General features: G+C 38.0%; 3 protein-coding genes and 1 pseudogene across 3 annotated transcripts; all 4 read right to left on the bottom strand.

The window, feature by feature from the left end:
• Positions 1 to 7926: 7926 nt before the first annotated feature.
• On the bottom strand, positions 7927 to 8856 carry LOC138086461 (olfactory receptor 2T27-like). Its single transcript, XM_068981274.1, has one exon. The coding sequence runs from the start codon at positions 8854 to 8856 to the stop codon at positions 7927 to 7929; it is 930 nt and encodes a 309-aa protein (XP_068837375.1).
• Positions 8857 to 40571: 31715 nt separating this feature from the next.
• Positions 40572 to 41516, bottom strand: LOC138086269 (olfactory receptor 2T4-like; annotated as a pseudogene).
• A 6393-nt stretch (positions 41517 to 47909) lies between these two features.
• LOC138086268 (olfactory receptor 2T3-like) lies at positions 47910 to 48965 on the bottom strand. The gene has a single exon (XM_068981063.1). It carries the CDS (start codon positions 48963 to 48965, stop codon positions 47910 to 47912), a length of 1056 nt encoding a protein of 351 aa, XP_068837164.1.
• Positions 48966 to 71065: 22100 nt separating this feature from the next.
• LOC138085800 (olfactory receptor 2T29-like) lies at positions 71066 to 72028 on the bottom strand. Its single transcript, XM_068980346.1, has one exon. The coding sequence runs from the start codon at positions 72026 to 72028 to the stop codon at positions 71066 to 71068; it is 963 nt and encodes a 320-aa protein (XP_068836447.1).
• Between the last annotated feature and the right edge of the window lie 61 nt (positions 72029 to 72089).

Raw genomic sequence — 72089 nt, 5'->3', positions numbered from 1 at the left:
CTGTGTAAATTTTTTTATGATGGTGAATCTGACCAGTGTGAGTTGATATTTCATTGTAGTTTTAATTTGCATTTCTATAATAATTAGTGATGTTGAACATCATGCATGTGCCTTTTTGTCATCTATTTGTCTTCCTTGGAGAAACGTCATTTAGGTCTTCTGCACGTTTTGATTGGGTTGTTTGTTTTTTGATATTAAGCTGTATGAACTCTTTGTATGTTTTGGAAATTAATCCCTCGTCAATCACACCATTTGCAATTGTTTTCTCCAGTTCTATAGGCTGTGTTTTTGTTTTGTTTATGGTTTCCTTTGCTGTGCAAAAGCTTTAAGTTTAATTAGGCTCCATTTGTTTATTTTTGTTTTTATTTCCATTACTCTAGGAGATGAATCAAAAAGATATTGCTGAAACTTATGTCAAAGATTTGTTTTGCCTCTGTTTTCCTTGAAGAGTTTATAGTATCCAGTCTTACATTTAAGTCTTTAACTCATTTTATGTCTATTTTTATGTATGGTGTTAGAGTGGAGGAGGGAATGACAGTCCACATCAGTATTCTTGCCTGGAGAATTCCAAGGACAGAGGAGCCTGACAGGCTACAGTCCATGGGGTCGTAAAGTCAGACATGACTGAGCGACTAACACACACACACACACACACACACACACACACACACACACACGGTATTAGAGAATGCTCTAATGTCATTCTTTTACGTATAGCTGCCCAGTTTTCCCAGCACTAAGTTTCCCCAGTCTCTTATTGAAGAGACTGTCCTTTTTCCATTGTATATTCTTTTCTCCTTTGTCATAGATTAATTGAACATAGGAGAGTGAATTTATTTCTGGGCTTTCTATTCTGTTCCATTGATCTTGATTTCTGTTCTTTGCAGGGGAGTGGGAGTTACAGGGCAGTATCATACTATTTTGATAACTATAACTTTGTACTATTAGACTGAACTCTGAGATGCTGATTCCTCCAGCTCCATTTTTCTTTCCCAAGATTGTTTTGGCTGTTCAACTTTTGTGTTTCTATACAAATTTTAATATTTTTTATTCCAGCTTTGTGAAAAATGCCATTGGCACTTTGATAGGGACTGCATTGAATCTGTAGATTGCCTTTGGTAGTGTCATCATTTTAACAATATTGATTCTTCCAATGCAAGAGCAGCATATATCTTTTTATCTGTTTGTGTCATTTTTAAATTTATATTTTTTTAAACCAGAGGATAATTACTTTACAATGTTATGTTGATTTCTGCCATACAATGCAAGTCAGTAATAGCTATATGTGTATCCTCTCCCTCTTGAGCCTCCCTCCCATTTACCCACCCTCAACTTTTCATCCCTCTGGGTCATCACAGAGCACTGGGTTGAGCTTCTGTGTTATATATCAACTTCCCACTAGTTATCTATCTTACACATGGTAGTGTATATGCTACCATATGCTAGAGTCAGTGCTACTCTCTCAATTTGTTCCACCCTCTCCTTCCCCCACTATGTCCATGAGTCCATTCTCTAAGCCTATTTCTATATTATGGCCCTGCAAATAGGTTCATCAATACCATTTCCCCATATCTGTGCATTAATATATGATACTTCTTTTTCTCTTTCTGAATTACTTCACTCTATATAACGGGCTCTAAGTTCATCCACTTCAGTTCAACTGATTCACATTTGTTTCCTTTTATGGTTGAGTAATATTCCATCATATATATATATATATATATACCACAACTTCTTTATGCATCCATCTGTCAATGGACATCTAAGTTGCTTCCAAATCTTGGTTATTGTAAATAGTGTTGCAATGAACATAGCGGTACTTATGTCTCTTAAAATTATGGTTTTCATATGGTACCTGCCCAATAGTGGGATTGCTAGGTTATATGGTAGTTTTATTCCTAGTTTTTTAAGGAATTGCCATACTTTCTCCATAGTGGCTATATTAGTTTACATTCCCACCAAAAGTGCAAGAGGGTTCCCTTTCTCCACATCTTTTTCAGTATTTATTTTTTGTAGATTTTTATAATGCTGTCTTCAATTTTTTAAAATCACTGTTGCAATTTTAAAATATAGATCTTTTGCCTCTTTACCTAGGTTTATTCCTAGGTATTTTACTCTTTTTGTTGTGGTGGTAAATGGAATTGTTTCCTTAATTTCTCTTTCTGATCTTTTATTGTTAGTGTATAGTGCTATTGTTGTTGTTCTGTCACTCAGTTGTGTGTGACTTTTTGCAAACCCATGGACTGCAGCATCCCAGGCTTCCCTGTCCTTTCATCTCCCGGAGTTTGCTAAAACTCATGTCCATTGAGTCAGTGATGTGATCCAACCATCTTGTCCTCTGTCATCCCCTTCTCCTCTTGCCTTCAGTCTTTCCTAGCATCATGGTCTTTTCCAGTGATTTAGCTCTTTGCACCAGGTGGCCAAAGTATTGGAGTTTCAGCTTCAGCATCAGTCCTTCCAATGGATATTCAGGATTGATTTCCTTTAAGATGGACTGGTTTGATCTTGATGTCCAAGGGACTCTCAAGAGTCTTCTCCAATACCACCATTCAAAGGCATCAATTCTGGGGCACTCAGCCTTCTTTATGGTGTAACTCTCACATCCATACATGACTACTGGAAAAACCATACCTTTGACTTTGGAATATAGAAACTGCTGTATTAAAAAATCCTTCTAGGAATTTAATGTTATATCTTGCAAATCTTTTCTCTAGCTGAATTTCTATAAATCTTAAGGGTATTTTTTCCTATAGAAGCTTCACAGAAAACCCAGGTAAAACATTTATTCTAAGCGGATTTGTTATTGTGACCTTGAGATAATGAAGTAGATCCCAGTAATATTAGTGGAAAATTAACTAATATTTTAAGAGATTTGTTATAGTGAAAATGTTCCTTGATTTGGGCCAAAAAAGTAACAGTCATAGCACTAAATAAAAAGAGATCTTTTTGTGGGTGGCCTAGATGGTTGAGTAGGAAGACCCTAAACTCACCTCATTTATTGAGCACACCAAAATTACAACTATTTACAGATTGAATATTGATGAGAAAAACCAGAACACTGACATAAAAGATCTCATACAATGAAAGATATAAATAAGGAGCACAACAATATGTGTGGGAAGGATGGAGATACAGTACAGACATGATGCATACCCTCATATGGGTCACCCACAAATCAGAGAATAATTACAATTGCAGAGGTTCTCCCCAACAAGTTATGGGTCCAAAGCCCCATATTGAATTCCCCAGACCAGGCTGTGAGACCAGTAAGGCTTGATTTAGAAAAAGCCTGAGAACTGTGGAAAATAGATATGTCTGTCTTAAATAGCTGACACAGAATCTCACGTGCTCTGGAATACAGAGAAAAGAGAGTAATTTGAAAGAAGCATATGTCAGACCCAGCTGCTGATCTTGGAGAATCTCTCAGAAAGGCAGGAGGCAGCTGGAAGTCACCTTGGGGACATGAACACTGGTGGGAGTCTTTTTGGGGAGCATGTTCTATCATGTGGTTGCTGGTGCTGGCAAATGCCATTTTGTATTCCTCCCTCTAGTTTATGGCTCAAGACATGTCCCCACACACAAATGACCCAGAATTAGCTCTGAGCTACCCAGGGCTTTGTAGACAGAGAATCTGGGATTTGGCTTCACCTACCACTGGGCCAATGCTAGCCTTGGGAACAGCTTCATCCTACAGTGGGCAGGCATCAGTTCCAAGAGTAACTGGGCCCCACCCAGCAGTGGGTCAACATACCAACTCCAGGACTTCCAGAGCCTTGTAGCTAGCCAAAGACCTCAGGACTGGCTACACAGACTAGTGAACTGGCACTAGCCTTGGGATCACCCCACCCCACTGCAAGGCATAAGCCCTGCCACCAGCAGGCCAGCATCAGCTCTGGAACCCCCAAAGACCCAGTACTGCCCACCAAGAGACAGCACCAACTCTGAGACATGTTGGATCTCTCAGCCAGCTTCCCTGGGATTCAGTCCCACTCACCAGTGGCCCAACACCAACTTTGGGATTCCCTGAACCCTTCAATCAGCAATGTCAAGGACTTGCTTTGCCCACAAGTTGATACTAGATCTGGGAACCAAGATCAAACAACCACTCAGAACAAAACCTGACTCCATGCACAAGTGAGTCAGCATTGGTCCTGGGACTTTCTGGAGAACTAAAGCCATCTGCCTTGGCACCCAGCCTTACCTATCTGTCAGTAGACTCCATACAAGGCAGACTTTAGCAACTAACAGGACTAGGAGCCAGCCACACCTACAAGACCATCCATAATAGTACTAGTCAGAAGGACTCATACAATCCACATAGGGGGGTGCCCCTCTAGCAGTTAGCTCCTGTGACCAGAGAAGCACAGGATGTCTCCTACAAAGAGCCTCTTTGCGAAGATCAGGAAACATAGACCACCTACCAAATAAATAGAAATTAAAATATTGAATTAGGCAAAGTGAGGTGACAGATGAATATTTTTCAAACAAAGGAATAAGCTAAAACTGTAAGAAGAACCAAGTGAATTGAGATAAGCATCTACCTGATAAAGAGTTTAAGGTAATGATTGTAAAGATGCTCAGGGAACTCTGGAGAAGAATGATGAATGCAGTGAGAACTTTAACAAAGAGTCAGGAAATATTAAAAAGAAAAGCCAAACATAGCTGAATAATACAATAATTGAAATTAAAAATACACTAGAATGAGTCAATGGTAGACTATACAGAGGAATGGATCAGCAAGCTGGAAGACACAGTAGTGGAAATCATGAGAGCTGACAGGAAAAAAGAATAAACAGAAATGAAGACAATTTAAGAGATCTCAGAGACAACATCAAGCATACTAATATTCACATTATAGTGGTCTCAGAAAGAAAGAATAGGGCAGAGAAAATACTTGAGGTTATAATGCCTGAAAATTTCCCTAATCTGGGAAAGGAAACAGACATCCAGGTCCAGGAAGCACAGGCAATCTCAAATGAGACAAACCCAAAGAAGGTAACACAAAGACAAATTATAAGTAAAATGACAAAAATTAAAGAAGAAGAGAGAATATTAAAAGCAGCAAGGGAAAAGCAGAGTTACATACAAGGGGACTCCCATAAGGCTGTCAGATAACTTACAGCAGAAACTCTGCAAGCCAGAAAGAAGTGACTTGATATTTTTAAAGTATGAAAGAGAAAAACCTACAACCAAAAGTACTCTACCTAGAGGCTTTTATTCAGGTTTATAGGAAATATCAAAAACTTTAAGAAAAGATAAAGAGGTTTAGCATCACTAAAACTGATTTTAAAAGAAATATTAGAGGAATTTGTCTAAGTGAAAAAGAAAAGGATACAACCAGAAGTGTGAAAATTATGAAAGGAAAAATCTCATTGACAAAGGTCAATATATAATAAAGATAGCAAATCAACAGTATATAAAACTAATCAAAAGGCCAAAAGATGAAAATAGCAAAATCATCTATATCCACAATAAGTAGTTAATGGATACACAAAATAAAAAGATATAAAATATGGCATCAAAAATCAACATGGAGCGAGGGTAGTGAAACTGCAAAGTTGTTAAAAATGTACTTAAACTTAGATCAGCAACTTTAAACAATCATGTACTTATATAGATTGCTTTACACAAATCTCTAGGTAAAATAAATCAAAATTTATAATAGATACACACACACCCAGAAGATAAAAGAATCTGAATATAACCCTAAATAGAGTCAGCAAATCACAAGGAAAGAGAACAAAAGCAGAAGGGAACAAAAAAGTACTACAAAATAACCCACAAACAATTAACAACATGGCAATATGTACAAACCTATGAAGGATTACAAATGGAATAATTTCTCCAATCAAAAGACATAGAGTGGCTAAACAGATGCAAACACAAGATCCAATATATGTTGCCTTTAAGAGAGTCACTTCAGATCTAAAGATACACACAAACTGAAAGCATTCCTTGTAAATGGAAATGAAAAGAAAGCAGGGCTAGCAATACTTTTGTAAAATAAAATGGACTTTAGAACAAAGACTGTAACAAGAAGAACGTTATATAATGACCAAGAGATCAATTCAAGAAGACATAACAATTTTAAATATATATGCATGCCAAATAGGACTACCTAAGTATATAAAAAAAAATTGAAAGACATAAAGGTAGAAATGGACAGTAGCACAGGAACAGCAGTGGACTTAACAAGAAACCTACATTAGTGGAAAGAATGAATTTCTGAATTTCATCCAGAAAGAAAATAAGGAAGGAAACACTGGCTTTAATGGATGCATTAGACTAATTGGATACACACACACACACACACACACACACACACACATGTAACATTTTATACAAAATCAGCACAATAGACCTTCTTTTCAATTTCACATGAAACATTCTCTAAGATAGATCATGTGCTAGGGCACAAAACAAATCCCAGTAAATTTAAGAAAACTGAACTCATATTAATCATCTCTTTCCACTACAAGGCTACATGACAAGAGGAAAACTGCAAAGAACACAAACACACAGACGCTAAAAAATATGCTGCTAAACAAGTAACGAGTTATTGAAGATATCAAAGAAGAGATTTAAAAAATTGCTGGAGACAAATAAAGTGAAACACTCAGACACCCAATGGGCCAAAGGTCTACAGGACACAGCAGAACAGCTCTAAGTGGGAATTGGATATAAGTACAAACCTGCCTCAGGAGAAAAGAGAAATGTAAAATAAGCAACTCATCCTTACGTCTAGAGAAACTAAAAGAAGAAAAACAGACAGAGCACAGGCTATAGAAGAAAGCAAACCATAAGGATTAGAGTAGAAATAAATGCAATAGATAATAAAAATGGAAGAGATCAATATTGTAAAGTAATTAACCTCCAAATAAATAAATTTATATAAAAAATAAAATTGAGTTAGTTCTTTGAAAAAAGTAAAATTGATAGAACTTTATACAGATGCATCAATTTTATTAATTTAGAGAGGACTTAGGAAAATAAGAAATGAAAAGAAGTAACAACTTATACCACAGGAATGTAAAGGATCATAAGAGATTACTACAAACAATTATAACCATTAAAATGGACAACCTAGAACAAGAGGATATGATTTTGATGATGATATTGATGATGTCAATAATAATAAGAAAATTGAACAGTTAACTAGAACAATGAGTGATAATTTTACAAATTAAAATTTTTTTATCATTGCTCATTTTACTTGAAATAAAACCACATAATCATAAGTTTCAGTTAGTTGTAGTTATTTTTAACTATAATCTCAGTAGTCACACTGAATTGGATTATAAATTATGAAACTGAATTATTTCATTGGCTTGAAAAATAACAATTAATGCAGCATTGAAGAATGAAAAATGGTGAAAACTGAGAAGTATACATAATGCAACTACATAAATTATATGTAGAAAACATAAAAAATTATGTATGAGTACAAGTAGGAGATTAGAAAAAAGAAGAGTTATATAGAACTATTTCATGGAATAAGTGATCTTTGTTTTGATCTTTTGTACAGTGGTGCTTCAGTCAAGGCCATTAAGAATGAATTGATGAGTGAAAGAAAACACAGAAATAATGACTTTAAGAAAAGAAACATCAACCAAGTGGTTATAGGATGACAATCAGTTTTGGATTTAATGAAGCTCCTCCAGAGGATGGAGATTATCTGTCTAAACCCATGTAATTTCCCCAAAAGCTAAAGACAAGTAACACATTGTTTGTACTCAACTAGAGTCATCACTATAGAACTAAGAACAGCTCCATCTCAATAGACATATGTCAATAAGTATGCATCCTAATATCATCTTGCTCCTTTATGCTGTTATATTTCCCTTATGACAGTCCAGTGACCATGATTATTTTTAATATTGACAGTAGAGCATTTCTGACAGTGACATTGTAGAATATGATATTTCCTCAACTGTAACACTTTCCCATGCACTTCCTCAGAGCCCCCGCCACTTCTTTATTCCTCAGGCTGTAGATGAGTGGGTTGAGCATGGGGGTCACTATGGTGCCAAGAACAGTTCCAATCTGGTCTTGTTCAGGTGTATGGGCTAAGGTGGGTGTCATGTAGATGAAGATAGCTTGACCAAAGTAGAGACTCACCACTGTCATGTGGGAAGAGCAGGTAGCCAGGGCTTTGTTCTTGCCCTTGCGAGAGTTCATCCTGAGAACAGTGAGGAAGATGAGAGTGTAGGAAGTTAGAATGAGAATAAATGGGATCAGGAGAAAAACAATGGTTGACACAAATTTCACCATCTCATAGGCTGATATGTCCATACAAGACAATCTCAGGATGGCAGGCATCTCACAGAAGTAATGATTAATCTCTCTGGAACCACAGATGGGGAAGTTCATGGGATAGATGGTGTGTACAAGGGCTGCAAGAGCTCCGCCAATCCAGGCTGCAGCAACCATCTGTAGACAGATGTTGGGGTTCATGAGGACTGTGTACCGCAGGGGGTTACAGACAGCCACATAGCGGTCATAAGCCATGAGAGTCAGCAAGATGCATTCAGCAAGGCCAAGGGTGAGGAAAAAGAAGAGCTGAGTAGCACAGGAAAAATAGGAAATGTTCTTCTTTCCTGTGAAATAGTTGGTGACCATTTTGGGGACTGTGCAGGAAATGTAAGCCAGGTCAATGAGGGAGAGCTGACTGAGTAGGAAGTACATGGGAGTATGAAGATGGGAGTCCAGCCAGATAAGGAGGATTAGTATGGAGTTTCCAGTAAAGGCAGCAGTGTAGATAAGGATGATAATGAGGATGAGGAGGTTGGGATGTCTGAACCAGGGAAAGAGCCCCAGGAGGATGAAGTCAGTTGAGGTATCATTCTTCTGATTCATATTTTCATTCAAATGCCTTATTCAAACTGAAAACTTGCAGAAGCAAAATAATGTAGCAGAGGATGTGGTGCTCTGCTAAAATAATTTAATATGTTGGTCAGGACTTTCTTTGTACACTTATGGATCAGACTACAAAGCAGCACATTCTCATAAAAGAGAAAATGGGAAAAAACCCCACAAAACTTCTTCAAATTAAAACACCTCTACTTAGAAATTAGAAAGATCATACCCGAAAGTTGGTAAATGAATATTTATTCCATTTGATTTGTAATAATCACTTACTTAACCATTATTTCTCCCATGTTTGAATTTCTTAATGTACTGACATTCTTATTTCTTGCATATTGCTTTTCTAAGTGTTCTATTCTATCTACCTTCACCCTAGAAGAAAGATTTCTTACTTCCTTTGGAGTTCTCTCTCAGCTTTTATCATGAAATTTTAATTGTCCACTAATGAGAAAAGCTATTCACTTCATTTTATAAGCTAATCTCTGTAATTCTTATTTTATTCAGTTTTCTCTTTTGATTCGTAATTCTCATCTTAGTTTTCAACTGCATATTTACAGTTAAATAATTTCCTTATTCAGTTAACAACTTAAAGACAGCTGCCATATCCCTTCATTTGTTAAAAGTGAAATTGCTCAGTCGTGTCCAACTCTGTGACCCCATTAACTGTAGCCTGCCAGGCTCCTTTGTCCATGGGATTCTCCAGGCAGGAATACTGGAGTGGGCTGCAATTTTCTTCTCCAGGGGATCTTCCTGACCCAGGGATTGTACCCGGGTCTCCTGCACTGCAGGCAGACTCCTTACCATCTGAACCACCAGGGGCAACCAGTTAATCATACAGTTATTGTTCATTGATCATAGAATAAAAATCTCCTTCAAAATACTCTTAACAAATTGACTAAAATCCTACAAATGAATTTTAAGATCCTGTGTTTGTAGGAGTCGTATTTTTCAGCTGAAGACAAATGAATTCATATATCTTCATAAATATTCCCTATGCCTTCTTTTATTTGAAATAATGAAAGAGAAACATTGTATACTGTCTGACTGTCAATGGAAAGAGAGTAGAGTTCTGTCACACTTCCAAGGAAAAGTCACTATAAGCTGTGGCAGCACTTTAGCTCTGGGAAATTTTGTTTCTTTGCATTACCAGAGACCCTGGGCACCTCTGGGTCCCTGGATTGCTTTTCTGGAGTGCTTTCCTCCAAGATGTTTCTCTGTCATCCTACATTTTTTGACATAAATACTTTCCCTAACACATTCATTCTCTGTGGTGTGAAATGATGAGAGAATATCTTTGAAAATTATATTCTATGATCAAGTATCCCATGTAAAATATGACATTTTGCCTACATATTTAACACACAGGGATTATTATTACTATGAATTCTAGGCTAAGAATGGGAAATAGTCAAACACTGCCAAATTAATTTGCTCTATGCTTGCCTAGAGAATCCTGTGGTTGGAGGAGCCTGGTGGGCTGCTGTCCATAGGGTCGCACAGAGTCGGACATGACTGAAGCGACTTCACATGCATGCATTCATTGGAGAAGGAAATGGCGATCTACTCCAGTATTCTTGCCTGGAGAATCCCAGGGACAGGGGAGCCTGGTGGGCTGTTGTCTATGGGGTTGCACAGAGTTGGACACGACTGAAGCAACTTAGCAGCAGCCGCAGCAGAAGCAGAAGCAGCAGCAGCAGCAGCATGAGTGATAAAGGATTGAACACTGTACCTAGCATCTCACTGATGATCAGTTTTTGAAATCTCTGTACTTATAGACAAGTCATTTTCAAGTATGAATTAATCATTTCACAGATTAACAAATTAGACTTTTAAATGTGATATGTTGTGGTTTGAAAATATTATGTTTTATATCTATCATGCAATATTACATTTTCTTGAATTTAGGAATATAAAGTAAAAGTGATTCTTGAGATTTCTTTAATAAGATCTTGGTTCTATCAGTATCTTTGTAAGCCTGGAAGTCAATGAATAGCTCTAGGATTCAGTTGGTTCGTATGTAAGTGAGACTTTGATCTACATGATTTATAAGGGGTGTTCTTGCCTTCTTAAAAATTACATTAATCAGTAGGTATTGATAAAACCACTGGACACATACTTTATTACACTGAAATAATGATTCGACAACAAACTATGCATTAGCCAACTCTTTGTGACCTTATGGACTGTAGCTTGCCAGACTCCTCTGTCCATGGGATTCTCCAGGCAGGAATACTGCAGTGGGTTGCCATGCAATCCTCCAGGAGATCTTCCCAACCTGGGTTGAGAAGGTCTTCCATCTGGTCAAACAGAGTTGGATACGACTGAAGCTACTTAGCACACACACATAAGTCTGTATTTGGCTAATGCATAATTTGTTGTTGAATCATTATTTCAATATAATGAAGTATCTGTCCATACAAACTCAGTCTTGACTAAATAATGCACACTATGTTATAAAATTCTTGCAAAATATTTTTCTGCCAAAATATGTATATTTTTGCCTTCAAATGTTCAAATATGGATGAGCACAGTTTACTCAAGAAATATAAAAAAAGCAAGTTTAATTCTGTGGGATATTTTAGCTAAAAATAGTGCCAATTCTTTTAGTTTCTTCTTAGAAAATTCAAATTTCCTGGTAAATGCTCAAGGATCCTAATGTCTCCATTCCAAAAAGTCTGAAATTGAGTGATTAACAATCAAAGAAACACTCACTCTTAAAGCATTTTTGTGTAAATGGTGAAAGATAGAACCTATCAGAAAGGTTTGTACAGATTATTCCCATCCCTGATTCACCCTATTCTTTTGAATGCTCTTAAACTCTTCTGGAAAACAATGTCCAAAAAATGTCTTTGTCATGCAAGATCCAAGTTGTATTCCTCCTAAGCTCCAGGGCAGTAATTCCTAAAGAAATACTGTGAGAAGACATGAATGTCTCCTCCAATGACAGTATAGTGGAGGAACTGCTAATAATAGTGATTATAACAACAGTGAAGTGAAAGTGAAGTTGCTCAGTCCTGTCCGACTCTTTGCGACCCATGGACTGTAGCCCACCAAGCTCCTCTGTCCATGGGATTCTCCAGGCAAGAATACTGGAGTGGGTTGCCATTTCCTTCTCCAATAACAACAGTAGTTAATGCTTATAGTAAAAGTAAAGTAAAGTGAAAGTTGCTCAGTTGTGTCTGACTCTTTGCAATCCCGTGGACTATACGGTCCATGGAATTCTCCAGGCCAAGAGGACTTACTAAATGTCAGAGCCCTTTACATGCATTAACCTACTGACTGTTCATATGGAATGTATGTGCAGTCTTGAGGAACTGATGCAGAGAAGACATGTAGCAATGTGCTCTCAATACCCTGTCAGACAATGGCTGAAGAGCATGGGGACACAGGCACTTTCTTACAGAAACTCCCTCCATCAAGATGTTATTCAACCTGTCTAGTCATTTATGTATTTATGTAATTGTAAAAGAAATGTAAATTGTAAAAGAAATGCATTTCACATATCATGACTCACTGTGAGAGGCTTCCTTTCTATGTGGTCCAAACATATGTGCTCTTGTTTTTCAAAGCTTTCTGTCCTGAACCTTTGATGTGGAGACTAAATGAACAAACAGAGTTAGCTTCTTGCATGGAAGAATATAAATTATTATAAATTATTTATCCACTGTTAATAGGTAAACAACTTTTCTCTTCCATGGCTACTGCTGCTTGGTGAACTTCCAGTAGCTACTGCCATCCCCTTGTGCACTATGACTCTTGTGCAGTAAATTCTTGTCTTGAGAAACCTGATTTCTGACATTTCAGGGTACTTGAAAGTGAATTAATTACATTTCTATTCTACACCTGGCTTAGGTCTGAGAACAGAATGTGAGGATTCAGTATTGTAGTATGAAGTCCTTCCATAGCTTCTGTGTACCACAGAGTTGGAGAAACCTTAAGGATTTCTCATGGGAGTCTGTCCCCAAACTTCAACTAATTACAGATCTAGAGTAAATGTGGCTTCCCTGGTGGCTCATTGGTAAAGAATCCACCTTCAGTGCAGGAGAGGCAGGTTCAATCCCTGCACTGAAGCAGACCGGGAAGATCTCCTGAAGGAAATGGCAACCCACCTCATTATCTTTGCCTGGGAAATCCCATGGACAGAGAAGCCTGGTGAGCTACAGTCTGTGGGTTTGCAAAAGTTGGACATGACTTAGCGACTATACCATCACCACCACCAAATAAGTATAGGGCTCGTAGAAACCTCCTATAAAGTATACACACTGTCCAGTATTATGTACTTTTTGTTAATAGTAAAACCATGTAAAATAGCATGGTTGAACTTTAATTGTATCTATGAAAATGGAGACATGAAAGAAATTACATGCTGAAAATGTGATAGCAAAATATTTGGATGACTTTGAAAGAGTGGATAGCAAAAAACAAACAAACTTTTTTTTGAAAATTATACTTAAACATGAACTGTGAAGCAAAATTCTAGGTGAGAATGCCAGTGTCAAACGCCTTATGTTTTTACTGATTACAATTTTATTCCAAATTATCATGGGTCTGAGTATTAGTTTATCTTATTACAATCTATTTTTGCACTGGAAAATGGAGGAAAGGAAATTAATTGAGTAATATAAACTCTGACTGTGGTTTCAGCAAGAGAATAATAAGCAAACTCATTTAAAGGAAGAAAATTCAATGAGTCAAGTAATTTGTGGGTTCTAGAAACAATAGTTTGATTAATATTTTAATTGTGACTATTTGAGTTTCTGGATGGAAAAAGTTCCCTCCAAGAATCATTTTACTTGAAATAACTAGTTGCTCACCATCTAGGAATACTGTATGAGAGGCCTGAAGTAGCCCTGGGAGACCACATGACTTGGTTTCATATCACACATTTTTATGGTTATCCTGACTCTACAGTCACACTTGGTCAGGTGTGTAAGAATATCTACTTCAGTTGCTTTATGGGAGGTGACAATCCATACCTAAACATCAGTGGCTTTTGTGGAAGTCACCATATTTCTTTCATGAATGTCATAGATTTTTGCTTTATTCCCAGGCTCAACAGTAGGAATAAAAGGTGACTCAGAAATACTAATTAGGGCATCAGTGGCTCCAAGTACAAGTAGCTTGTTTTCCATAACAAGATACAAAATTGTCTAGTAACTTTCATATATTTGTTAAACTACTCAGAAAGGAAAACACATAGCTTGTGGCAAAAGGTTTTTGTACATGTCATATGTTTGAGACAGAGTTTCCTCTTTTCTATGTGCAGATGATGGTTCTCATTGTTTGTGATAGCTTTGCCCTTTTACTCTCTCCCCAAGATTTATTGAGTAATAGTTGAAAAGTAAAATTTATCTTTATAGTGTACAACATGATGATAATTTGATATGTTCCATACTTTGAGAAATGACTACCACAATTAACACATTCATTACCTCACATAGGAACTATAGGAACTTTTTTGGGGGAGGCGGTTGTAAAAGCTTGGGCTTCCCAGGTGGCTCAGTGGTAAAGAATCTGCCTGCCAGTTAAGGAGATACAAGAGACATGGGTTCAATCCCTGGGTCGAGAAGATCCTCTGGAGGACAAAATGGCAACTCACTCCAGTATTCTTGCTTATAAAATCCCATGGACAGAGGAGCCTGGTGGACTACAGTCCATGGGGTTGCAAACAGTTGAACATGACTGAGTGACTTAACACAATGTAAAAGCCCAAGATCTGCTCTCTCAACAAATTTCAACCGTACAATAAATGGTTATCTCTAATATTCCAATGACATATAACACCATGCTGTATGCTACATCCTCAGGACTTAACTCATCTTATAACTGTCAATTTGTATTCTTCGACTAAAATATTTCCATTATTCCTACCATCTAGCTCTTGATATATACTGCTTTACTGTGGTCCTATGAATTAAGAAATTTTAAAATAAATTCCATATATGTGAGATTGTACAGTACCTATCTTTCCAGTTTAGCTTATTTTATTTAACATAATTTCTTCTAGATTCATTCATGTTGCTGCGAATGGCAGATTTTTTTTTCTATTTGATGGATGAATAATATTCCATAACAAAGGGAATATAAATATATGCTATATATTTATATAACAATATTACACACACACACACACACACACACACATATATATAGCATTTTCTTTATCAGTTTCTCAATTATCTGTCACTGGAGTTATTTTAGTTTCTTCTCTATTGTGATAACGTTGTAACAAATATGAGAGAACAGATATTTCTTTGAGGTAATCTCATTGCTTCAGATTTATTACCCAGATTGGTTGAGCACATTCTACTTTTATTTTTTTAGAAACAGCCATACTGTTTTCCATAATGGCCATACCAAAATACATCCTCACCAGCAGTGTACAAGAGATCCTTTTCTCCACAACATTTACCTATTATCTTTTTAAAAATAGAAATCCTAACAAGTTTGTGGTAATATCTCACTGTGAATTTGATTTACATTTCCTGATAATTAGTGATATTGATTGAACATGTTTTCATGTATGTGTTGGCCATTTGTATGTGTTTGAAAAAATGTCTATTCAGGTCGTTTGCCCAATTTTACATTAGAGCACTTGTTCGTTTGCTGCTGAGTTGTATGACTTCCTTTTATATTTTGGATATTAAATCCTTGTCAAATAAATGATTTATAAACATTTTTTCCCATTTTATTGACTGTTTTTTCATTTTTGATGGTTTCCCTTGATGTGCTGAAGTTTTTTAGTGTGATGTAGTCTACTTTATACTTGCTTTTTTTGCCCTTTCTTTTGATGTCATATCAAAAAAATAATGGTCAAGACCAATGCAGGAGCTTTTGAGTATGTATTTTTTTGAGGCATTTTACAGTTTCATGACTTATATTTAAGTCTTTTATCTTTTATTATTGGATAAAAGACAAATTTTTGTGAGTGGAATAAGACAAGGATCCAACTTCATTCTTTTACACGTGGATATTCACTTTGACAGTGGTAAAAAATCCACCTGCAATGTAGGAGACGTGAGAAACTCAGGTTCGATTGCTGGCTTGAGAAGATCCCCTGGGGGAGGAAATGGCAACTCACTCCAATATTCTTGCCTGGAAAATTTTATGGACGGAAGATCTTGATAGGCTATAGTCCATGGGGTCTCAAAGAACTGGACATGACTGAGCACACATACATGTATCCAGTTTGCTGAATACCATTTATGAAGATATAATCTTTCCATGATGGGTGTTCTTGTTACTTTTGTTGAATATTCAGTGAGATATGAGTGGTTTTATCACTATGCTGTCTGTTCTGTTTCATTGGATGATACCAGTAATATACACGTTTGATCTAGTATATTATTTTAGTATATCTTTGTAATAATTTGATATTAGAAAGTGTAATGCCCCTGGTTTCATAATTCTTTTTCAAATTGCTGGGGCAGTGCCAAGATGGTGGAGGAATAGGAGGGGGAGACCACTTTCTCCCCAACAAATTCATCAAAAGATCATTTGAATGCTGAGCAACTTTTACAAAACAACTTCTGAATGCTGGCAGAGCAAACCAGGCGCCCAGAAAGGCAGCCCATTTTCTTTGAAAGGAGGAGGGACAAAATATACAAAACAAAAAGAGAGACAAAAGAGTTAGGAACAGAGACCTGTCCTGGGGAGGGAATCTTGAAGGAGGAGAAGTTTCCACACAGTAGGAAACCCTCTCACAGGTGGGTCTGCGGGGAGTTTTGGAATCTCAGAGGGCAAAATAACCGGGAGAAAAAAAAATCAAAACCCCATAGAATAGGTGCCTAACCGCAACTGCAAGCGGAGAAGTAGCCCAGACGCTTATGTCCACCATCAGTGAGGAGGGGCTGAAGATACCACCAGAAAATTACCAAAGCAAATCAATGAATAAAGTTGCAGCATATAAAATGAATACACAGATATTCCTTGCATTCCTATACACTAACAATGAGAAAACAGAAAGAGAAGTTAAGTAAACAATCCCATTCACCATGGTGATGAAAAGAATAAGACACTTAGAAATAAATTCACCTAAAGAAACAAAAGATCTATATATAGAAAATTATAAAACACTGATGAAAGAAATCAAAGATGACACAAATAGATGGAGAAATAGACCACATTCATGGATCAGAAGAGTCAACAGGTGAAAATTAGTGTATTACCCAAAGCAATCTACAGATTCAATGCAATCCCTCTCAAACTACCAACAGTAATTTTCACAGAACTAGAACAAATAATTTCATAATTTGTATGGAAACACAGAAAACCTCGAAGAGCCGAAGCAATCTTGAGAAAGAAGAATGAACTGGAGGAATCAACCTGCCTGACTTCAGACTATACTACAAAGCTACAGTCATCAAGACAGTATGGTATTGGCACAAAAAATGGATATATGGATCAATGGAACAAAATAGAAAGCCCAGAAATAAATCCATGCACCTGTGGACACCCTTCTTTGACCAAGGAGGCAAAATAAACAATGGATTAAAGACAATCTTTTCAAAAAGTGGTGCTGGGAAAACTGATCAACCACCTGTAAAAGAATGAAACTGGAACACTTTCTAACACCATACACAAAAATAAACTCAAAATGGATTAAAGATCTAAACATAAGACCAGAAACTATAAAACTCCTAGAGGAAAACATAGGCAGAACACTTGACATAAATCACAGCAAGATCCTCTATGACCCAACTCTGAGAGTGATGGAAATATAAGCAAAATGAGGGATGGTACGGGGAGGGAGGAGGGAGAGGGGTTCAGGATGGGGAACACATGTATACCTGTGGAGGATTCATGTTGATGTATGGCAAAATCAATACAATATTGTAAAGTAATTAACTTCCAATTAAAATAAATAAAATTTAAAAAAATAATAAAAAAAGAATGAACATGGAGGACAAGAACAACAACAAAAAAATAATAAATAAACAAATGGAACCTAATTAAACATAAAAGCTTTTGCACAACAAAGGAAACTACAAGTAAGGTGAAAAGACAGCCTTCAGAATGGGAGAAAATAATGGCAAGTGAAGCAACTGACAAAGAATTAATCTCAAAAATATGCAAGAAGTTCTTGTAGCTCAATACCAGAAAAATAAAAGACCTAATAAAAAAATAAGCCAAAGAACTAAACAGACATTTCTCCAAAGAAGACATACAGATGGTTAACAAAAACTTGAAAAGATGCTCAACATCACTCATTATCAGAGAAATGCAAATCAAAACCACAATGAAGTACCATCTCACACTGATCAGAATGACTGCCATCAAAAAGTCTACAAACAATAAATGTTAGAGAGGGTGTGGCAATAAGGGAACCCTCTTAATCTGTTGGTGGGAATGCAAACTAGTACAGCCACTATGGAGAACAGTGTGGAGATTGCTTAAAAAACTGGAAATAGAACTGCCATACGGCCCAGCAATCCCACTGCTGGGCATACACACCAAGGAAACCAGAATTGAAAGACACATGTACCCCAATGTTCATTGCAGCACTGTTTACAAATGCTAGGACACTGAAGCAACCTAGAGTGTCCATCAGCAGATGAATGGATAAGAAAGTAGTGGTACATATACACAGTGGAATATTAGTTATTAAATAGAACACATTTAAGTCAGTCCTAATGAGGTGGATGAAACTGGAACCTATTATACAGAGTGAAATAAGTCAGAAAGTAAAACACCAGTCTGGTATATTAATGCATATATATGGAATTTAGAAAGAATGGTAATGATGACCCTATATGTGAGACAGCAAAAGAGACAGATATGAAGAGCAAACTTTTGGACTCTGGGAGAAGCTGAGGGTTTGATGATTTGAGAGAATAACATTGAAACATGTATATTACCATATGTGAAATAGATGACCAGTTCAAGTTTGATGCATGAAACAGGGCACTCAGAGCTGGTGCACTGGGACAACCCAGAAGGATGGGATGGGGAGGGAAGTGGGAGGGTGGTTCAGGACAGAAGGACACATGTACACCCGTGGTTGATTCATGTCAATGTATGGCAGAAACCACTACAGTATTGTAAAGTAATTAGCCTCCACTTAAAATTAATAAATTAATTAAAAAATTGCCATGATTCGAGTTTTTTGTGGTGCCATATAATTTAAAGATTGCTTGTTCTATTTTTGTGGAAAATGTCATTGGCTTTTAATAGAGAAGAGTCGGACACGACTGAGCGACTGAACTGAACTGAACCCTGAATTTGTAGATTTTGGGGGGCAGTATGAGCATTTAAAAATATTAATTCTTTAAATCCAAAATGTGTCATAGTTTTCCATTTATTTGTGTATTCTTGCTGGTGGTTTATTCACTAAGTCGTGTCTGACTCTGTGATCCCATGGACTGTAGCCTGCCAATTTCCTCTGACTATTGGATTTCTCAGGTAAGAATACTGGAGTGGCTTGCCATTTCCTTCTCCAGGGCATCTTCCCCACCCCGGGACTGAACCTGAGGCTCCTGCATTGCAGGCAGATTCTTTACTGACTGAGCCAACAGGGAAGTCCCTGGTATAAACTTTCAGATTTCTTTAATTAATGCTTTACATTTTCAGTATATAAGCCTTTCACCTCCTTAATTTTTTACCCAAATATTATATTGTTTCTTACACTATTGTGAATTTTTAAAAATATTCTTCCCTATAATGTTCATTAGTAAATATTCTTCACTGTATTGTTCACTAGTTAGTGAATGTTAGTGTACAGATACAAATTATTTTTATATGTTGATTTTCTACTCTGAAACTTTGCTGCTTTTGTTTAGTTCTAAGAACTTGTTGGGGGAGCCTTAGGATTTCCTCTAAATAAGATTATGTCATCAGCAAACAGACATGCTTTTATTTTTTCTTATCTAATTGAAATTACTTTTATTTTTCTTGCAAAATTGCAATGATTAGGGACTCAACTACTACGTTGAATAGAAATGTTGAGTGTGGGCACACCTGTATTGTTCTAGATCTTGGAGGAAACTCTTTTATCTTTTCACCATTGAGGATATCACTAGCTATGGGCATGTCATATAAGGGCTTTATTATATTTATACATTCTTTCTGTACCTAACTTGTTGAGAGTTTTTATTATTAAAAATGTTAAATTTTGTCAAATACTTTGTTGCTTTTAGTGAGATGATTATATTTTTTTTATCCTTTTTCTGCTAATGTTATATATCACATTGATTCATCTGCATATTTTGAATAATCTTTGCATTTCAAGGATAAGTTACACTTCTCAATGAACTTTTTCATGTGCTGTTGAATTTGGTTTGCTAGTATTTTGCCAACGACTTTTGTATTTAGATTTATTAGATTTATTGATGTATAAATTATTTTCTCATACTGTCTTTTTCTGTCTTGTATCAGAGTTATGCTGCCTTGTAAAATGTTGGGAAATACACTATCCTCTTCAGTTTTTTGAAATAATTTGTGAGGGATTGGTATTGATTCTTCTTTTATTTTATTGAGATATAATTGACTTATAGCATTATATTAATTTAAAGTATAAATGATAATGATTTGATATTTGTATTTATTGAGAAATGATCACCAAATAAGCCTAGTTAATGTCTGTCAGTATACACACTTATTTTTTCTTATAATAAGAACATTTAATGTCTACTCTCAGCAATTTTCAAATATACAGTAAAATATAATTAACTAGTCCATATGTTATGTGACTTGCATATTTTATGTTTGTACATGTTGACCCCATTCACTCATTTTGCTCATCCCTTGGCAACACACAATCTGTGTTTTGTACATATAAACCTGCTTTTGTTTGTTTGTTTCAGATTTTATGTATAAGTAAAATCACAGGAAATTTGTCTTTTTCTATCAAACATTTTTACTTAGCTTGATACCCTCAAAGTCTATTCATGTTGTCAAAAATGGCAAGATTTTCATCTTTTTATGGCCAAAATATATTACAGTGTATATAAACATACTTTTTTATTTGTTCATCCTTCAATAGACGCTTAGGTTGTTTTCATATCTTGGCCAATGTAGATAAAGCTATAATAAACTTGGCAATGCATACATATTTTTTGTTAGTGTTTTTGTTTTCTTTAAATAAATACCAAGATATGAAATTGTTGGATGTTATGATAGCTCTACCTTTAATATTTTGGGGAATCTCCATACTGTTTTCCATAGTGGCTGTACAAATTTTCATTCCCACCAATAGTGTGCAAGGAAGGGTTCACTTTTCTCCAGATCCTTGCCAACACTTGTTTTTTTGTCTTTTCGATAATAACCATTTGAATGGGTGTGAGAGGATATCTCACTGTGGTCTTAAATGGCATTTCTCTGATGATTAATTATATTGAACACTTTTGTGTGCATGCATGTCTGGTTCTTTGTGATGCTATGGACTATTGCCCACCAGGCTCCTCTCTCCATGGGATTCTCCAGGCAAGAACACTGGAGTCGACTGCCATGCCCTCCTCCAGGAGATCTTCCTCACTCAGGGATTGAACCCACATCTCTTGGGGCTCCTACAGAGGAGGCAGAGTCTTTACCACTGAACCACCAGGAAAGTCCCATTGAACATTTTTACATACACCTATTGGTCATCTGTATGTCTTTATTGGAAAAATGTCTATTCAGATGTTCTGTCCATTTAAAATTTTTTATTGAGTTGTATGAGTTTTTATATAGTTTGTATAATAACTGCTTATCAAATAAATGTTTTCCAGTTTTTTCCCCATGAGGTAAGTTGCCTTTCAGTTTGTTTTTCTATTCCCTGGTTATGCAGAAGTATTCTAGCTTGATATAGTGCACTGGTTTACTTTTGTTTTGGTGACATTGCTTTTGGTATAATATCCTAAGATCATAGCTGATATTCATGTCAAGGCACTTAGCACCTACGTTTTGTTTTTGTTTTTAGGAGTTTTATGGTTTCTGATCTTACATTCAAGTCTCACCAAACCTGGATAAGTTTTTGTATAAGATAAAAATAGCAGCTCACCTTTATTCTTTTGTGTTTAACTGTCCAGATTTCCCAACACTATTTATTGAAGGTGCTGTCTTTTTCCCATTGTATATCCTTGTTTCACTGTTGCAAATTAATTGACCATGTATGTGTGCTGTTATAAGCCCCAACAGTTTTTTCTTTTCTTTTCTTTTTTTATAATGCAAGCGCTTGACTTAAGCTCTGATTGCTGAGGCATCCATTTTAAGGAAACATCTAATTCAAAGATGACTATCTCAAATAAACACGTTGAGCCACAAGACTAGATAAAGAGCCAGAACCAGGCCACACAGCATGCTTAATTCTGAGATTTTCTTGTTTTACATATATTGGTTGATTTCAATAACTCACCATTTGGGACACATTTTTTTCTCTTTCTGCACTTTAAATTTCTGGTCTATGTCTTCAGTTCACCAAAAGAGAATGTCTCTGTGAAACCCTAAGCTTCAACCTTCAACCTCAATAAAAGCAGAATCTCAGGTCAGTCCTCAGTTTCTCTCTCTCACTTTCTCTTCCCAAGCCTTGATGTTTGCTCAAATGTGCTGTGCTATTTATGGGTCTTATAAATAACAGACCTCTATTTTTTCAAAGTTTCCTGATGGCCTTTGCTAAAGAAAGCCTTGAAATCAAATTAAGAATTGCAAGGGCTGGTTCAGCCACAACGTTTGTTACAGGATAAGATGGGCACAATATAATTGGCATAGTTGGCAGGATCTCATAATTGTCCTTGCAATTAGCTTACAAATGAGATAAATGACCTGCAATTTGCTTACTAATCATCTAACTATGGTGGGTTATACCATTTTGGAAAGAATCTTTGCTTGCTCAGTGTTTGTTGCACTGCTATGTGTTTTCTTACAAAGGTTTTATATTTTATATTTGGTCTATAATACATTTTGAGTTTATTTTTGTATATGATGTAGGGAAATGTTTTAATCTCGTTCTTTTATATGCAACTGTCCAGTTTTCTCAGCATCACATCTTGAAGAGACTGTCTTTTATCCATTATATGTTACTGCTTCTTTTGTCATAGTTTAATTGACCATAGGTATGTGGCTTTGTTGGTCTCTGTGTTGTGTGCCATTGATTTATGTGTCTTTTTGTGTCAGTATCATGCTATTTTTATTACAGTAGCTTTCTAGTACAGTCTGAATACAAGGAACATGATATCACTAGCTTTATTCATTATTCTCAGGATTGCTTTGGTGATTTGGGGTATTTTATGGATTCATATGTATTTTAAAATGATTTCTTGTAGTTCTGTGAAAAATGTCATTGATATTTTGACAGATGGGTCTTCCCAGGTGGCACCAGTGGTACAGAAGCTGCCTGCTAATGCAGGGGATGTAAGATACAGGTTCGATCCCTGGGTTGAGAAATACCCTGGAGGAGGGCATGGCAACCCACTCCAGTACTCTTGCCTGGAGAATCCCATGGTGTTAGGGAAATTAAATAAAGAGTCTTGTTTAGGCTCAGAGAAAAAGCAGAGCAGGGCTCTGTTCTTGCTTCTTCTTCTTTTAAAATTTTTTATTATAAATTTATTTATTTTAATTGGTTTTGCCATACAATGACATGAATCCACCACTAGTATACATATGTTCCCCATCCTGAACCCCCTCCCACCTCCCTTCCCATCCCATGCCTCTGGATCATCCCAGTGCACCAGCCCCCAGCATCCTGTATCATACATCAAAGCTGTACTGGTGGTTCATTTCACATATGATAATATATATGTTTCAATGCCATTCTCCCAAATCCTCCCACCCTCTCCCTCTCCCACAGAGTCCAAAAGACAATTCTATACATCTGTGTCTCTTTTGAGTCTCGCATACAGGGTTATCATTACCATCTTTCTAAATTCCACATATATGTGTTAGCATACTGTATTGGTGTTTTTCTTTCTGGCTTACTTCACTCTGTATAATAGGCTCCAGTTTCATCCATCTGGTTTCCTTGGTGTGTATGCCCAGCAGTGGGATTGCTGGGTTGTATGGTAGTTCTATTTCCAGTTTTTTAAGGAATCTCCACACTGTTCTCCATAGTGATTTTTCTGAAATTGAGTTGCAGGAGTTGCTTGTATATTTTTAAGATTAATTCTTTATCAGTTGCTTCATTTGCTATTATTTTCTCCCATTCTGAAGGCTGTCTTTTCACCTTGCTTATAATTTCCTTTGTTGTGCAAAAGCTTTTAATTTTAATTAGATCCCATTTGTTTATTTTTGCTTTTGTTTCCAGTATTCTGGGAGGTGGCTCGTAGAGGATCCTGCTGTGATTTATGTCGGAGAGTGTTTTGCTTATGTTCTCTTCTAGGAGTTTTATAGTTTCTGGTCTTACATTTAGATCTTTAATCCATTTTGAGTTTACTTTTGTGTATGGTGTTAGAAAGTGATCTAGTTTCATTCTTTTACAAGTGTTTGACCAGTTTTCCCAGCACCACCTGTTGAAGAGATTGTCTTTTCTCTGTTGTATATTCAGCCTCCTTTGTCAAAGATAAGGTGTCCATAGGTGTGGATTTATCTCTGGGCTTTCCATTTTGTTCCATTGATCTATATTTCTGTTTTTGTGCCAGTACCATACTGTCTTGATGACTGTGGTTTTGTAGTAGAGCCTGAAGTCAGGCAGGTTGATTCCTCCAGTTCCATTCTTCTTTCTCAAGATTGCTTTGGCTATTTGAGTTTTTTTTTTGTATTTCCATACAAATTGTGAAATTATTTGTTCCAGCTCTGTGGAAAATACCATTGGTAGCTTGATAGGGATTGCATTGGCTCTATAGATTGCTTTGGGTAGTATACTCATTTTCACTATATTGATTCTTCCAATACATGAACATGGTATATTTCTCCATCTATTAGTGTCCTTTTTGATTTCTTTCACCAGTGTCTTATCGTTTTCTATATATAGGTATTTTGTTTCTTTAGGTAGATATATTTCTAAGTATATATCTACTTAGAGAAACAAAGGACTGGAAAAGGTCAGTTTTCATTCCAATCCCAAAGAAAGGCAATGCCAAAGAATGCTCACACTACTGCATAATTGCATTCATCTCACACGCTAGCAAAGTAATGCTCAAAATTATCCAAGCCAGGCTTCAGCAATATGTGAACCGTGAACTTCCAGATGTTCAAGATGGTTTTAGAAAAGGAGGGAACCTGAGATCAAATTGCCAACATCCACCGGATCATGAAAAAAGCAAGAGAGTTCCAGAAAAACATCTATTTCTGCTTTATTGACTATGCCAAAGCCTTTGACTGTGTGGATCACTATAAACTGTGGAAAATTCTGAAACATATGGGAATACCAGACCACCTGACCAGCCTCTTGAGAAACCAATATGCAGATCAGGAAGCAACAGTTAGAACTGGACATGGAACAACAGGCTGGTTCCAAATAGGAAAAGGAGTACGTCAAGGCTGTATATTGTCACCCTGCTTATTTAACTTCTATGCAGAGTACATCATGAGAAACGCTGGGCTGGAGGAAGCACAAGCTGGAATCAAGATTGCCGGGAGAAATATCAATAGCCTCAGATATGCAGATGACACCACCCTTATGGCAGAAAGTGAAGAGAAACTAAGAAGCCTCCTGATGAAAGTGAAAGAGGAGAGTGAAAAAGTTGGCTTAAAGCTCAACATTCAGAAAACGAAGATCATGGCATTTGGTCCCATCACTTCATGGGAAATATATGGGGAAACAGTGGAAACAGTGTCAGACTTTATTTTTTTGGGCTCCAAAATCACTGCAGATGGTGATTTCAGCCATGAAATTAAAGGACGCTTACTTCTTGGAAGGGAAGTTATGACCAACCTAGATTGCATATTGAAAAGCAGAGACATTACTTTACCAACAAAGGTCCATCTAGTCAAGGCTATGTTTTCCCCAGTGGTCATGTATGGATGTGAGAGTTGGACTGTGAAGAAGGCTGAGTGCCGAAGAATTGATGCTTTTGAACTGTGGTGTTGGAGAAGACTCTTGAGAGTCCCTTGGACTGCAAGGAGATCCAACCAGTCCATTCTAAAGGAGATCAGTCCTGGGTGTTGTTTGGAAGGAATGATGCTAAAGCTGAAACTCCAGTACTTTGGCCACCTCATGTGAAGAGTTGACTCATTGGAAAAGACTCTGATGCTGGGAGGGATTGGGCCAGCAGGAGAAGGGGACAACAGAGGATGAGATGTCTGGATGGCATCACTGACTCAATGGACGTGAGTTTTAGTGAACTTCGGGAGATGGTGATGTATAGGAGGCCTGGCGTGCTGCAATTCATGCGGTCGCAAAGAGTTGGACATGACTTTGTGACTGAAGTGAACTGATCTGAACTGATTCCTAAGTATTTTATTCTTTTTGTTGCAATGGTGAATGGAATTATTTCCTTAATTTCTCTTTCTATTTTCTCATTATTAGTGTATAGGAATGCAAGGGATTTCTGTGTGTTGATTTTATATCCTGCAACTTTACTATATTCATTGATTAGTGTAGTAATTTTTTGGTGGTGACTTTAGGGTTTTCCATGTACAGTATCATGTCGTCTGCAAACAGGGAGAGTTTTACTTCTTCTTTTCCAATTTGGATTCCTTTTATTTCTTTTTCTGCTCTGATTGCTGCGGCCAAAACTTCCAAAACTATGTTGAATAATAGTGTTGCAGGAAAGAGGACTCCTTCCAGGGCCCGAAACTAGGCTCTTGTCTAACACTTGGAAATGAATTGTCTGAGGAGACACATGTGCTGACAAAGCAAGAGTCTTTATTGGGAAACGGGACCCGGGTGGAGAGCAGTAGGGTAAGGGAACCCAGGAGAACTGCTCTTCCGTGTGGCTCGCAGTTTTGGGTTGTATGGTGATGGGATTAGTTTCCAGGTGGTCTTTGGCCAATCATTCTAATTCAGAGTCTTTCCTGGTGGTGCACGCATCACTCAGCTAAGATGGATGCTAGTGAGAGGGATTCCTGGAAGTGGACGGACACGCAGTGTCTCCTTTAGACCTTTCCTGAACTCTTCCTGTTGGCGGTGGCTTATTAGTTTCCTATTCCTTATCAGGATCTCCTGTCATAAAACAACTCATGCAAATGGTTATTATGGTGCCTGGCTAGGGTGGGCGGTTTCAATCAGTGTGCTTCCCCAGTAGTGGTGAGAGTGGGCACCCTTGTTTTGTTCCTGACTTTAGGGGAAATGCTTTCAATTTTTCACCATTGAGGATAATGTTTGTTGTGGGTTTGTCATCTATAGCTTTTATTATGTTGAGGTATATTCCTTCTATTCCTGCTTTCTGGAGGGTTGTTATCATAAATGGATATTGAATTTTGTTAAAGGCTTTCTCTGCATCTATTGAGATAATCATATGGTTTTTATTTTTCAGTTTGTTAATGTGGTGTATTACATTGATTGATTTGTGGATATTGAAGAATCCTTGCATCCCTGGGATAAAACCCACTTGGTCTCTGCCTGAACACTGCCCTGACTATGAATGACTGTGAATGTGACTGCAAGACTTGCAGCACCTTAGATGAGATGGGGGAGGAATCTTGAGATTGTTGAGCCCTGAAGGGGGCCTGGCCAACCAAGCCCCAGGCTTAGCAACATTCCAAGTTTTACAAGACAAAGCAAACAGCATTAACATGAAACCAGGCTTGCAATTTGTTCACAGATTGATGATGATATCGGTTTGCATCCTTTCTGGGATTATAAACAATAATCCCAAACTGGGATCTTTGAAGTCTCACCCAAGGACCCTTTCCCAACTGGGACTCCAAATGTGCTGTGACATGGACTTATAGGTGTTTAAGTCTGAAACCCAATTTGGCAATGTATTCTCTGCTCTTACTATTTCTCTTTTCTTTTAATGTTAGTATATTGAAAGTACGCTAGATAACTCTCTAGTAAATATTTGTATTATTTGTTTGTATATAACAAGTGGCTTATTTTGTCAACAAATCCTTTGAACCTGAGATGAGAGTGAAAACTTTTGGCAAAACACATAGACAGAGGAGCATGGTGGACTATGGTCCGTAGGGTCACTAAGAGTTGGATATGATTGAAATGACTTAGCACACATGCACATTTTGTCAGGTATTGCATTAAATCTGTACGTTTCTTGGGAAGTATGGTAATTTTAACTATATTAATTCTTCCAATCCAAGAGAAATAGATATCTTTTCATTTCTTTACATTTTATTGAATTTCTCTTATTGATGTTTAACAGTTTTCAGTGTATAGTTCTTTCACCTCCTTGGTTAAGTCCATTTATAGGTATTTTATTCTTTTGGATGCAATTTTAAATGAAACTATTTTTGCTTTCTCTTTTTGATATTTCACTATTAATGAATACTAAAGCAACAGATTTTATATGTTAATCATGTGTCCTTGGGTTTTACTGAATTCATGTTTTATTTCTAATAGCTTTCTGATGGAGAGTTTAGGGTTTTCTTTATATAGTAGCATGCCACTTACAAATAGTGACAATTTTAATTCTTCCTTTCCAAATTGGATGCATTTTATTCTTTTTCTTGTCTGATTGCTATAGCTAGGACTTCCAATACTATATTAAGTAGAAGTGATGTGAGTAGCCATTTAGGGTAAAAGCTTTCAACTTTTCAACATTGAATATGATGTTGTTCCTGTTGTTCAGTCACTAAGCTGCGTCAGACTCTTAGTGACCCCATGGATTGCAGCACACCAGGCTCCCCTGACCTTCACTGTCTCCTGGAGTTTGCTCAGATTCATGTCCACTGAGTTGGTGATACTATCTAAACTGTCTGATTCTCTGCCACCAGCTTCTCCTTTTACCTTCAAACTTTCCCAGCATCAGGGTCTTTTCTAATGAGTTGGCCCTTTGCAGCAGGTGGCCAAAATATTGGAGCTCCAGCTTCAACATCAGTCCTTCCAATGAATATTCAGGACTGATTTCCTTAAAATCAACTGGTTTGATCTCCGTGCTGTCCAAGGGACTCTCAAGAGTCTTCTCCAGCATCACAGTTTGAAAGCATCAATTCTTCAGTGCTCATGGTCCAACTCTCATATCCATACATGACTACTGGAAAAACCATAGCTTTCACTAGATGTACCTTTGTCAGTAAGGTGATGTCTCTGCCTTTTAATACACTGTCTAGGTTTGCCTAGTTTTCTTCCAGGGAACAGTGTGTTTTAATTTCATGTCTGCAGTCACCATCTACAGCAATTTTGGAGCCCAAGAAAAGAAAATATGCCACGGTTTCCACTCTTTCCCCATCCATTTGCTATCAAGTGATGGGACCGGATGCCATGATCTTCACTTTTTGAATGTTAAGTTTTAAGCCAGCTTTTTCACTCTCCTTTTTCACTCTCATGAAGAGGCTCTTTAGTTCTTCTCACATTCTGCCATTAGAAGGGTACAATCTGCATATCTGAGGTTATTGATATTTCTCTATCAAACTTGATGTCAGCTTGTGATTCATCTAGCCCAACATTTTGCATAATGTACTCTGAATCTAAGCTAAATAACCAGGTGACAATATATCGCTTTGATGTACTCCTTTCCCAATTTTGAACCAGTCCATTGTTCCATGTTCAGTTCTAACTGTTGCTTCCTGACCTGCATACAAGTTTCTCATGAGACAGGTAATGTGGTCTAGTATTTCCATCTCTTTAAGAATTTTCCACAGTTTATTGTGATCCTCACAGTCAAAGGCTTTAGCAGAGTCAATGAAGCAGAAGTAGATGTTTTTCTGGGATTCCCTTACTTTTTCTATGATCCAGTGACTGTTAGCAATTTGATCTCTGGGTCTTCTGCCTTTCCAAATCTAGTTTGTACATCAGAAAGTTATTGTACTGCTGAAGCCTATCTTGAAGGATTTGAGCATAACCTTTCTAGCATGTGAAATTAGCATAATTGTTTGGCAGTTTGAGCAATCTTTGGCAATGCTTTTCTTTGAGATCAGAATGAAAACTTAACTTTTCCAGTCCTGTGGCCACTGATGAATTTTCCAAATTTGCTGGCATATTGAGTGCAGCACTTTAACAGAATCATCTTTTATGATTTTCAGTAGCTCAGCTGGAATTCTATCACCTCTACTAGCTTTGCTGATGGTAATACTTACATACTCCAGGTTGTCTTGCTGAAGACAAGAAGAGTGACCACACCATCATGGTTATCCAGGTCATTAAGACCTTTTTGGATGGTTCTTCTGTGTATTCTTGCAATCTCTTCTTGATCTCTTGCACTTCTGTATGTCCTTACCATTTCTGTCTTGTATGTGTCCATTCTTTCATGAAATGTTTCCTTGATACATCCGATTTTCTTGAAGAGATCTGTAGTCATTCCCATTCTATAGTCTTCTTCTATTTCTTTGCACTATTCAATTAAGAAGACCTTTTTTTCTGTTATTCTCAGGACCTCTGCATTCAGTTGAGTATATCTTTCCCTTCCTCCCTTGCCGTTCACTTTTTTCCTTTCCTTCAGTTCAGTTCAGTTCAGTTCAGTCGCTCAGTCGTGTCTGACTCTTTGCGACCCCATGAATCGCAGCACACCAGGCCTCCCTGTCCATCACTAACTCCTGGAGTTCACTCAGACTCACGTCCATCGAGTCAGCGATGCCATCCAGCCATCTCATCCTCTGTTGTCCCCTTCTCCTCCTGCCTCCAATCCCTCCCAGCATCAGAGTCTTTTCCAATGAGTCAGCTCTTTGCATGAGGTGGCCAAAGTACTGGAGTTTCAGCTTTAGCATCATTCCTTCCAAAGAAATCCCAGGGCTGATCTCCTTTAGAATGGGCTGGTTGGATCTCCTTGCAGTCCAAGGGACTCTCAAGAGTCTTCTCCAACACCACAGTTCAAAAGCATCAATTCTTCTTTCCTTAGATATTTGTAAAACCTCTTCAGACAACCACTTTGCCTTTTTTTTCTTTGTGATAGTTTTGGTCACTGCCTCCAATACAATGTTACAAACCTCCATCCAGAGTTCTTCTGTCTAACAAATCTAATTCCTTGATTAAATACAGTGTAGTCATCACCTGCACTGTATAATCATAAGGGGTTTGATTTAGGTCATACCTGAATTGCCTCTTGAGTTTCCCTACTTTCTTCAAATTAAGCCTGAAGTTTGCAATAAGAAGCTTATGATCTGGGCCACAGTCAGCTCCAGGTCTTATTTTTATTGACTGTATTGAGCTTCTCCATCTTTGGCTGCAAAGAATATTATCAATGTGATTTCAGTATTGGCCATTTGGAGATATCCATGGGTAAAGTCATCTCTCATGTTGTTGGAAAATGGTGTTTGCGATGATCAGTGTGTCCTCTTGACAAAACTGTTAGTCTCTGCCCTGCTTCATTTTGTACTCCAAGGACAAACTTTCCTGTTACTCCAGGTATAACTTGACTTCCTACTTTTGCATTCCAATCCTGTGATAAAAAGGACATCTTTTTTTGGTGTTGCATAAGATTTTGTAGGTCTTCATAGATCTGTTCAACTTTAGCTTTTTCAACATTAGTGGTTGGGGCATAGACTTGAATTACTGTGATGCTGAGTGGCTTGTCTTAGAAAAGAAACAAGATCATTCTGTCATTGTTGAGACTGCACCCAGGTATCACATTTTGGAGGCTTCCCTGGTTGCTCAGATGATAAAGAATCTGCCTGCAATGTGGGAGACCTGGGTTCGATCCCTGGGTTGGTAAGATCCTCCAGAAGTAGGGCATAGCAACCCACTCCAGTATTCTTGTCTCGGGAATTCCCATGGACAGAGGCTCCTGGCATGCTACAATCCATGGGGTCACAAAGAGTTGGATACAACTGAGCAACTAAGCACAGCACGACATTGCATTTTGGACTTTTTTGTTGACTATGAGTGCTACTCCATTTGTTCTAAGGGAGTCTTTCCTGCAGTAGTAGATATAAAGGTCATCTGAGTTAAATTCACGTATTCCTGTCCATTTTGGTTCATTGATTCATACAATGTTGATGTTCATTCTTGCCATCTCCTGCTTGACCATGTCCAATTTACCTTGATTCATGACCTTAACATTTCAAGTTCCTATGCAATATTGTTCTTTACAGCATCAGAATTTACTTTCACCATCAGACACATCCACCACTGAGTGTTTTTTCCACTTTGGTCCAGCAACTTTATTCTTTCTGGAGCTTTTAGTAATTGTCCTCTGCTCTTCCCCCGTAGTCTATTGGATACCTTCAGACTTGGTGCTCACCTTTCAGTATCATATCTTTTTGCCTTTTCATGCTGTTCATGATGTTCTTGTGGCAAGAATACTGGCATGGTTTGCCATTTCTTCCTCCAGTGAACTATGTTTTGACAGAACTCTTCACTATGTCTTAGATGACCCTACTCACATCTTGGGTGACCCTGCTCAGCATGACTCATAGCTTCATTGGGTTACACAAACCCGTTCACGACAACAAGGCTGTGTAGGTCATAGATGATCTTAAAAATGTTAAAATATATTCCCTCCATGGAAAATTTGATGAGAATTTTTATTATGAATTTTCTGAAAATTCTTTTTGCAACTATTGAGATGATCATATCCTTTTGCTACTGTGCTATATCACATTGATTGATTTGCAAATAATGAACCATATCAATGACCCTGGAATAATCATATTTGATTGCAGCATGTGATACTTTTTATATGTATTCATCAAGAATATTGGCGTGTGTGTGTGTGTGTGTGTGTGTGTGTGTTTTCTTTTGGTACTTTGTCTGGTTTTGATATCAGTGTATTGATGGTTTCATAGAGTGAATTTGGGAGTGTTTCTTCCTCTTTAACTTTTTGGAATAGTTTGAGAAGAGCAGATACAGCTCTTCTTTATATGTTTGGTAAAATTCCCCAGTGAAATTGTCTAAGCCTGGTGTTTTGTTTGCTGGTAATTTCAAAAGTTACAATTCAGTCTCACTACTAGCAATCAGTTGGTTCAAATTTCTTTTTCTTTTTGATTCATTCTTGGCAGTTTGTTTGTTTCTAGAAATTTGTCTATTTCTTCAAGATTTTATAGTACTCTCATCAGTTTTTCTTGTTAGTATCAGTTGTTATTTCCCCTTTCATTTCTAATTTTATGTGTATCCTCTCTCTTTTCTTTGTTTTAAACCTGTTTCAAAGTCTATCAGTTCTATTTTTTTTTTCAAAAAAACCCTCTTGGTTTCATTTTATATCGTTTTTTAGAGGGAAGCTGTTTCATTTACTTCCTCTATAACCTTTGCTATTTTCTTTCTCTGGCTGACTTTGTGCTTTGTTTTCCTTTTTTCTAATGTTTTTAGGTGGTAGTATTGGTTGTTTGAGATTTTTCTTGTGTCTTGCCGAAGTCCTACAGAGTTATAAAATTTCCTCTTTGAACTGCTTTTGCTGCATCCCATAGGTTTTGGAAAGTTGTATTTCCATTTTCGTTTGCTTTGAGATATTTCCTGATTTCCCCTTTGATTTTTCCCTTAATCCATCCATTATTTAGTAGCATGTTGTTTAGTCTCCATGTGTTTCCTTCCTGCTCTTCTTTCTGTAGGTAATTTCTAGTTTTACACTGTTATGGTTGAAAACATGCTTAAAATAATTTTTATCCTCTTAAATTTGTTGAGGCTTGTTTAGTATCTTAGAATGTGATTTATCTTAGAGAATGTTCTGTGTGCATTTGAAAAAAATGTGTATTCTGCTGTATTTGGATGAAATGCCCTGTATTTATCTCATAAGTTCAGTTGCTTTATCATGTCATTTAAAACCACTGTTGCCTTATTAATTTTCTGCTGGATTATCTGTCCATTGAGGTAAGTATGGATTTTAAGTCCCCTACTTTTATTGTATTATTGTCAATTTTCTCTTTTATGACTGTCAGGATTTGCTTTATATATTTAGGTGCTCTTCTATTGGGTTAATATGTGTTAATGAGTGTGATATTGTCTTCTTGCCTTGATGTCTGTATCACTATATACTGCCTTTCTTTGTCTTTTGTTATAGAATTTGTTTAAAGAGTATTTTCTCTGATATGAGTGTTGCTATTCCCACTTTCTTTTTATTTCTGTTTGCATGAAATTCCTTATATAATACCCTCACTTTCAGTCTGCATATGTCTTTAGTTCTGAAGTGAGTTTCTTATAGGTGGTATATGTAAATGGGTCTTATTTTTTTAAATGCAATCTTCCACCCTACATCTTTTGATCAAAGCATTTAGTCCGTTGACAGTTAAAGTAATTATTGATAGACAAGTATATCCTTATTGCCATATTTTACTTTTTTCCCATTTATAGTTGTTCCCTTGCAGCTTGATGATTTTCTTTAGTAGTATTCTTGTGTTCATTTCTTTGATTTTATGTATCCACTGTAGATTTTTGTTTTGTGATTGTCATGGGCTTCATATATTAATATGCTGACCCATAACTATGTTTAGTTGTTTTAAACTTGCAGTCATTTACATTCAAACACATTCTAAATAATCTACATTTGTCTTCCTCTCCAACATTTTATATTTTTGATGTCATGTTTTACATCTTGATGTTAATACCATAAATGTTTATGGTAGTTATAGTTGCTTTTACATTGTTTTATCCTTTAAACTAGTATTCTTTTGTACTGACTTATTTAAGTGGTTGATATACAATCTGTACTATATATTTGCCCTTGTGGGATTTCCCTTTCCTGTAGATTCTTCTTTTCCACTTAGAGAAACCACTTAACATTTCTTTCAATATAGGCTTAGTATTGATGAACTCTGGTTTTTCCTTGTATCTTTCCTTTGATTCTAAGTGATGATCTTGCTGAGTAGAATATCTAAGGTTGCAATTTTTTTCACTTTCAGCACTTTGAATATATCATGCCATTCCCTTCTTGCATGCAGTGTTTTGGCAGAAAAATACTGATAAACTTTTTGGAATTCCCTTGCATTCCCCCCGCTCCTCCCCCCCGCTTAAATTTGTTTCCTTTAGAATTCTGTCTTTGCCTTTAATTTTTGCATTTTAATTATGTTATGTTGATGTGGATCTTTTGTATTTAGTTTATTTTGGGCCCCCTGTGCTCCTATGCCTTGATAATTTGTTTTATACAAGGGTTTGGTAAGTTTTCAGCTTTAATTTCCTCAAATATTGTTTCAATCCCCCTTCTTTCTCTCTTCTTCTGCAACACTTATATTGCAAGTGTTTATAGCTTAATGTTACATTAGGGTTTTCTTTTTAAATTAGTTTTTATTGGTGTATAGTTGATTTATAATGTTGTGTTAACTTCTGCTCTACAGCAGAATGTATCAGCTATACATATAATTATTTTTGGACTTCCTTCCTTTTAGGTCATCACAGAGAATTGAGCAGAGAGTTGCCTGTGCTATACAGTTTCCTGTGCTAGGGCTTCTCAGGTGTTGTGGTGGTAAAGAATTCACTTGCTAATGCAGGAGATGCAAGAGATATATGTTTGATCCCTGGGTGAGGAAGATCCCCTAGAGTAGGAAATGGCAACCCACTCCAGTTTTCTTGCCTAGAAAATTCCATGGGCAGAGGAGGCTGGCAGGCTACAGTTTTTTGGGTCACAAAGAGTCAAACATGACTGAGTGTACACACACACACACGGTAGGTTCTCATTAATTATCTATAATATACCTATTAGTGTATATATGTCAATCCCAATCTCTCAGTTCATTCCACCCACAACAGAGATCTTTTAAGCTCTCCTATTTTAAGATTAGTTTTTCTCTTTCTTGTTCTTATTGAGTGATTTCCATTATTCCTCCAGATTGCTTATGCATTTTGTTTTTCACATAGTCTGCTATTCATTGTTTCTAGTGTGCTTTTGATTTTAATTATTAAATTATTTATTTCTGATTTTTAAAACACATGATATAGTTTCTTGATAAAATTACCATTGTGTTCATCTCCTCTTCCCTTAATTCAGATGCAATTCTTATAACTAATGCTTTGGGTTCTTTATCTGGTAAATTGTTTGCTTCGGTCTCATTATATATTTTGGGGAGCATTTTCTTTTGTTCTTTTAACTGAAAAGAGTTCTTCAGCTTTTCCATTTTGCTTGAATTTTCTGCCTTTCTGAATTTAACTGAAATTTTAGTTGAAAGAGTTATTACTAGTCTTGAAAGTGTGTTCTTATGTGAGAGTGTGCCTATGTAGGGTGCTAATGACCAGTGCCTTTGATTCGTAGGCTAAAATTGATGTGAGCCTGTCACTTCTTTCCTCATTGTGTGCTGGCAGCTGTCACCTTTATAGCGGATGAGTTGGAGACTGAGGGGTTAGTGGAGCTGGTGTGAGGCAGGGCTTCCCCCGATCAGTGGCCATCAGTGCTCTATTAGGGGCACAGTCTGATCCCAAGTTGCTTGAGCAGAAGCCTTGGCCTCAAGTTGGTTCCATTTCATTTGTGTATGATGTTTCCTCTTCCAGCACTGGGACCCATTTGTGGGGATTGTTGAAGAAAGGAGGGTGCATGTGGGTTCTTGGCTTTTTGCTGTCACAGATAGAAGTCAGAACCATCTCTCATGTATAGCTGTCTCTGACCTATGCCTGTATAGGTGCCAGAAAATTTTTCCCTTAATTGCTCAGATGCAGCCTCAGGTCCAAGCCTCCTTTGTTCCACAGACAATAAAAATAAAATTAGATGTGTATTTCACAGTATACTAAAAATAAATTCATACAGACTAATTAGCTATATGCCTGGGCGCAGGAGGGACAAGAGGCGCTGCTCCACGTTCAATGTCAGGAGGGGTGGCTGTGAGGAGATACCCCTCATCCAAGGTATGGAGCACCGGCTGTGCTTTGCTAGAGCAGCCGTGAAGAGATACCCCATGTCCAAGGTAAGAGAAAGCCAAGTAAGACGGTAGATGTTGCAAGAGGGAATCAGAGGGCAGATACACTGAAACCATACTCACAGAAAACTAGTCAATCTAATCACACTAGGACCACAGCCTTGTCTAACTCAATGAAACTAAGCCATGCCCTGTGGGGCCACCCAAGATGGGTGGGTCACGGTGGAGAGGTCTGACAGAATGTGGTCCACTGGAGAAGGGAATGGCAAACCACTTCAGTATTCTTGCCTTGAGAACCCCATGAACAGTATGAAAAGGCAAAATGATAGGATACTGAAAGAGGAACTCCCCAGCTCAGTAGGTGCCAAATATGCTACTGGAGATCAGTGGAGAAATAACTCCAGAAATAATGAAGGGATGGAGCCACGGCAAAAACAATTCAGACTTGTGGAGGTGACTGGTAATAGAAGCAAGGTCTGATGCTATAAACAGCAATATTGCATAAGAACCTGGAATGTTAGGTCCATGAATCTAGGCAAATTGGAAGTGGTCAAACAGGAGATGGCAAGAGTGGACGTTGACATTCTAGGAATCAGTGAACTAAAATGGACTGGAGTGGGTGAATTTAACCCAGATGACCATCATATCTACTACTGTGGGCAGGAATCCCTTAGAAGAAATGGAGGCCATCATGGTCAACAAAAGAGTCCAAAATACAGTATTTGGATGCAATCTCAAAAATGACAGAATGATCTCTGTTCATCTCCAAGGCAAACCATTCAATATCACAGTAATCCAAGTCTATGCCCCAACCAGCAATGCTGAAGAAGCTGAAGTTGAAACGTTTCATGAAGATCTACAAGATCTTTTAGAACTAACACCCAAAAAAGATGTCCTTTTCATTATAGGGGACTGGAATGCAAAAGTAGGAAGTCAAGAAACACCTGGAGTAACAGGCAAATTTGGCTTTGGAATATGGAATGAAGCAGAGCAGAGGCTAATAGAGTTTTACAAAGAAAATGCACTGGTCATAGCAAACACCCTCTTCCAACAACACAAGAGAAGACTCTACACATGGACATCACCAGATGCTCAACACTGAAATCAGACTGATTATATTCTTTGCAGCCAAAGATGGAGAATCTCTATGTAGTCAGTAAAAACAAGACCAGGAGCTGACTGTGGCTCAGATCATGAGCTCCGTATTGCCAAATTCAGACTTACATTGAAGAACATAGGGAAAACCACTAGACCATTCAGGTATGACCTAAATCAAACCCCTTATGATTATACAGTGGAAGTGAGAAATAGATTTAAGGGCCTAGATCTGATAGATAGAGTGCCTGATGAACTATGGAATGAGGTTCATGACATTGTACAGGAGACAGGGATCAAGACCATCCCCATGGAAAAGAAATGCAAAAAAGCAAAATGGCTGTCTGGGGAGGCCTTGCAAATGGCTGTGAGAAGAAGAGAAGTGAAAAGCGAAGGAGAAAAGGAAAGATATAAGCATCTGAATGCAGAGTTCCAAAGAATAGCAAGGAGAGATAAGAAAGCCTTCTTCAGTGATCAATGCAAAGAAATAGAGGAAAAGAACAGAGTGAGAAAGACTAGCAATCTCTTCAAGAAAATTAGAGATACCGAGGGAACATTTCATGCAAAGATGGGCTCGATAAAGGGCAGAAATGGTATGGACCTAACAGAAGCAGAAGATATTAGGAAGAGGTGGCAAGAATACACAGAAGAACTGTACAAAAAAGATCTTCATGACCCAGATAATTATGATGGTGTGATAACTCACCTGGAGCCAGACATCCTGGAATGTGAAGTCAAGTGGGCCTTAGGAAGTATGATTATGAACAAAGTTAGTGGAGGTGATGGAATTCCAGTTGAGCTCTTTCAAATGCTGAAAGATGATGCTGTGAAAGTGCTGAACTCAATATGCAAGCAAATTTGGAAAACTCAGCAGTGGCCACAGGACTGGAAAAGGTCAGTTTTCATTCCAATCCCCAAAAAAGGCAATGCCATAGAATGCTCAAACTACTGCACAATTGCACTCATCTCACATGCTAGTAAAGTAATGCTTAAAATTCTCCAAGCCAGGCTTCAGCAGTACATGAATCATGAACTTCCAGATGTTCAAGTTGGATTTAGAAAAGGCAGAGGAACCAGAGAACAAATTGCCAACATCCATTAGATCATGGAAAAAGCAAGAGAGTTCCAGAAAAGCATCTACTTCTGCTTTATTGACTATGCCAAAGCCTTTGACTGTGTGGATCACAATAAACTGTGGAAAATTCTGAAACATATGGGAATACCAGACCACCTGACCTGCCTCTTGAGAAACCTGTATTCAGGTCAGGAAGCAACAGTTAGAATTGGACATGGAACAACAGGCTGGTTCCAAATAGGAAAAGGAATACGTCAAGACTGTATATTGTCACCCTGCTTATTTAACTTCTATGCAGAGTACATCATGAGAAACGCTGGGCTGGAGGAAGCACAAGCTGGAATCAAGATTGCCAGGAGAAATATCAATAACCTCAGATATGCAGATGACACCACCCTTATGGCAGAAAGTGAAGAGGAACTAAGAAGCTTCCTGATGAATGTGAAAGAGGAGAGTGAAAAATTTGACTTGAAGCTCAACATTCAGAAAACAAAGATTATGGCATCTGGTCCCATCACTTCATAGCAAATAGATGGGGAAATAGTGTCAGACTTTATTTTTGGGGGCTCCAAAATCACTGCAGATGGTGACTGCAGCCATAAAATTAAGACACTTACTTCTTGGAAGGAAAGTTATGACCAACCTAGACAGCATATTCAAAAGCAGAGACATTACTTTGCCGACTAAGGTCCATCTAGTCAAGGCTATGATTTTTCCAGTAGTCATGCATGGATGTGAGTCGGACTGTGAAGAAGCTGAGTGCTGAAGAACTGATGCTTTTGAACTGTGGTGCTGGAGAAGACTCTTGAGACTGCAAGGAGATCCAACCAGTCCATTCTAAAGGAGATCAGTCTTGGGTGTTCCTTGGAAGGAGTGATGCTAAAGCTGAAACTCCAGTATTTTGGCCACCTTATGAGAAGAGTTGACTCACTGGAAAAGACTCTGATGCTGGAAGGGATTGGGGGCAGAAGGAGAAGGGGACGACAGAGGATGAGATGGCTGGATGGCATCACTGACTCGATTGACGTGAGTCTGAGTGAACTCCGGAAGTTGGTGATGGACAGGGAGGCCTGGGCCTGCAGCAATTCATGGAGTCGCAAAGAGTTGGACACAACTGAGCGACTGAAGTGAACTGAACATCTACTGGATGCCTCAGGGTTAAATATGAGGAACAATGTAGCCTGTAAATAACTGTAGGCAGAAGACTGGTTTGTCATAGTAATGATCAACTACTTGAACATGAGCTTGATTTCTCAGATATGTTACTTACACTGCCACAAAGCAGAAGATAGAAAATAAAAACAGAATGAAATGTCTGATACTTTACCATTTATTTTTAGTTAGTTAGTTCAGTCACTCCGTCGTGTCCGACTCTTTGCAGTTTATTTTTAAGGAATCTTAAATATACAGAGAAGTACCATGAGCAGTAATAGTACAGTTAACATCCGTAGTAACCTTTACCTATATTCACCCATTAGTGTTATACCACTTTTCCTTCCTCATCTTTTCTTTCCTTCTCTCTTAATAGTTGCACATTCCATGATATTTTTCTTGTAAGTATTTTAGTTATGTATTTCTTAAGAATATAAATATTCTGCCACATGATCCCATAATTCCACATAAGTACATTTGTCAACTTCAGGAAAATGTAACCTGGATACAATACAATTGTGTAATATTTTGAATGCAAAAGGAATATAACATTGGAGAGCTTTCCAGTCCAGGGAAACAATTCCTCCAAAAGGGATGAATATGGGATGACACATTATGGTATGCAAATCTGAAGAATAATATTGGCATAAGACTATAAAATTCTGATTTATAAAGTGAAGAAAATAAACCATCAGTATAAAAATGTTTTCTTCTATAGTTTTCTAAAAGACAGGTCCACATTCAATATTTTCTTTAGAGCCCCTGTGACATCCTTATTCCTCAGACTATAGATTAAAGGATTTAGAACAGGAGTGAGTATGATGTGAAAGGCAGATACAGCCATGTCTTTCTCAGGGGTGTGGTAGGAGATGGGGAGCATGTAGGTATAGATGGCAGCTCCATAGACGAGGATGACCACAGTCATGTGTAAAGAAAAGTGGTGAAAGCCTTCTTCCTGCTCTCTACTGAATTCATCCTGTGGATAGTGAGAAGGATGAATGAATAGGAGCTTGAAATGACCATCACAGGGATGAGGAGCATGAGGGCACAGCACAGATACGTGACTGTCTCATAGAGGGAAGTGTCTGAGCAGGAAACTTCATTACAGCCAAGACCTAACAGAAGAAATAATGAATCTCCTGAAATTTGCCGAAGGGGAAGGTCATGGTGATGGGTGTGAGCATAAAGCCATCCACTGATCCCAGGAACCAGCAGCCATACACCAAGAGGAGATACATCTTACGTTCAGGAGAATAGAATAACAGAGTGGATGGCAGATGGCCACATAGCGAGCATAGCTCATGGCAGCCAGAGGAAAAAATTCTGAGCCTCCTAGTATTAAATAGAGAAACATCTGTATTCAGGGGCTGAGCTCTTGTTCATAACTATGACCTGCTCCATGAGCATCTCGGGCACAGTGACAGAAATATACATCATGTCCATGAGAGACAAATGACTGATGAAAAAGTACATGGGGGTGTGGAAGTGGGCATTAGAATGTATCAGAAGGATCAGGTGGTATTTTCAGACAAGGCCATCAGGAAAATCACAAATATGACCACACAAAGGAGAGCTGGGTGCTTAGACTGAATGAAGATCCCCGCCATGATGAAACCAGCTGTCCATTGTCATTAGTTACCCAGGTGGAATTGTTCATGAAATTTCACCTAGATTTTACCAAGAAGAGCTTTGAGACTAACAGACCATTCATGGGAAATGACTGTGTGTGTTAGTCACTCAGTTGTGTCTGTCTCTTTGCAACCCTATGGACTTTAGCCCCCCAAACTTCTCTGTCTGTGGGATTCTCCAGGCAAGAATACTGGAGTGGGTTGCCATTCCCTTCCCCAGGAGATGTTCTCAACCCAGGGATTGAATGCAGATCTCCCACATTGCAGTTGATTCTTTACCATCTAAGCCACCAGGGAAGCCCACGGGAATCGACTACCTGAAATGAATGTTTAGTGAGCTTGTAGTGTGTGTGTGTGTGTGTGTGTGTGTGTGCGTGGGCATGTGTGTGCACAGTAACCCAGTTGTGGTAATAAGAGGAAGTGCCATCAGAGTATGGATACTGGGATTCTAGGTAACTACCTATAATTCAACAAAGTTACTGGAAAATTAATAATTGTTTACTTATAATAAAGCTGCTAAAATTCAGATTCATGAGATTTCTTGAAGATAGCATTGTTTATTAACAAGTATGGAAATTTCCATAATCATTCCCCTATGCAAACATAAAAAGCAAATTTCTTTTTATAAAAGATAATTCTTTTACTTCTAGAGGTTTTGTTATTCAAGTCAGAATTTGGTCAATCTGTTTTAATAATCCAACTGGATATTAAAATCTTGGAGATGTATTTCATATAAGAAAGAATTATAAAGTAACTGAAACATAATTTGGGGAAAATCCATGCCAAAGCTTTGAACACCCTTTGCCTATGGGTTCAGACCATATTGTGAGGGTCTGTGGCTGTGTATAGAGAGTCATTCATCCATAGGAGACTATTGGGTTTCTTAAAACTACCAATCCGTTAGATATTATAAGGGCACTAAAGTCCAAACTGAAGCTGTACTGCTGCTGTGGGTTGAGATTATCGTCTACCCAACATTCCCCTGTCTACTTTACATAAAAAGGATAATGTTTGATCTCAGATATAGTTAGGATTAAATGAGGTAAAATAATAAAAATGCTGAGAACAATATCAGTTAGTTTGTGTTGATATTTAAAGTAGCTATTGTATAGATTCTGTGTAAGAGATTACTTTTACTGTTACTGTTTTATGGTATGAGATGCATTGCTTCAGTTTGTCAGCTTTAGTATCTGTTAATACATACAATTTCAATTGATTAATTTCTGTAGTCCTAGACTACTATATATGTACATATATAATATGTATATTATATATAATGAGATTTTTATCAGACTTTCCATAAAATAAAGTACAAACTATTTAAATATTTTATATAACTATGATCTATAAATAAAATCACTGCAGATGGTGACTGCAGCCATGAAATTAAAAAACGCTTACTCCTTGGAAGAAAAGTTATGACCAACCTAGGTACCATATTCAAAAGCAGAGACATTACTTTGCCAATTAAGGTCCGTCTAGTCAAGGCTATGGTTTTTCCTGTGGTCATGTATGGATGTGAGAGTTGGACTGTGAAGAAGGCTGAGGGCCGAAGAATTGATGCTTTTGAACTGTAGTGTTGGAGAAGACTTTTGAGAGTCCCTTGGACTGCAAGGAGATCCAACCAGTCCATTCTGAAGGAGATCAGTCCTGGGTGTTCTTTGGAGGAATGATGCTAAAGCTGAAACTCCAGTACTTTGGCCACCTCATGCGAAGAGTTGACTGATTGGAAAAGACTCTGATGGTGGGAGGGATTGGGGGCAGGTGGAGAAGGGGATGGCAGAGGATGAGATGGCTGGATGGCATCACTGACTCGATGGAAGTGAGTTTGAGTGAACTCCAGGAGTTGGTGATGGACAGGGAGGCCTGGAGTGCAGCAATTCATGGGGTCACAAAGAGTCGGACACAACTGAGCGACTGAACTGAACTGACCTGATGTTGAGTTTATAGCTTCCCTGGTGACTCAGATGGTAAAGTGTCTGCCTGCAGTGCAAGAGATCTGGGTTCAATCCCTGGGTTGGGAAGATCCCCTGGGGAAGGAAATGGCAACCCACTCCAGTACTCTTGCCTGGAAAATCCCATGGACAGAGGAGCCTGGCAGGCTACAGTCCATGGGGTCGCAAAGAGTAGGGCACAACTGAGCGACTTCACTTCACTATGTTGAGCTCATATATAGTTGTGGTATTGCGCATGAAAGGAAGAGAGCTCAGACACTTTCTACTCTGCCATCTTGGTGATCTTGCAGATATCTTTTTTAAAACACTATTTTTGTTTTCTTTGGATAAATATTCAGGAGTGAAATTGCTGGATCATATGCTACTTCCATTTTAAACTGTTTGAGGAACCACTTTACTTTTTTCTGTAATATTTGCACCAATTTACATTGCAATCAATAGCGATCAAGTGTTCCCTTTCTCCATCTCATCATCACTTATTCAGTTCAGTTCAGTCACTCAGTCATGTCCGAGTCTTTGTGACCCCATGGACTGCAGCACATCAGGCTTTCCTGTCCATCACCAACTCCCAGAGCTTGTTCAAACTCATGTCCATTGAGTTGGTGATGCCATCTAACCATCTTATCCTCTGAAATCCCCTTCTCCTGCCTTCAATCTTTCCCAGCATCAAGGTCTTTTCAAATGACTCAGTTCTTCACATCAGGTCGCCAAAGTATTGGTTTCAGCTTCAGCATCAGTCCTTCCAATGAATATTCAGGACTGATTTCCTTTAGGATGGACTGGTTGGATCTCCTTACAGTCCAAGGGACTCTCAAGAGTCTTTTCCAATGCCACAGTTCAAAAGCATCAATTCTTCAGCACTCAGCTTTCTTTATGGTCCAATTCTCATATCCATATATGTTATCTTTTTGATAATAGCCATTCTAATAGATTTGTGGTGATGTTTTATTTTGGTTTTGATTTGTATATTCCTGATGACTAGTAATATTAAACATCTTGTCTTATGCCTAATGGCCATCTGAGTGTCTGCTTTGGAAAAATGTCTATTCTGATATTCTCTCCATTAAAATGTAGAGATAAAAAATAGCTAAAAAATTCAGCCTTCGTAATGGTCCAACTCTCACATCTGTACATGGCTACTGGGAAAACCAAAGCTTTGACTATACAGAGCTTTGTTGCCAAAGTGATATCTCTTCTTTTTAATACAATGTCTAGGATTGTCATAGCTTTTCTTCCAAAGAGCAAATGTCTTTTAATTTCATGGCTGCACTCACCATCCACAGTGATTTTGGAGCACAAGAAAATAAAATATGCCACCATTTCCATTTTTTCCCCATCTATTTACCATGAAGTGATGGGACCAGATGCCACGATCTTAGTTTTTTGAATGTTGAGTTTTAAGCTAACTTTTCCATGCTTCTCCTTCACTTTCATCAAGGGCTCTTTAGTTCTTCACTTTCTGCCACAAGGGTGGTGTCATCCACATATCTGAGGTTATTGATATTTCTCCTGGCAGTCTTGATTCCAGCTTGTACTTCATCCAGCCTATTTAACTTATATGCAGAGCACATTATGCAAAATGCCAGGCTGGATGAAGCACAAGCTGGAATCAAGATTGCTGGGAGAAATATCAATAATCTCAGAAATGCAGATGACACCACCCTTATGGCAGAAAGTGAAGAGGAACTAAAGAGCCTCTTGATTAAAGTGAAAGAGAAGAGTGAAAAAGCTGGTTTAAAACTCAGTACTCAAAAAATGAAGATCATGGCATCCAGTCTCATCACTTCATGGCAAATAGTTGGAGAAACAATAAAAATAATGACAGAGTTTATTTTCTCAGGCTCCAAAGTCACTGCAGATGTTGACTGCAGTTATGAAATTAAAAGATGCTTGCTCCTTAGAAGAAAAGTTTTGATCAACCTAGACAGCATATTAAAAAGCAGAGGCATTATGTTGCCAACAAAGGTTCATCTAGTCAAAGCTATGGTTTTTCCAGTAGTCATGTATGGATGTGAGACTTGGATGATAAAGAAAGCTGAGCACCAAAGAATTGATGCTTTTGAACTGTGGCATTGGAGAAGACTCTTGAGAGTCCCTTGGACTGCAAGGAAATCAAACCAGTCCATCCTAAAGGAAATCAGACATGAATATTCATTGGAAGGACTGATGCTGAAGCTGAAACTCCAGTACTTTGGCCACCTGATGTGAAGAACTGAGTCATTTGAAAAGACCCTGATGCTGAGAAAAATTGAAGGTGGGAGAAAAAAGGGATGACAAAGGTCGAGACGATTGGATGGCATCACTGACTCAAGGCACATGAGTTTGAATAAACTCTGGAATTTGATGATGGACATGGAGGCCTGACTTGTTGCAATCCATGGGGCTGCAAAGAGTCGGAAATGACTGAGCAACTGAATTGAACTGATAATGCGTTATATGCTGTTTACTCTAAATTTAGAGTAATTGGTAATTGAATGATGACAAGATAAGTTAAAAGATATTCATATTTGATACACAGTGAATTCAAATTATTTTAATGTATTTAGTATATTTAATTTAATATCTTAAATTTAATTTAATATATAAAATATATATATTTATAAGCTCCCTGTTCATTTCAGTGTAAATCTATGCTTAATTTGGTCTTTATAGTTTCCTGATATCTCCACTGCCTTTTTAACTCATGTCTGTTCATTTGCTGGTCCTCTCTTTGAAATGTTCTTTTGTCTCTTTACATGTATCTGATCTTTAGTTTAGGAAAACCGCTCAAATCTGGGCTTTCCATCTAGATGCTGCAGGGCTTTCTGGGTGCAGTCATCTCATAGTTCTTGTGACTGGGAGCTCATGTCTACACACCTCTCTCTCCACTAACAAATAAACTCCTTGAAGTAAGGGCTTGTGTTCTGGCCACTGTTGTGTCTCTCAGAAATTGCAGCCTGTGTGCAACATGGATGGTAATCCATCAAGATATAATAAGCGATTAAATGATTCAAGAATCTAGGAACAGCTGCTTTTCAGAGAGTTTGACAGAATGGTGTTTACATCATTTATATCAAATGATATTTGAAAATTATACATTTGTGATTTGACACAAATATAATATAGTTTTACAATTTAATTAAATACTTCCAAGAAACTGCCCAATTGGAAGATGAAAAAAATACCAGAAATGCTGTGGTTTAATTCAGCAGACAGCTAACGAGCTCCTCTCAGGTGACAGAGAATCTGCACTGGCTCCCTCTTATCCATGAAGATGTGGAACAGACACACAGAGGCAGAGTCACGGGCAAAGTCATCTTGATTCTGTCACACCTTAGAAAGGGCAACATTTTTTTTCTGTGTATCACATTTTTTATTGAATTAAAAATTTTTTTAATATAAATTTATTTATTTTAATTGGAGGTTAAATGAAAATGAAGTTGCTCAGTCGTGTCCGACTCTTTGCATCCCCATGGACTGGGGCCCATCATGTTCCTCTGTCCATGGGATTTTCCAGGCAAGAGTGCTGGAGTGGATTGCCATTTCCTTCTCCAGAGGATCTTCCCGAACCAGGGATCGAACCCGGGTCTCCCGCATTGCAGGCAGACGCTTTACCATCTGAGCCACCAGGGAAGCCTAATCGGAGGTTAATTACTTTACAATATTGTATTGGTTTTGCCATACATCAACATGAATCCGCCACAGGTATACACATGTTCCCCATCCTGAACCCCCCTCCCTCCTCCCTCCCTGTAAAAAAAAAAAGAAAAAGAAAGGGCAACTATTTATCTAGACCTTTCAAGGGGTCAGGCCCTGGACTGGGCCAATGAATTAAATTCACTTAACATTCAAACTCCATGATGATGTTTATATTGCTAGTTCTATTTTAGTGGAGCGAAAACAAGGCAGTTGTGGCATAATCAGCTCCTCAGAGCTGCTTAGTAGTGAATCCAAGATTTAGCTGGAGGTCCTTATGATTCTACACTGTCTCTCACACCTCCATCCGCTGAAGGCAAAAAAGAGGCTAGGATTTATAGAGATAGAAAGAGAACTCACAGTTTGGAGCAGGTGTTAGGGCTGTCTGTGTATATTATGCCACTTAGTCTTACAAGTAACTTGATTAAGAAGTTTTTCTTTCCCTATCTAAAAACCAATATATGTAAGCAATTGAAAAGATTTGGGAAAGCTAAAAATGTCACACAACTCATACTAAAATGATCAATAAACTTGGAATATGAGAGCAGATAAAAAGGCACTATGTGCAGTTTTCTTTATGACAGCTATCATATCACAGACAAATGCAGTACAAAGACATTGAATATAATAAGATAAATTATGATAGGTAAATCATATGGTGAAGAAATATCGCATGCATAAGAAAGAAGAAAGTGATTACTGGGCTCAGTGTTTGCAGCCCTGGAAACAGGTGACAAAGGAGAAATAGGGAGGGGAGGAATAATATAATAAGGGAAAAATATATGGTCATCCTCAGGTTTTCTTCTTTACAACTTTTCTTAGGCTCAGCCCTGACTGCATCCTGCTCCTCAGAGCCCCTGTGACATCCTTATTCCGGAGGCTGTAAATGAGGGGGTTCAGCACAGGGGTGATGATGGTATAAAAGGCTGACACCATCATGTCCTGCTCAGCTGTGTGGTAGAAACTAGGAAGCATGTAGGTGTAAATCGCAGCACCAAAGAAGAGCAGCACTACAATGATGTGGGAGGAGCAGGTGGCAAAGGCTTTCCTGCGGCTCTCTGATGAACTCATTCTGTGGATGAGGTGCAGGATGAGGGCATATGAGCTTGAGATGACCACAGTGGGGATGAGGAGCATGAGAACACAGCACAGGTACATTGCTGTCTTGTAGAGGGAGATGTCGGAGCAGGAGAGCTTCATCAAGGCCGGAGCCTCACAGAAGAAACTCAGGATTTTTCTGGAATGACAAAAGGGGAAGCTCATAGTGATGGGTGTGAGCAACAAACCATCCACCATTCCTAGGAACCAGCATCCAGACACCAGGCATTCACAGACCCTCTGGTTCATCAGCAGGGGATAATGGAGAGGTCTGCAGATGGCAGCATATCGGTCGTAGGCCATGGCAGACAGGAGAAAAAACTCAGCTCCAGCGAGGGTTAGATAGAAGAACATCTGGATCCCGCAACCTGAAGGAGAGATTGTGTGATCTCCTGTCACTTGGCCCAGGAGCATCTTGGGCACAGTCACAGATATGTACATGAGGTCCATGAGGGAGAGCTGGCTGATGAAGAAGTACATGGGGGTGTGCAGGCGGGGCTCCAGGTGGACGAGGATGGTGAGGAGGGCGTTCCCAGCTAGGGCCATCAGGAAGAAGATGAAGGTCGCAGTGTAGAGGAGGAGGGCGTGTTTGGTTTCACCAAAGAGCCCCACAAGGATGAAATCAGTATTCAACGTTTGATTCTGTGAAGTTTGATTCTCTGAATATGTGGTCTTGGTTATAGTTTTCATCTGAGAAATAAATGAGTCATTGTTTTCAGATATTTCACATGCATATGATTTCTTAATCATTTTTTTCAATAAGAAAAGTACTTTGAACTATTTTTTCAAATATGAAGTTGTACTGATATAGAATTAAAAACTCAGTTCTCCAAGAGGCCAGGTTGCATATTGGCCATAAGTCTAGAATAGATTATGAAACAAACCTGGGGTAGGGGCAACAACACTACAAATAGACAAATTGTTTACAGCCAGTTAATCTTATTTACTTTTTCCCCAAGCTGAGAATATAAAAGGGCTTATCTCATGGGGTGATTAGAATGCTAAAGTATGAAACACAGGTTAAGTCTGTAACACAATGTGAGTGTTAAATGAAGTCATCTAATGATGTTCCCACTATACTTTTGGACACAGTAGACCATGCAGGAACCAGTGATGAAAGATGATGCTAATGTCAACATTAATATTGTTAATGATACTAATATAACAAAAGTTCACTGAGAACTTGTAATCTTAAGTATTTCCCCCCTCCCCGATACATCTCTATTAACTCCCCTTTCATTGCTAAAAATATTTCAGTTTATTCAACCTTTTTTTTTCTCAATGAAGCTCCAGAAGCAGGACCACCAGGGGCATCAAAACAGATAGTGTTCAGCCTGCCTGTGGATTGCAGCTCAGGGTGCAGACCTAGGGCAGGGAAGGAGGGCAGATGGTGTGCAGACCTTGTACAGATAAGAGGGTACTTGTGTGCTGACTTTGTATAGTTCAGGAGGGCAAAAGGGATGCAGGTCTGGTGCAGGACAAGAGGATACTCAGTGTGAGGCTTTTTACAGTGGGGAGGGCAGTAAGATTGGTAATCTGGTGCAGAGCAGGGGGAAAAGAATATGAGGTGCAGACATTGTACTGGACTGAATGGCACTCAGGGTGCAGACAGTGCAGGACAGGACATTTGGGATGCAAACCTGGTGCACAGTGCGAGATATGTTGATCTTGCACAGTGTAAGAATATTTGGGGTGCAGAGCATGTGCAGGGCAAGATGGCATTCAAGTTGCCAACCACAGTACAATGGAGTATGGCAGTTGGGGTGCAGATATGGTGATAGGAGAAGGTCACTCAGGATGCAGATTGTGTGCAGGGGAGGAAGACACAGGGTATGTAGTTGGTGTAAGACAGGAGGCCAGCAACATTCTACCTGGTCCTTCTCATAACACCAAAGCAGGGTTAAAGCATTTAATGTTTCATACAGAGCAATGATTTTTATAAGAAAGCACAAAACCAAAAGCTATAGATTTCCTAAATAGTATCTTTCTAATTGAAATTATACTATTGAAATAGTTAAATAATTGTTTTTCCTTTTGTTGATGGAAATTCCCTGAAAACTGTTCATTCCCTGAAAACAGTGTCAAAATTATTATGTATTCTATGTATATGAATAGTTAACAAATGAATGAATTGAATTAAATGGTATGGAACATATATAGCAATATGAAGCAGTTGGGTACCACACACAAAGCTACAGCCTTAAAACCCAATATACTGATCTTGTATCTTAGTTTAATCAGGAAACTAGTAAATTTCATGCATGCGTGCTGAGTCACTTCAGTCATGTCTGATTCTTTGCGACCCTGTGGACTGCAGCTCACCAGTCTCTTCTGTCCATGGGATTCTCCAGGCAAGAATACTGGAGTGGATAGCGATGCCCTCCTCCAGGGGATCTTCCTGACCCAGGAATCAAACCTGTGTCTCTTACAGCTCCTATTTTGACAGATGGTTTCTTTACCACTAGCACCACCTGGGAAACCCTTTCTACAGACCATCAGGTTTGCTCAATAACTGCTCTCCCTGAATATTTCCACTTTTAATATCCTGGTTGAATTGCTAAGTGATGCTTGACACAATTGTCCTAAATAATTAAATTAAGAATAGAGTTAAGTTAAAGTTTATGGAAACTTAGGAGCTCCATAACTGACTAGGGTCTGATCAATATCAGAGTTGCTACACACCAGATTAGAGAAATTTGCAGAGAAAAAAAAATCACATAGTAATTAAGACACATGGAAATGTGAAGCAAAGTATATTGTAATGTACTTGGGTAAAAAAAAAATCTGGGATTTCATGAAATTGAAAGTCAGAATTACATAAAAGATTAATAACTGTAATCAGACATACTTGTTCCTTATTTGTTTGTACCTTTAAAGGGTTCTGAAGAGATGTTAAAACACATTCCATCAAAAAGACAAACAGCATTTAAAACACATACGTTTTGTTTCACTTCATCTTCTCTACCAGAGTAACTGATACACAAAAGCCGAATGAAGCTGCTTTTACCATTCCAAGGCCAGGCAATCAGGCTTAAATTCAGAAGGCAGAGTGCAAAAGTTACATCATCAGTTTCTTCACATGAGGGAATTGAGATAAATTTCTGTTGTTTAGTCCTTTGCATTGTTGAATAAGCATAAAAACTGACAAGACTGGCAAGCCAAAAGGAATTTTCAATGGGGATTGAACATGTTTGCTATTTAGGTGCTACAGCTATCAAAAAGCAAATCTTTTTCATAAAATATTGCAGTTTTTTTTTAAGCTCAGCAGTATATTTTCCAGTTTCAAATCACATTTCCTACTTGATATTTGTTTAGAATGTTCTCTCACTCTCTGTAAAAATAATTCTGATTTTCAGAAAGGCAGTTATCAGGCAGAACATACACATCTGAGACAATACTTGACCTAGAATTGATTGAAAATTTTTGAGATTACAAATCCCTAAAAGAAAGTAAGTTGTTACTATCAAAGTGAGGTTATCTGTTTTCATAGATTAAGAATAATAAATTTGGTATAATGTGTTGAAACACAGGCTGTGACCTGGTCAATATCAAGGGCAGTATTCAAGCTCTTTTATGGTCCCCTTGTGATTACCCACTCCTATCTAAGGTTGCATACTATGTATCACAGAAACACCTTCAATTTGTGGATCTAGGTTAAAGCTTCACAAGAACAGGAATCTCATTCAAATTACAAAAATAAAAGTGAAGTTGGGAGCATTATTTCTTGGAGCTTTTCCTGATGTGATAGTTTCACAGACATTTCCAAGGTCTTATGACCTATTCTTACCTTGAGTATACAATGGAGGCTTATTGCTATTGTTCAGTTGCTAAGTTTTGTGACACAATGGGCTGTAGCATGCCAGGCTGCCCTGTCTTCCTCTGTTTCCCAGAGTCTGCTCAAATTCGTGTCCGCTGAGTCGATGATGCTATCTAACTATTTCTTCCTCTGCCACCCCTTTCTCCATTTGCCTTCAATCTTTAACAGTATCAGGACCTTTTCCAATGAGTTGGCTCTTTGCATCAGGTAGTCAAAGAACTGGAGCTTCAGCTTCAGCATCAGTCTTTCCAATGAATGTTCAGAGTTGATTTCCCTTAGGGTTGACTGGTTTGATCTTCTTGCTGTCCAAGTGACTCAAGGGTCTTCTCCAACACCACAGTTTGAAAGCATCAATTCTTCACTGCTAAGCCTTCTTAATGGTCCAATTCACATCCGTGCATGACAACTGGAAAAACCATAGTTTTGACTAGGCAGACCTTTGTCAGTAAAGTGATATCTCTGCTTTGTAATATGCCATCTAGGTTTGTCATAGCTTTTCTTCTAAGGAGCAACTGTCTTTTACTTTCATGACTGCTGCCATTGTCTTGCAGTGATTTTGGAGCCAAAGAAAATAAAATCTGCCACTGTTTTCACTCCCCCCTACCCATCTATTTGCCATGAAGTGATGGGACCAGATGCCAAAAACTGCCATAATCAGTTTTTTGAAACCAGCTTTTTCAGTCTACTCTTTCACCCTCATTAAGAGGTTTTTTAGTTCCTCTTCGATTTCTGCCATTAGGATGGCATCATCTGCATATCTGATATTTCACCCAGCAATCTTGATTTCAGCTTGTGATTCATCCAACCCAGGATTTTGCATGGCATACTCTGCATCTAAGTTAAATAGGCAGGGTGACAATATACAGCCTTGGTGTACTCCATTCCCCAATTTGAACCAGTCCACTTTTTCATGTCCACTTCTAATTGTTATTTCTTGACCTGAATAGAGGTTTCTCAGGAAGCAGGTAAAGTGGTCTGGTGCACCCATCTCTTTAAAAATTTTCTGCAGCTTTTTCTTTCTTAAATTTATTTTTATTGAAGGATAATTGCTTTACAGAATTTAGTTGTTTTCTGTCAAACCTCAACATGAATCAGCCATATGTATACTTATATCCTCTCCCTTTTGAACCTCCCCCCCATCCCCTGCCCCATCCCACCCCTCTAGATTGATACAGAGCTCCTGTTTGAGTTTCCTGAGCCATACAGCAAATTTCTGTTGGCTATCTATTTTACATATAGTGATGAAAATTTCCATGTTACTAATTCCATAGATCTCACCCTCTCCCCATGTCCATAAGTCTATTATCTATGCCTGTTTCTCCATTGCTGCTCTGTAAACAAATTCTTCAGTACCATTTTCTAGATTCTGTAACTATGCATTAGAATACACTATTTATCTTTCTCCTTCTGACTTACTTCACTCTCTATAATAGGTTCAGTTTCATCCAGCTCATCAGAACTGACTCAAATGTGTTCCTTTTTATGGCCGAGTAATATTCCATTGTGTATATGTACCACAACTTCTTTATCCACTCATCTGTTGATGGACATCTAGGTTGCTTCCATGTTCTCTTTTAAAATTTATTTATTTTAATTGGAGGCTAATTACTTTACAGTATTGTAGTGGTTTTTGCCATACATTGACATGGATTTGCCACAAGTGTACATCTGTTCCCATCCTGAACCCCCCTCCCAACTCCTTCCCCATCCCATCCCTCAGGGTCATCCCAGTGCACCAGCCCTCAGCCCTGTTTCATGGATCAAACCTTGACTGGTGATCTGTTTCACATACGATAATATATATGTTTCAATGCCATTCTCTCAAATCATCCCACCCTCGTCTTCTGCCACAGAGTCCAAAAGACTGTTTTTTACATCTGTGTCTCTTTTGCTGTCTTGCATATAGGGTCATTGTTACCATCTTTCAAAATTTCATATATATGTGTTAGTATTGGTGTTTTTCTCTCTGACTTACTTCACTCTGTATAATAGGCTCCAGTTTCATCCACCTCATTAGAACTGATTCAAATACATTCTTTTTAATGGCTGAGTAATATTCCATTGTGTATATGTCCCACAGCTTTTTTATCCATTCATCTGTTGATGGACATCTAGGTTGCTTCCATGTCCTGGCTATTGTAAACAGTGTGCAGCTTGTTTTGATCCATGTAAGCATATATAAATAATATCATATATTTGCCTTTCTCTTTCTGATGTACTTCACTTAGTATTGTAATATAATCTCTAGATTCATCCATGTTACTGCAAATGGCAGTATTTCATTCTTTTCATGGCTGAGTAATATTTTATTATATATAGATATAAATAAGGCTTCCCTTCAGTGGTAATTAACTCGGCTGCAATGAAGGAGACCTGTGTTTGATCCCTGGGTTGGGAAGATGCCCTGGAGGAGGGTATGGTAACCCACTCCAGTATTCTTGTCTGGAGAATCCCCATGGACAGAGAAGCCTGGGTGGCTACAGTCCATGGGGACGAAAAGAGTGGGACATGACTGAGTGACGAAGCACAGCACAGCACACAGATATATAGATACAGATGTGTATATGTGTATATATATATATGGTGGTTTAGTCACTAATTCATGACTGATTCTTGTGACTCCATGGACTGTAATCTGCCAGGGTTCTTAGTCCAAGGGATTTTCCAGGCAAAAATACTGGAGTTGGATGCCATTTCCTTCTCTAAGGGATCTTTCTGGCCCAGGAATTGAACCCACATCTCCTTCATTGCAGGCAGTATCCTGCATTGCAGGCAGATTCTTTACCACTGAGCCACCAGGGAAGCCCCCTACAGATGGATAGATATATAACAATTATCTTTATATCATTCATATGTTGATGGACATTTAAGTTGCTTCTATGTCTTGGCTATGTTAATAGTGCCGCTTATGAACATTGGGGTGCATGTATCTTTTCCAATTAGTTTTCATCTATTCTGGATGTTTGCTCAGGAGTGATATTTCTGGATCACATATAACTCTGAGCTTTCACTTATTGCTTAGTTGCTCAGCCATGTCTGACTCTTGTGGCTGTATGGAGTAGAGCTCACCAGGCTCCTCTGTCCGTGGGATTTTCCTGGCAAGAATACTGATGTGGATTGCCATCTTCCTCCAAGGGATCTTCCTGACCCAGGGATTGAATCCTCATCTCCACATCTCTGGCATTACAGGTGGATTCTTTACTGCTGAGCCACTGGGAAAGCCCTCATATATAACTCTGTTTTTAGTTTACTAAGGAACCTTCCAAAATCCCTGTGGCTTGTGACTGCAGCCATGAAATCAGAAGACGATTGTTTCTTGGCAGGAAAGCAATGACAAACCTAACTAGTGTGTTGAAAAGCAAAGACTTTACCCTGCTGACAAACGTCCATATAGTCAAGGCTGTTGTCTTCCCAGTGGTCAGGTACGGTTCTGAGAGTTGGACCATAAGGAAGGCAGAACACCAAAGAATTGATGCTTTTGTACTATTGTGCTGGAGAAGACTCCTAAAAGTCCCTCGGACAGCAAGGAGGTCAAACCAGTCAATCTTAAGGGAAATCAACCCTGAATATTCACTGGAAGGACTGATGCAGAAGCTAAAGCTCCAGTATTTTTGGTCATCTGATGTGAACAGATGACTCATTGGAAAAGTCCCTGATGCTGGGATAGACTGAGAGTAGAAGGAGAAGGAGTCAGAGGGAAGGAGTCAGAGGATGAGATGGCTGGGTGGCAATCACCGATGCAATGAACGTGAACTTGGGCAAATTCTGAGAGATGGTGAGGGACAGGGAGGCCTGGAAGTTTGCTGTCCATGGAGTCGAAGAGAGTTCAACATGACTGGGCAACTGAAAAACAGCAACAGGGAGCCTCCAGACTTTCCTCCGTGTGGCAGCACCATTGTACATTTCCACCAACAGTGTATGGAGGCTCTTTTTTCTCCACACCCTCTCCGGAATTTATTGTTTGTAGACCTTTTCATGTTTGCCATTCTGTCTGATTTGAGGTTATACCTCGCTGGAGTTTTGATAGGTGTTTCTTTAATAAGTGGTGATGCTTAGCATATTTTCATGGTCCTGTTTGCCACCTTTATGTCTTCTTTGGAGAAATGTATATCTAGGTCTTCTGCACCACTTTTTAATTGTTCATTTTTAAAAATACTGAGGTGTCTGAACTGTTGGTATGTTTTGGAAATTAAGCCCTTGTTGGTCACAACATTTGTGAATATTTTCTCCTAGCCCATTGGTTGTTTCTGGTTTTATTTTTGGTTTCCTTGTTGAGTAAAACTGGTAAGTTTTATTAGTTCCCATTTTTTAATTTTTGCTCTTACCTCTTTTGTCTGGGGAGACTGACCAAAGAAAACACTGCCACAATTTATGACAGAGAATGTTTTACCTATGTTCCATTCTAGGAGTTTTAAGGTGTTATGTCTTATATTTAAGCCCTTTAAGCCATTTTTAGCTTACTTTTCTGTATGGTGTGAGAATGTGTTCTGCCATCATTGATTTTCCCTAGACTCTTCCTAGGTGGCTCAATGGTAAAGAGTCTGTCTCCTAAGCTGGAGATGTGGGTTGAAATCTGGGTGGGTTATGCCTCCAGCTTTGTAATTTTTCTTCAGGATTGCCTTGGCAATTCTGTACCATTTGGGATTGAGTATAAATTTTAGGATTTCTTGTTTGCTTGTTTTAGTTCTGTAAAAATATCATAGGTAATGTGTTATGGATTGCATTAAATCTGTACATTGCTTTGGGAAATAAGGCCATTTTAACAACATTAACTCTTTCATCCAAGAACATGTGATATTGTTCCATTTCTCTGAATCATCTTCAATTTCCTTATTCAATATTTTATAGTTTCAGCATATAAGTCTTTTATCTCCCTGGTCAGGTTTATTCCTTAGGTATTTCTTTTTAAACTCCCAAAAGATTATGTTTTGGGGTATAGCCTATTAACAAAGTTGTTTAGTTTCAGGTGAACAGTGAAGTGACTTAGCCATATATATATGTGTATCCATTCTGCCCCAAAGCCCCTTCCCATCCAGGCTCATACATAATATTGAGCAGAGTTCCATGTGCTGTACAATAGGTTTTTGCTGATTACCCATTTTAAATATAGCAATGTGTACATGGCCTTCCCAAAGTCCTTAACTATCCATTCCCCCCAGCAACCGTGAGTTCATTTTCTAAGTCTGTGAGTCTCTTTCAGTTTTGTAAGAAAGTTCATGTATCATTTCTTCTTAGATTTCAGATATAAGGGATGTCATATAATATTTCTTCTTCTCTGTCTGACTTACTTCATTCAGTATGACACTCTCTAGGCCCATGCCTGTTGCTTCAAATGGCCTTATTTCATTCTTTTTAATGACTGTATAATATTCCATTATATATATGTGCCACATACTGTTTATCCATTTCTCTGTTGATGAACGTTTAGGTTTTTTCCATGTCTTGGTGGTTGTAAACAGTGCTGCAATGAACATTGGGGAGCATGTAGTTTTTCAGGCCATGTTTTCCTCTGTATATATGCCCAGGAGTGGGATTGCAGGGACACACGGTAGTTCTGTTTTTAGTTTTTTAAGGAACCTCCCTCCATACTGTTCTCCATAGTAGGTGTACCAATTTACATTCCCACAACAGTGCACGAGGGTTCCCTTTTCTCTACATTCTCTCCAGCATTTGTTGATTGTGGATTTTTTTGAAGATAGCTATTCTGACTGGTGGGAGGTGATATCTCACTGTAGTTTTGATTTGCATTTCTCTAATAACTTTACTTTCCTAAAGGAAATCAACTCTGAATATTCATTGGAAGGATTGATGCTGAAGCTAAAGCTCCAAAACTTTGGCCAACTGATATGAAGAGCCAACTCACTGGAAAAGGCCCTGGTGTTGGGAAAGACTGAAGGCAGGAGGAGAACGAGATGACAAAGGATGAGATCACTGACTCAATGGACATGAGTTTGAGCAAGCTCTGGGAGATGGCGAAGGACAGGGGAGCCTAGCATGCTGCAGTCCATGGAGTTTCAAAGAGTTGGACATTGGGCACTGAACAACAACAAAGATAACTAGTGATGTTGGACACCTTTTCTTGTGCCTATTGTCCATCTGTATGTCCTGTTTATGTGTTATATTAAAGATTCAAGAAAAACACTTTTGCCTTTCCTAATAAATATAGAAAATAGGGGAAATGATTAAATATAGTCAAGAATTAAGAAAATGTGCAAGAACCAGAAAAAGTCAAAGCCAATAATGACCCTTTTGATCCTATAATTTTGTTTACTGTTTGTTTTGTCCCATCATCAGATGATGCTGAGAACTTCATTTGATTGGGCTAATGAAGGTGGTCACAATTAACTGTATAAAGAGAAACAGGAGAGTGACATCACTTCTGTTTTGACTATGCTCATTAGGGGAAGGGATGATGGTTTTCTATTAATATATACCTTCAGGGACCTTGAAGTAAAATTTAAGAGTGCTAAAAAAAAAAAAAAAAAAAAAGGCAACCAATGTCTCTCTTGCACACTTCTGGTTTTCCTCTTATGACTTAAAAAAAAAATCTCCTTTTACTATTAAACTAGAAATCTTGAACAGTTTTAGCAGTAATCTAAAATCTTACCATCATCAATAAAATTTATCTATGACATAGATACTATTTTATGTATGGCCTTAGCCTTTTCATATTACAAAAAACTTTCTTGTATATTTGTGTCCTTACTATTTCTTCAAGAATATTTTGTGAGATATTGATGAGCTTTTTGTCTTTCAGTGATAAAGACCCTATAATTCATAGTCTAGTTGATATGTTGAAGACAACACCACGAATTGGTTTTGTAGTTGAGACTAAAATTTCTGTGGTCTTCTTTCCATCTTCATTTGGATCACTCTTCGATAGGTTGCTGATTGTACTCTTTCTTTTTTCTGTAACTCATTTGGAATCTGTGTTGTTTTAATGTTCATTGCATTTTAGGTAATCAGTTTTAAGTTAAATGTCAATGTGTTAATTATAGAATAATATTTTAAAAGACACAAACTATTATAAAGAAAAATTTAAAATCAGCCATAATATAGTCGCCCAGACAAGTTATGCTTTAATAGTTATAACTTGGTTTCTTGAATAAAGATATGTAGAGAGTTTCTACCATGTACCAGGCAGTTGGTTAAGAACTAAGACCCAAGAAAGAAGCAGCTCTACTTCTGACAGAAGTTACAGCCAAATTCTTCTAAATGTTTTTCTACACATATGTTCTCAAATTATGTTATTTTTCCTTGACATCCTTTCCACATGGTGTCCTTTGTCCACATGGTGACTTTCGTATGTAAGGTTCACACTTGGGGGTGGAGACTCCTGTGTCCTCCAAGGTTTTAGCTTGTATATGGCTTGTCTTAACCCTTTTGTCACCTGGTTTCTGTTAAGGATCTGAGAGTGCAAGCCCTGGGAGGCACTAGACAGAGGGAGGAAGAAGGAAACTGTGACTTTCTCTTGCTTCTGGTGAGGGTCTCTGGTAGCTCCAGGAGCTGTAGGCAACTAACAGCCGCATGGGAACTGTGGGATCCAGCACACCAAAGGCAGTTTCTCTAGCACTGGCAAGATGAAGGCCTCTGGGTTGCAGTGAGGCAGGTCCCGCTAGCAGCCCCAGAGTGTAATGCGTCCGTCGGTTCGGTTCAGTGCAGGCAGGTGGAGCCCCTGTGTTTGCCAAGGACTCCTCGTCCTTGGGTGATGACGCTCCCTTTGCTGCTTCTCCGTCTCCATTCTCCCCTTTGCTGTCTCTTAAACCATGTCCTATATCATCCCTTCAGCTTGAAATGTGTCAGGAGTTTGTAAATCGAATTAATTATGCCTCAATTACGATACTTTAAAACTGAATATTTCCATTACATTCAATTTTTTAAATTATAATTTGTGCTGAAATAAAAGTGATCCATAGAAAGGACTCTCTGAATGAAGATTTTCTGAGAAAATTTAGGGAGAGTGTAATTATTTGAAATTTCTCATACATAAAATATCTCATACATTGAATTTATTTTTGAAAAGCTTCAAAGTGTGCTGACATCAAATTTCACCTGAACTAGCATTAAAGTATATGTTTTTTCATTTTAGTCAGTTTGATAGACACTTCACTGTTTAACTCATCTTTCTTGATTATTAGTGTGTTTATATGACTTTTCATGTTTATCCATGTAAACAATGCTTATTTGAAACATGTATCTTCTTCATAGGCTTTTTTATATTGAAAGATTTTGTATTTTATATTGGAAGATTGAAATATTTAAAAAATGTGTTAATATATTGTTAATATGTGTTAATATATTGAAAACAGTCATTTGTGAATAGTATGGATTGTATTTTTATTTCAATTTTGAATTTGATACTTTGACTCAGAATTTTTAAAAGTAATTTAATTTAACATATAAATTTTATTTCTTTTTGCATTTATGTGTTTAGAAAGTCCTTACACATTTTGATAGACTAAAAATATTAACTTTTACATATCTCTAAGATTAATGGTTTAGTCACTAAGTTGTGCCAACTCTTGAAATCCCATAGCCTGTAGCCCACCAGGATCCTCTGTCCTTGGGATTCTCCAGGCAAAAATACTGGTATGGGTTTCCATTTCTTTCTCCAGGGTTTTAACAGTCAGTTTAAGAGCATTTTTGTATGCCTAAGTCCTAATACAGTGATAACTTATGTGGGTCTGGTATGGAATAGATTTCAAACTTGATTGTTTTCAAGTGGAGATTAACTTCAAATGCTAAATGAGTCTTTAATTCACTCATTCCAAAAATATTATTCACTGCTAGTTATTTGCCTGCCACTAGTGCAGTTTCATGATGGTGAAAACAAGATCATTTCCTTATAAAGTTCATATCCTGGTGAAAAATAAAGGCAATAAACTATAAAATATGTAGTATTGTATCAGATGTTAATAACTACAGTGACTAAAACTAAGGCAGAGTGAGAGAATAAGAATCACGATGAAATCTATTTTATACTGCCTTATTAAGACCACATTAAGAATGTGAAACTTCAACACTCCCCAAAATGAAACAAGTGAACGAGATATTAAATATCTGGGCAATGATATTTTAAATAGAGGGAACAAGAAGTGAAAGGCCCTGAGAAAGAAACTTGCCATGTTTGTCACTAGTCAGCAGCAACTTTTCTGAAGTGAAAATTTTGGAGAAACATACAAGATTAGGGTAGACATTGACCATGTGCCAGGTTCATCAGAACTGTGAGAGACTTGCAAAAGCCCAATTATCATCAAAATATGATTAAGAAATTATTTTAAAGATGCATGTACAAATTCACAAGACTACATTAGCAGTTTTCTACTGCTAAGCAATTTTAAACTCTTGGCTTAAATTATACTTGGTAATGGCTTGTAATCATTTTTACAGTTTTGTATTTCAGTTTGCTAATAGTTGTTAAGAAATTTTCATCTACATTCAAGAGGTATATTGAGATTTAATTTCTGTTTATATCTTGACTAGATCTGATAGAGTGCCTAATGAATATGGATGGAGGTTCGTGACATTGTACAGGACACAGGGATCAAGACCGTCCCCGAGAAAAAGAAATGCAAAATAGCAAAATGGCAGTCTGAGAAGGCCTTACAAATAGCTGTGAAAAGAAGAGAAGTGAAAAGCAAAGGAGAAAAGGAAACATATACCCACCTGAATGCAGAGTTTCAGAGAGAAGAAAGACTTTCTCAGAGCTAAATGCAAAGAAATAGAGGAAAACAATAGAATAATAGAATGGGAAAGACTAGAGCTCTCTTCAAGAAAATTAGAGATATCAAGGGAATATTTCATGCAAAGATGGGCTCAATAAAGGACAGAAATGGTATGGACCTAACAGAAGCGGAAGATATTAAGAGGAGGTGGCAAGTATACACAGAAGAACTGTACAGAAATGATGTTCACGACCCAGATAATCACGATGGTGTGATCACTCACCTAGAGCCAGACATCCTGGAATGTGAAGTCAAGTGGGCCTTAGAAAGCATCACTATGAACAAAGCTAGTGGAGGTGATGGAAGTCCAGTTGAGCTCTTTCAAATCCTAAATGATGATGCTGTGAAAGTGCTGCACTCAATACGCCATCAAATTTGGAAAACTCAGCAGTGGCCACAGGACTGGAAAAGGTCAGTTTTCATTCCAATTCCAAAGAAAGGCAATGCCAAAGAATGCTCAAACTACCACACAATTGCACTCATCTCACACTCTAGTTCCAGCTTTCTTGCGTGTTTAGCTTAGGTTTTGTGAGTGCATTGCTATTTACCCCATGAAATCATGTGTACAACACTCTGCTTTATAACTGGACTTGTATTATCTCTTTTTTCTGTTACCACCCATTTCATATTAGCTGCATGGTTAGTCAGCTTATAATTAAATTAACCGTGAATCGCTTTAGTGGCCTGTGAAGTAACTAGTCCATTTTGTGGTCTTTTGCCACACTGTTTTTATAATTTGCATCATTGGCTAATTAGTTGATATTTAAAATTCTTTGACGATTTCTCTGTGGTTTAATGCTTGATTTCTTTCCGAATATTTGTAAAAGAACAGTTCTGTATGTTTTCCTTGCTGTTGGAGTTCTCTGACAGTGTGTCTGCTTTCATCATTGGTTTTGATTTCCTGTCTCATCCTGTTTGCTTAGTTGCTGTCAATCCAGACCCCCGACCCCACCCCTGAGGCTATAGTTTACCCATCCATCTCCCCTCCCCCGTCCCCCACTTGCTCTGGTCATAGCAGTGCTGTGGTCCACAGCGTGTGTCGCCTTAGTTGGGTTTGTGCTTTGTCTTCATGTTTCATTAAATGGTGTTTTTCCCCCATAGCAGTAAGTTGAATTGGTGTATCACTATGCAGTTACAGGAGAAGGCAATGGCAACCCACTCCAGTACTCTTGCCTGGAAAATCCTATGGACGGAGGAGCCTGGTAGGCTGCAATCCATGGGGTCACACAGAGTGGACACGACTGAAGCGACTTAGCAGCACACTCTAGTAAAGTAATGCTCAAAATTCTCCAAGCCAGGCTTCAACAATATGTGAACCGTGAACTTCCAGATGTTCAAGATGGTTTTAGAAAAGGCAGAGGAACCAGAGATCAAATTGCCAACATCCACTGGATCATCGAAAAAGCAAGAGTTCCAGAAGAACATCTGTTTCTGCTTTATTGACTATGCCAAAGCCTTTGACTGTGTGGATCATCACAAACTGAGAAAATTCTTCAAGAGATGGGAATACCAGACCACCTGACCTGCCTCTTGAGAAATCTGTATGCAGGTCAGGAAGCAACAGTTAGAACTGGACCTGGGAAAACAGACTGGTTCCAAATAGGAAAAGGAGCAGGTCAAGGCTGTATATAGTCATCCTGCTTATTTAACTTCTATGCAGACTATGTCATGAGAAATGCTGGGCTGGATGAAGCACAAGCTGGAATCAAGATTGCCAGGAGAAATATCAATAACTTCAGATATGTAGATGACACCACCCTTATGGCAGAAAGGGAAGAAGATCTCAAGAGTCTTTTGATGAAAGTGAAAGAGGAGAGTGAAAAAGCTGGCTTAAAGCTCAACATTCAGAAAACGAAGATCATGGCATCCGGTCCCATCACTTCATGGGAAATACATGGGGAAACAATGGAAACAGGAACAAACTTTATATTTTGAGGCTTCAAAATCACTGCAGATGTTGACTGCAACCATGAAATTAAAAGAAGCTTGCTCCTTGATACAAAAGCTATGACCAACCTAGACAGCATATTAAGAAGCAGAGACATTACTTTGCCAACAAAGGACCATGTATTCAGAGATATGGTTTTTCCAGTAGTCATGTATGGATGTGAGAGTTGGACTGTAAAGAAAGCTGAGCACCGAAGAATTGATGCTTTGAACTGTGGTGTTGGAGAAGACTCTTGAGAGTCCCTTGGACTGCAAGGAGATCAAATTAGTTAATCCTAAAGGATATCAGCCCTGAAAGAAAGGAATGATACTGAAGCTGAAACTCCATAACGCTTTGGCCACCTGCTGAGAAGAACTGACTCATCAGGAAAAGACCCTGAAGCTCAGAAAGATTGAAGGTAGGAGGAGAAGGGGGCGACAGAGGATGAGATGGTTGGATGGCATCACTGACTCGATGGGCATGAGTTTTAGTAAGCTCTGGGTGTTGGTGATGGACCGGGAAGCCTGGCATACTTTAGTTCATGAGGTCACAAAGAGTCTGACATGGCTGAAGAACTAAACTGAACTGAACAATTGTGTAAATTCAAGGAATACATATTGATTTGATTCATCAATGTGTTATAATATGAGTAATATTGTAGCATTTTTTTAGCAATTCTCTGTGAAAGTCATGCAGTCACGTCTGACTGCCTGCGAGCCTGTGGGCTATACAGTTCATGGAATTCTCCCTGCCAGAATACTGGAGTGGATACTCTCTGCTGCTGCTGCTGCTAAGTCTCTTCAGTCGTGTCTGACTCCGTGCAACCCCATAGAAAGCAGCCCACCAGGTTCTCTCGTTCCTGGGATTCTCCAGGCAAGAACACTGGAGTGGGTTGCCATTTCCTTCTCCAATGCATGAAAGTGAAAAGTGAAAGTGAAGTAGCTCAGTTGTGTCCGACTCTTTGTGACCCCGTGGACTGCAGCCTACCAGGCTCCTCTGTCCATGGGATTTTCCAGGCAAGAGTACTGGAGTGGGTTGCCATTGTCTTCTCGGGGGTACTCTCTACCATGTCACATAATTACTTTTCTGTGTTGTGTCTGCTGTGATAATTAAATCTCTTCTCTTAACAAGTTTTCTGATTACAATACAAAATTTTTTACATATTTACTATTATGTCTATTAAACATTCAGGATTTATTTATCTACAGTTTGTTTGTTCTCTTATCAATACCTCACTTTCCTCATTCTTCAGCTGCTGAGAACCACTTTTTTACTCTCAGTTTTCACAAACTTTTTTTTAGATTGTACATTCAAGTGTTACCACACAGCATTTGCCTTTCCCTGGTTTATTTCACTTAATATAATGTTCTCAAAGTCCATACATGTTGTTAAAAATGGCAGGACATCCTTCTCTCTCATGGTTAGCTAATATTTTATTGAAGTAGTTCACAAATAGTCCACGAACCCCATATTTTTAATCTATCCATCCACTGATGGGAAGTTGATTATTCCCATTATTAGTATATTGTTAATAATGCTATAATACTGCATTTGGGAGTGCAGACATCTTTTTGATATTCTGTTGCCAATTCTTTGTTTATGTTTCTAGAACAGGAATTTCTGGGTCAAATGGAGAAGACTCTTGAGAGTCCCTTGGACTGCAAGGAGATCCAACCAGTCCATTCTGAAGGAGATCAGCCCTGGAATTTCTTTGGAAGGAATGATGCTAAAGCTGAAACTCCAGTACTTTGGCCACCTCATGCGAAGAGTTGACTCATTGGAAAAGACTCTGATGCTGGGAGGGATTGGGGGCAGGAGGAGAAGGGGACGACCGAGGATGAGATGGCTGGATGGCATCACTGACTCGATGGACGGGAGTCTGAGTGAACTTCGGGAGATGGTGATGGACAGGGAGGCCTGGTGTGCTGTGATTCATGGGGTCGCAAAGAGTTGGACACGACTGAGCGACTGAACTGAACTGAACTGAACTGAACTGATGGTAATTCAGTTGTTAATTGTTTTAGGGAAACTCCATACTTTTTTACATAGTAGCTTCACCAATTAATTACTATAAAAATGCACAATACTTCCCTTTTCTCCATATCCTTGTTAATATGTGTTATTTCTTGACTTCTGGATGATAGCCATTCTAACAGGTGTGAAATGATATCTAATTGTTGTTTTGATATGCATTTTCTGATGATTAGTGATGTTAAGCAATTCATGGGGTCGCAAAGAGTCGGACACGACTGAGTGACTGAACTGAACTGAACTGAAGCATCTTTACATGAACTTGTTGGATTTTTGTACATCTTCTTTGGAAAAATATGTATTTAACTCCTCTGCCCATTATTTAAGCAAAATTGTTTGTATATTAATATTGATTTATATGAATTTATATGTATTTTGGATATTTACCCCCTTTTCATTGTATGATTTGCAAATTTTTGTTCCACTGTCTTGCCTTTTCATTTTATTGATTATTTGTTTGTTTGTGTAGAAGTTTTTTTAACTTATTTAACTTATATGCATAGTACATCATGAGAAATGCTGGGCTGGATGAAGCACAAGCTGGAATCAAGATTGCCAGGAGAAATATCAATAACCTCAGATATGCAGATGACACCACCCTTATGGCAGAAAGCAAAGAAGAACTCAAGAGTCTCTTGATGAAAGTGAAAAAGGAGAGTGAAAAAATTGGCTTAAAACTCAACATTAAGAAAACTAAGATTATGGCATCTGGTCCCATCCCTTCATGGCAAATAGATGGGAAACAATGGAAACAGTGAGAGACTTTATTTTCTTGTGCTCCAAAGTCACTGCAGTTGGTGACTGTAGCCATGAAATTAAAAGACGCTTACTCCTTGGAATAAAAGTTATGATCAACCTAAACAACGTATTAAAAAGGAGAGACATTACTTGCCAACCAAGGTCTGTCTAGTCAAAGCTATGGTTTTTCTAGTGGTCATGTATGAATGTGAGAGTTGGACTATAAAGAAAGCTGAGCACCAAAGAATTGATACTTTTATACTGTGGTGTAGTGAAGACTCTTTTTAAAAAATTTATTTTTATTTATTTATTTTTAAAAATATAAATTTATTTATTTTAATTGGAGGTGAATTACTTTACAATATTGTATTGGTTTTGCCATACATCAACATGAATCCGCCACAGGTATACATGGTTTTCCCATCCTGAACCCCCCTCCCTCCATCCTCCACATACCATCCCTCTAAGAATCCCTTGGACTGCAAGGAAATCCAACCAGTCTATCCTAAAGGAAGTCAGTCCTGGGTGTTCATTGGAAGGACTGATGCTGAAGCTGAAACTCCAATACTTTGGCCACTTGATGCAAAGAACTAACTCATTGGAAAAGACCCTGATGCTGGGGAAGATTGAAGGCAGAAGGAGAAGGGAACAACAGAGGATGAGATGGTTGGATGGCATCAGTGACTCAATGAACATGAGTTTGGGTAAACTCTAGGAGTTGGTGATGGACAGGGAGGCCTGGCATGCTGCAGTACAGTCAGACATGACTGAGTGACTGAATTGAACTGAACCAAGAAGTTTTAAAGTTTGATATAGTCCCAGTTTTTGATTTTTACTTTTGTTCATCTACTCTGTTGTCATAATAAGAAAATCATTGCTAAGACCAATGCTGAGAAATTTTTATCTATGTTTTCTTCCTAGAAAGTTACAATATCAGTTCTTCATGTTTTAGTCTTTGATCCATTTTGATAAAATTTTGTGTATTGTGGAAGATAAGTTGCCCATTTCACATTTTTGTATGAGATCATCCACTTTTTCCAGCACTATTTCTCACAGAGACTATTGTTTTCCTAGTGGGTGTTTTTGGCTCCTTTGTAGAACAATAGCTGAACATATATGCAGGAATTTAATTCTGGGCTATCCATTCTGTTCCAATGGGTGAATACTTATTTTAAGAATGTATCATTCAGTTTTAATTATTTTACTTTGTATTCATAGTATATTTTGAAATCAGAAAATGTGATGGATCCAGGTTTGTGTGGTTTTCTTGGGATTGCTTGTTTTCTTTGGGCTCTTTTGTCATTCTCTACAAATGTTAAGATGATTTTTCATTTAATATCATTGAAATTTTGATAGCAATTGTGTTGAATCTATAAATGGCTTGAATATAATGGACATTTTAACATAGTCACTCTTCTGATTCAAGAAATGGGATGTCTTTCCATTTGTTTTATATCTTTTTTTGATATCTTTCAGCAAACTCTTAAGTTTTGTTATTTAGATCATTATTTTCCTTGGTATAATTTATTCCTACATATATTATTATTTTTGATTTTATTTTAATTGGAATTATATTTTTACATGTTTAAATACTATTCCATAGAAATTCAAATGCTTTCTGTGTGTTGATTTTATATCCTGCAACTTTATTGAGTTTATTCCTAGCTACAAAGGTTCTAGTTTTCTAACTGTATATTCTTGCCTCTTTTGTCATAGATTAATTGGTCATATAAATGTGTGCCCACTTCTTGGCTCTCTATTCTGTTCCATTGATCTATGTGTCTGTTTTTGTTCCAGCATCATACTATTTTGAATATTATAGGTTTATAGTACAGTCTGAAGTCATGGGTTATGATATCTCAACCTCTGTTCCTCTTTCTCAAGATCATTTTGGCTGTTTGGGGTCTTTTTTCTATACATTCAAAAATTTCAAAATTGTTTGTTTTAGTTATACAAAATTTTTCATTGTTATATTTATAGGGATTGCACTGAAAATGTAGAGCACCTTGGTCAGGATATGTCAATGTATGGCGAAACCAATACAGTATTGTAAAGTAAAATAAAGTAAAAATAAAAATTAAAAAAAAATATTAAATCTTCCAATTCAAAAGAAAGCTATATTTTCTATCTGTTTTCTTTGTCTTCAATTTCTTTCATCAGTGTCTTATAGTTTTCCAAATGCAGGTTTTTTTTTTTTACCTCCTGGGTTAATGGATTCCTAAGTATTTTTTTCTATTTTTATTCATTTACTTTTGATGTGACTCTACATGGGACTGTTTCTTTAAGTTCTGTTTCTTATTGTTCATTATTAGCATATAGAAAAGCAACAGATTTCTGTATAGTCATTTCCTGCAAATTTACTGAATTCATGGAGCATCTTTAGTAGTTTTTCACTGGTGTGTTTAGGATTTTCTATGTCTAATATTCTGTCACTTGCTAACAGTAACAGTTTTGCCCTAGATTCGAGTTCATGTGAGATTTTGTGTGGTTCTTTTAATAATGAAGTCTCTTTTAATAATGTTGCTCCAGCTTTCCCAGTGGCTTGGAGAGTAAAGAATCTGCCTGCAGTGCAGGAGACCTGGGTTCATTTCCTTGGTTGAGAAGATCCCCTGGAGAAGGAAATGGCAACCCACTCCAGTATTCTTGCCTGGAAAATCCCATGGACAGATGAAGCTGGCGGGCTAGTCCATGAGGTCACAAAGAGGCAGACATGACTGAGTGACTGACACACACACACACTATTCTGCCCAGTCCTTCGAGTTTCTAGAAAGCAAGTCCTACTGGCCTTTACACAAAATGCTCTGGGAGCTTATCTTCCCAGTGGAGGACTCCCAAGCTTTGAAGTCTACCATGGGTTCATAAGTCTCCTATGGGACAATGTTTGCAGTACAATTATTATCTAGTTTATGTATCACCCTCCTAGGGTAATGAGACTTGATTATATTGTAAGCCCTCCTCTTCTATCCATCTCATTGCTATACCTTTTAATGTTTTTTTGTTGTCGAAGATTTTTTTCATAGGTTCTGGTCTTTTTAACTAGTTGTGTTCTGTTCTGTTTTCACTGAACAGATTTGTGGTGTTAGGGTACAGATTCGGCAAGACCCTGTTTATGTATTTTCCCCAATCCCTCCTAGCTGTAGATTCACTTAGATTGACACCATTAGGCTTACCATCTTCACTCACCCGGACTCCCTACTTCTAGTCTTGTACTTCTTCAAATGATTACCAACAATTTAGCATTTCTAAAATGCAAGTCAGATCATTTTTATTGTTTTTGAAGACCTAGATACAAAAGGGAAAGAAAATAGAAGATCAAGTGAATAAGAAATAGAGAAATTACTGGAATAATTAATTCACTTGACTTGCCAATGACAGTACCCTTAGTCATGATGTTCTTTTCCCATGACATCAGGTCCCTGAGCAAGTCCCCCTACCCCAGAATCCTTTACTAATCTGAGGGTAACATCTAGAGCGCCCAGGTTTTCTCTCAGCACCACTTTGTTTGGCTGAACTTGCTTGTCAGATGTGGAACATCAAAAGCATCAAAATAATATATATATATTTTATTATAAGTGTTTGTACAAACTACACTTACAGTTCAAATTTGTAGGGATAGTTGGCATGTTCAATTAAGATTCTAAACTAACTTAGCTCTTATTTTTAATTATAAGATAAAAAAATATTGTTTGAGACAATGAAGGACTAAATGTTTCTTCTCTTTGCTTATATAATGTTATCTACTTCAAATCTTTGCTCTGATGCCATCTCATGTGAAAAATGTTCCCTGCCTGAGAGAACATTGGGGTTAATATAATTCTGTCCATTTAGACTTACTATTTTCCCCTCAGTACCTTTTGGGGTATTGAATTTTCAATATACCACAAGAAGCTAAAGATTTCAGACAGGAAACACTCACTAGATAGGTTCAGAATTGGATCATGAGGAACAAACTAGTCCACAATAAAGACAGGCAGAAGATACGTAGTAGTTATGATTAATTATGATAGCATGAAAGTGATTTCTAAAATTTGGCACACAGCCACCAAGGAGAAAATATGGACTAAAAAAGGAAGAAATGTCTAATAACTTTGCCTTTCTTTTTTTTAATTTAATTTTATTTTTTAAATTTTACTTTACATTTATTTTTAAGTAATTTCAAATATATACTGGTACCAAGGATCATAATAGTACAATGAACACATATAAAGCTTACCTACTTTAACCCGTTAACATTCTTTTGCCTCATCACCTTTTTCTGTCCATCTTTTTCCCATTAGTTGCATAAATTATGATATTTCACTCTAAATAATTTAGTTATATACTTCCTAAGTATATGAATACTACCCCTCAGCATCACTGTACACTTATCAACTTCATAAAAGTGAAACATGGATTCAGTATAACTGTAAAAATAATTTTTATAAGAAGTATAAAATTAAAGATATATTTTACAAGAAGTATAAAAATGAGCTTTCCAGTACAGGGAAACAGTTCCTTCAAAGGGATGAATATAGGATGACACATGGTAGGACAATCCAAAGAATAACTTAAGCAGAAGACTATATATTTCTGATAAGTAAACTGAAGAATAAACCATTAGCATAAAAATACCTTATTTCATAGTTCTCTGAAAGGCAGATTCCACATTCAACAAGTTCTTTAGAGCCCCTGTGACATCCTTATTCCTAAGACTATAGATTAAAGGGTTTAGAACAGGAGTGAGTATGGTGTAAAAGATAGATACAGCCATGTCCTTCTCAGAGGTGTGGTAGGAGCTGGGGAACATATAGCTGTAGGTTGAAGTTCCATAGAAGAGGATGACCACAGTCATGTGGGAAGAACAAGTCATAAAAGCCTTCTTCCTGCCCTCTGCTGAATTCATCCTGTGGATGGTGAGGAGGACGAATGAATAAGAGCTTGAAATGACTGTCACAGGGATGAGGAGCATGAGGACACAGCACAGGTACATGAGTGTCTCATACAGGGACGTGTCTGAGCAGGAAAGCTTCATTACAGCAGGGACCTCACAGAAGAAATGATGGATCTCCCGGGATCTGCAGAAGGGAAAGGTCATGGTGATGGGTGTGAGCATAAAGCCATCCACTGATCCCAGGAACCAGCAGCCAGACACCAGGAGGAGCCACACCTTACGGCTCATGAGGGTAGAATAGTGGAGTGGATGACAGATGGCCACATAGCGGTCATAGGCCATGGCAGCCAGAAGGAAATATTCTGAACCTCCTACTGTTAGATACAGAAACATCTGCATTCCACATTCAGGGGTTGAGATCTTATTCTTACCCAGGACCTGGTCCATGAGCATCTTGGGAACAATTACAGAAATGTATATCATGTCCATGAGGGACAATTGGCTGATGAAAAAGTACATGGGAGTGTGGAGGTGGGCATCGGAGTATATCAGAAGGATCAGCATGATATTCCCAGACAGGGCCATCAGGAAAATCACAAAAATGACTACACAGAGAAGAACTGGGTACTTGGATTGACTGAAGAGTCCCATGAGAATGAGATCCAACTGTCCTGTGTAGTTGGCCACCCAGGTGGAGTTGTCCATGAGATTTCACCTAGACCACCAAGGAGAGCTTTGTGATTAATAGATTATTCATGGGATATGA

This window comes from Capricornis sumatraensis, chromosome 9 (assembly GCF_032405125.1).
Source record: "Capricornis sumatraensis isolate serow.1 chromosome 9, serow.2, whole genome shotgun sequence".
NCBI lineage: Eukaryota > Metazoa > Chordata > Mammalia > Artiodactyla > Bovidae > Capricornis > Capricornis sumatraensis.
The sequence above is the reverse complement of the archived record's forward strand: the minus strand, read 5'-3'. Positions and strand labels throughout refer to the sequence as shown.

Excerpts from the sequence above, each read along its gene's own strand:
- LOC138086461 (XM_068981274.1), bottom strand. The coding sequence starts at position 8,856 with ATGAATCAGAAGAATGATACCTCAACTGACTTCATCCTCCTGGGGCTC.
- LOC138085800 (XM_068980346.1), bottom strand. The coding sequence starts at position 72,028 with ATGGACAACTCCACCTGGGTGGCCAACTACACAGGACAGTTGGATCTC.
- LOC138086268 (XM_068981063.1), bottom strand. The coding sequence starts at position 48,965 with ATGATTAAGAAATCATATGCATGTGAAATATCTGAAAACAATGACTCA.